General features: G+C 38.3%; 2 protein-coding genes and 1 long non-coding RNA gene across 4 annotated transcripts; 1 reads left to right on the forward strand and 2 right to left on the reverse strand.

Moving 5' to 3' along the window:
* Positions 1-9,479: 9,479 nt before the first annotated feature.
* Positions 9,480-16,339, reverse strand: LOC111472834 (protein decapping 5-like). Of its 2 annotated transcripts, XM_023118444.1 has the most exons (8): positions 16,044-16,339; positions 15,265-15,365; positions 14,844-14,915; positions 13,771-14,703; positions 12,795-12,860; positions 10,208-10,411; positions 9,991-10,101; positions 9,480-9,917 (listed from the first exon to the last, which is right to left on the reverse strand). In XM_023118444.1, exons 1-8 carry the CDS (start codon positions 16,189-16,191, stop codon positions 9,750-9,752), a joined length of 1,803 nt encoding a protein of 600 aa, XP_022974212.1. In that variant the 5' UTR covers positions 16,192-16,339; the 3' UTR covers positions 9,480-9,749. The 2 variants fall into 2 exon arrangements, with proteins under 2 accessions (XP_022974212.1, XP_022974213.1); XM_023118445.1 differs by lacking the exon at positions 15,265-15,365 and having other exon boundaries at positions 16,044-16,123.
* A 2,862-nt stretch (positions 16,340-19,201) lies between these two features.
* Positions 19,202-20,263, reverse strand: LOC111472832 (transcription factor CYCLOIDEA-like). The gene has a single exon (XM_023118442.1). It carries the CDS (start codon positions 20,197-20,199, stop codon positions 19,375-19,377), a length of 825 nt encoding a protein of 274 aa, XP_022974210.1. The 5' UTR covers positions 20,200-20,263; the 3' UTR covers positions 19,202-19,374.
* A 6,800-nt stretch (positions 20,264-27,063) lies between these two features.
* Positions 27,064-29,055, forward strand: LOC111472825. The gene is made up of 2 exons (XR_002715490.1): positions 27,064-27,210; positions 28,870-29,055. It is a non-coding gene; the product is annotated as an uncharacterized LOC111472825 (long non-coding RNA).
* Positions 29,056-72,089: the final 43,034 nt, after the last annotated feature.

The raw sequence follows: 72,089 nt of genomic DNA on the forward strand, positions 1-72,089 counted from the left end.
AGGTAGCATTTTTAAGCTTCTTCCCTTAACTTTCTCACAATAAACCCTTTTCATTGAATTTAGTGATCCATGCTTCCCTTTCAAACCCTTCTTCTTTCTCCTTCTTCTTCCTCCATGACATTCAAAAATTCGCACCTCCTTTTTACCATGCTTTGGATCTCTCTTCTTCTCATATTACTTCATCAACTAAACATCTTCAACGCCAAAATGAATTGCAAATCAATATCAAACATCACATTTTCCTATTCTTCCTCCTCCAACCATCCCTTCACTACAAGAAAAGTACTGGCTAGCAAGGTTGACTTCACTCCCTTTTTTCCCCGCCCGAAGCCAAATAGACCCAGAAAGCATTCACGACCTGCTGTCAAACTCGAACCGCCCGACTCTGCTGCAGACGACGTTGATCCGCTCTACGGGGTTGAGAAGCGGCGTGTTCCTAATGGTCCAAACCCATTGCACAATTGATGCATTCTCTGGCCATGGGAGAAGAAGAAAAGGTTCATATATAGTTAGTTAAAGATTGAAATCCAATTATTCCTTCCATAAATGGTAATCCTCTTAGTGATAAGTAAGACAGTTTTGGTGTTGATCATGTGACGTGTGAATTTGAGTTTGTACATTAATTTTGGGTAATGATATTAAAAAAAGAAAGTAGAGTGAATTTGATGCTTATTCTTTTTTATGATATGTAATTATTATTGCATTTATGAGTAATTATGCTTGGCATTTAAAGGAGATGAGGAGTAGCAAGACGGCAAAGTAAATTGCACTCTTCTTTGAAGATTAACAACAAAAAACCAAATTTTTGAGTGCATGTGATACGTTTGGTACCCACCGGCCCTTGGCATATATTTAGACACACGTTGTAAGTAATGGATAGAAATTGAGATCGATAAATTATTAGTACATTATTTAATTTATGATCCATCAACTTAAACCATTAAACCATTATGTAAACGACATTTTAGTCATTTTCATTGGCCCTTGATTTAGTCTTTAATGACCACCAAATTTTTGTATATAACCTTATCATGTCATATTAAGTATTCTCTTAGAATTTCATGAGTAACAAAATTCATTTAGTAGGTTTGTGGCTCAGACACTTCATTAAAATCATATTCATGTGGACACTATGATTGGAAAACGTTCAATACTTACCTTAATTTCAACTTTCTCACTTTCTTCCCGGTGACTGGTTTCCTTCCATCAACTAGATTAATAGTTTTTCGAGCTCCATGCATTACATTGTCCTCTGAGTTAAATTCTAAACTTTGTCAAAGGTTTAATAATTGAACTCGTCCATACATCATCAAGGTCTCCTTTTAAACACTTTTCTTATAACAATATGGGAAAGGCCCTACAATTTTTTTTTTTTAATTAATTAATTTATTTATTTATTAGTGTGACTCCTCCCAAAACAATCTTAAATCATTCCTAAATTTAAAATATCTTGAAAATCTCAAATTATTGTCCATCTCCATAAATACCTATAAAATTTTGACCATAATCGTAATATCTCATCCATACTGTGGCTCGATACTTTTAAACTACCTCGTATCTTTCATACTTAAAGTTGTAGCTTTAAAAATTTTCAAATTATTGTTAAGGTAAGGAGGTTTTCTACATCTCACTAACTACAAAGCTTAACTCCCATTAAATTCACTTATGTCATTCATAAATCAGTTTAAGTATACAATGTTTCAACTTTTATGGTGTTGGCTTATAATTTTTTTTTTTTTTTTTTTTTTTTTTTTTTTTCATACCGATACTTAAATTTCATATTTACATACTTCATAGTGACGAAATATCCTTTCGGCACTACCACTTTTAATATTTATAGCAGACTATAACATATTGTCGTCTATCAAGCATTCTTAGTCATTTTCATTTGAAACTACGTACTCGTTAGTATACATTGGTACACTCCTTTTGATCTCTACGGTCATAATCTTGCATATTTTAACTATGTTCGAAACCCTAATCAAAATCATTTTCAAGCATACACTAACATTTAGTAGCTTACTAAACTATAGCTTCCCATTCATAGTACCAACTTTGCTAAATCTAAGCCTTATCAATACATCAATTTACCTCTACATTCCATGCAAGGTAAATCATAATATATTATACATTATAATAAGCATAAAATTAAGCCAACAATAATGTTGTCAACTACAATAGAGTCAATGGTGTTAAAATTCAAATATGAGTTATATTTTAGAATGACCAAGCAATAACAACATACGTAATCAATAACATGTCATTTTTTTATCTTACACATGACATACTTGACGGTGACAAGACATCAGCGGTGGAACCATGGAACATGTCAAGCCTACCTCGTAGACTAATTTACAGAATTTATAACCTGGAGCTTTGATACCAACGGTAACAACCCTAGATTTCTACTAACCTAAAGTCGCTACCATCTTCATAACATCATCTCTTAATGCGGAAATAAGCATTTAAAACATCATCATAGAACATTTCCATGAACTTACATGTTTCAAAAAGTCTTTAAAACAACCTAATGAAATATTAATAAAACAAGGTAAATTTTAAAATTGAAAAACACCCTTACTAACCTATCATCTAAGAATTTAAATACAACTATTCTATGCATATGTCATGGTCTTTACTTGTGATGTCGTCGTCAGCCGTGTAGTAGTGTCTTGCCTTTACTTGAAAATAGAAGTAGCACATGGCTTGAATATTTTATAAAATACTCATTAAGTGACCGCACTATTGGGGTTAGATGCAAGCAAATATAATCACGAATGACACCTATCATTTAAATGTGTATTCTCTTAGGTAACTATCCTAAGCAGGTCATTGGATGTGTATTTACTATTCTCTACACACGACCCATGTGTACAAATATGGACCCACCAGTCGATTCGCACACCTCCTAGGCCCCTCTCCTTGTCAGGCTAACATTCTCTAGTGCTCTTGTCAAACACCTGGTGGGATTAGTGACCATCGCACTATAAATGATAAATATAATGATTGTTTTCCAGCCTCTTAGCGTATATGTCCGTACCATCATAAATCATGTATAACAACCCCTTCCATTTTCCTTCATATCATATCATTTTTATCATAGCTTTCAAAATATGTATTGGGGTTGTGCATCATGTTGAAACATCTTATCGCGCATGTCATTCATATCATACATCATGTCATATCATACTTGTGACATATCATAAAAATATCATGTCATAACATGTATCATGTACTAAAGCATCTCATATCATAAACATATCATATCATATCATAAATATATCATATCATAGTCATATTATATTATAATCATGTCACGTATAATAGACATATGACTTCAGGTTATAAACGAGGATGAGTATTGGGATTTGTACTTCAGGTGATTAATGGATGTTATCTCATAGTTTAGTTTGCATGAATGTTTATATTACGAATTTCATGATTTAGGTGATCGATAAGAATATCTCCTTAACAAGCATGCATGAGTCGACTAAGTTAAGATTAGATCATTGGAGCTAGACCGACTGCTACATTGACCTAAACTAGTATATTTCAAGTACACGAAGCACCCTAAGATTTTGATTGGTGGGAGGTCTAAACCTATGTTCACTTAGAGATTTGATTAATCCCAAGGAGCTAGTTTCAAGCATCCTAGAAATATGAGATGAAACTTTAACAGCCTAAACACCTCTAAGAACCTAGTAGACCTCCACGACAAAAACGACTAAAAATGCATAACAAACCTTAGTAGTAGTGTGACAATGTCGCCAGAGTTTCTACTTCCTATCTCCTCTAGTTCATGTACCAACGAGGTACGCATAGGCTAGATAGCGTAGTGCATTGAGGCGACCAAGTGTTGTATCTAGTGGAAATGACCCAGGGTCTTTTGAACCGTACCTCTATGTTGTAACCTTGTCCCGAGAGGGGCATAGGATCACACATGTAGTCTAGCAATTGGCAAGCATATGGGGCCACACCCCACTCCTAGAGTGACTTTTTGGCCCCGTGGAAGGGTCTAATAGTTAAGCTTCAATGATTTATGTTCATGTTAGTTAGCTATCATATTGTCCTAATAGATTTGATGAGGTAGTGCCTCGATTCACGATATCGATCATTCACTCTTGTAGCTATGCAAGCTGATTAAGTCTAATAAGAGTAAAGTAGTTCACTCCAAATATGAGATTTGTCGCCTAATAGATCCACAAAGCTAAAAATGGGTGAACCACCTTCAGATCTAGAGTGGGTTTGTGATGGTCATGAAATCCACTTGGAACTTTGACACCTTCCCAAAAGCTTAGATAGCTGTAGAACTAGGCTCAAACTTCCTAGAGCAAAAAAAAAAAAAAAAAAAAAACATATAGTAATTTACTAGGATAAGGATGCGATGAGAGCCTACAAGTAGGCTGCTTATTGAGTATTATTATACTCACCCCTTTCTATATATTTCTTTTCAAGTGAGTGATGTTGTTTGTTGAAATGGGTGAGTGTTTGGGAGCTGCACAGTCACAAAAGGGTGTTGACCTAGGGCGTCGCTTTAGTATGTATTTTTATGAATTGTCAATTTGTAAACATTTTGAATCTTATTCTCATTCCCGATTTATAAATAGCTTCAATGCCTATTTTATAATATATTTTTTTTTAGATTTTGACTATAGTGTTATATGACTTTAATTCACACTAAATTTTACCATATTTTTTACTTCATTAGTTTACAATTGTTATGGTTTTTTAGTCACGACTCGAGATACGAAGCTTTAAAAATTAGGTCTAACAAATTGGTATAACAGTAGTCTAGTTTTAGGTAGACTTGTCTAGGTAGGATCGACTTGGATAAGCATGTATAAGTTAGTAATGAGTTGATGTTTGAGTTCACACATGACTTAGCCTAAGAACCCTGAGTTATGAATACTTAGTTGCAAATAACCTTCTAAATATTATAGGGTAGAGTGGGCCACCTTTATCCTGAGTTTAGTAATGAGTAAGATGTAAGAGGTCCTTTGATGTATGCTAGACTGCGAAATTTAGTTCCACTCAGAATCAAGACCATTGCATAGAAATAGTAGTCCAAAAGCTCTATTTCCCTTCAATTAAAAGTAGGAACTCGGCCATTAGAGATGGTTCATGATTGATTAGTAAAGTACGGATGCAAAAGATCCTTTAGTGTGATCCTTAAATCAGTAAAAGATTTTGATTATGCCAGTTGTTAATCTGTGTTCAGTAGCTTAATGTACGAAGAGATGGCCATGTGGGATGGTCAGGGGCCATCAACTCATTCATAATAGTGAACTTGTCTTGAATAGCAAGGGTTGCATGATGATGTCATACTATAGAAATACCCGTGAGTTGAGTCAATAACTCATTATTAGTGAACCTGTCTCAATGGTAGGGATCCACATTCTTTCCTAATAGTTTACTATAGTTGGATTAGCCAGGATCGAGAGATTATATGTCACGCATATAATTTATATGGGAAGGTCAAGTGATCTCCAACTCTTCCTTGGTCTGAACTTGTTTATAGAATTAAGGGTTGTTGTCCCCTCCTAAACTATGATGACATTAAATGGTCTATTGAAGAGTCATAAACTAATTACTCTATTAGTAAACTAATATTGAATAATATTTTTTATAACGCTCTAGTAGCTCATTAGTTGGAACTAGTTAGAGAATCACACCTCAGAGATGCATGACACTTGGATATGTTACACGAGTCGATAATAATTTAGCATATGGCTGACCAATTAATTCTATAACCCTCGTAGATAACTCAGATAGGTATACATATGCTCGAAGGAACTTGAGTTATGAGACATCATGAGACCATGAGTGTCCCAATAGGGCTAGGATACTATGGGATGAGAGTGAGCAGTCCAATAAGGACCTTAATAAGGCCAAACACTCAACTTTTTTGGAAATAATACAAAAAAAAGATATCTTTGGTCAATTCGCTTCTGATCTCGATAAAACTACTCAGAATCAATTGGCAAGAGGTCAAATATGTTCCTATCTAACGGAACGCTATTGGATCAAATGGCAAAGACATTGTTGAGAAAAAGATGGCTTTTCCCGAGTGAACTCGAATCAATCAAGAGTCTTTACAGGAGATTGAGAGATTGAGAGTTAAAGAGGATGCACTTTCCTACAAAGCTCGCCTAAAGTTATAGGACTCAAAGTTATTTCTGGACAGCCAATGACATAGTCACGTGGTCTTTAGTCAATAATAAAAATCAATGAGAGCGTACCAGTAAGCTGCTTACTAAATATTTATATTCACTCATGTTACTTTCCTTTTTCTCACATAGATTGTGATGCACCAGTACAAGAGTTACATGGCTATAAGTGGGTCAGTAGATTTAAGTTATACTTAGTCTCTCTTGTCGAAGAACCTACCTGCGCGTGGGCTTCTCTACGTGGTTGCGCACGTGGAAACGCCTCCAACCGCGTGTTAGGATGTGTAGGGCACGTGGGGAAGTTTTTTTTCACTCATTTCAACTCAAATTCAACTATTTTACATATTGATTTTGATACCGTCCTTAACTTCACTTGAATTAGGATCTACCAGTGAATTTTTTCAGAAAATTTGGAGCTTCCAACATGCAGAAAAGCAAGTTCGAAAAGGTACGCTTCATCTCGGTAATTAGCCACACGGGCTTTTTAAAGTAATAATTGTAGGGATCACTAGGACGTTAAAATATGCATGAACGATTAGAATATGTTTTTTTGTGCTTTAGATGATTGATAGAAATATCTTCCAAGTAAAGCATGCATGAGTGAACAGTTAAGATTAAGGCGCTAGAGCTAGAGTGATTCTCATTTTAACCAAGGATAATACATTTCTACTAGATCAAGTACCTTAGGATTGTGAGCGGTGATCACAGTTCTAGACTTAGGTGCACCCAACAAATTGGTCTAGCCCCAAAGAGCTAATGTTGAGCGACCTGAAAATACGAGATGGGATCTAAATTGGCTAGACACTTTAAGAACTTAGTAAACCTCTACGACAAGGATGACTTAGAAGCCTAATAAGCTTAGTAGTGGTAAGAACAGTGTTACTTGAAACTCTAAGGTGATTAGATTTATTATCATGTGTCTGGAGGAATCATGGCTGACGCCATGGAAATCAATTGTAGCTAGCTCTTCTATTGCATGTAGAAGAGGGATTTAGGACTACAAAAGTAGTTAGTTATCTTAAGGTGAATGTTTCTATTGCGTGAGAAATTGATCAAGGTTGTAAACCGGTCTTGAATTGGGACTTGGGACTACTCAGGTAGGTAGTTGTCTCAAGGTGAATGTTTCTATTGTGTGTAGGATGGGTTAAGGCTGAAGTCGCAATTTTGTACACCAATTTTGAAAATGGGACTTGGGTCTACATGGGTAGTTGTTAGGGTGAGTATTTCTATTGCGTGAAGAAACGAGTTAAGGTTGAGGCTGCGATTTGATAAACTGGTCTTAAAGAGGAACTTGGGACTACACAAATAGTTGACTCATGATAGTTGTTTCTGAAACTTTGAAACCTACACAGAAGCTCACATAGATGTGGAGGCCCAAACTTCCTTGAGCCTAGAGAAAAACTCGTGGAAACCTACTAGGAATTGGATGTGATAAAAGCCTAGAAGTAGGTTGTTTACAAAGTATTTTTATACTCATCCCTTTCTTTTTTTTTTTTTTTTTTTTATTTTATGATCACATGTTATTGGTTGAGGTGGGAGAGTGCTTAGGAGATGTGCTGTCGTAGATAAATGTCGACCGGAAGCATCATTCTAATTTGTATTTTTTTGGGTTGTAATTTGTATACTTTTAATCTCATTCTTCTTCCCTATTTGTAAATAACTTGAATAACACTTATTTTGAATTTTGTTCGTTTTGGATTTTTTTATTTTGACAATGATGTTGTATGATTTTCATTTGCTCGAAATTTTACTGTATTTTTCACTTTTTTTTTTTTTTTTTTTTTTTTTTTTTTTTTTTTTTTTTTTTTTTTTTTTTTTTTTTTTTTTTTTTTTTTTTTTTTAAGTTTACCGTTGTCTTGTCTTCTTAGTCATGGTCCAGAATTCAATGAAAATCAAATCAAGTGTGACAAAAAAGTAATCTAAAGGATCTTATAGTATATGGATAAAGTTTGGTACATTAACATGGTAACATTATTCATAGTCTACCTTATAATTGCTACAAATGATTTGATTCAAATCGTTTGTGTGAAGATACGTGAACAGGGTATTGAATGAGTTTATGTAAAACTGGATCATAAAATATTTAATATCTTTTTATAAATCAATTTAATCCGTCCTCTGTAAAATATATGTATGTGTTGCATTTCATTGTTCTAGTTATTTGAGTTTTCATTGTTTTAAGAGATAAATTTTATCATTTAAGACTCATGTAATGACCCTAAATTTCTACATACTCAGAATTGTTACTAACGTCTCATGCTCATCTTTTAAATGCGGGATATAACTCTAAAATGTTCATCTCTTAATTAACTTAAAATTTAAAAACATTCAGAACACTTCAAAATTCTAGAAAACATTGTCTTAAAATTAAAGCAAAAAAAATTGCAAATGAAATAATTTAAATAATGAAATGCAAACGTCCTATTCTAACCTAAGACTAGGAATTTAAACATGCAACTACCCTATGCAAGTGTCATAGTCTCTACTTATGATGTCACAGTCATCCGTACTACTTGTGATGTCACAATCATTCGTACATGGGCACTTTGCATTTACCAGTAAATGATATGGCCTGAGTATTTCGAAAAATACTCAGTAAGTGCTCTTACAATAGGATAGACCGAAAAATACTCAGTAAGTGGTCTTACAATAGAATAGGCTAGAATTGTTTGCATGGAGCTTTATTTACGAGGATGTATGAGTATGATGATGTATGATGAGTATGATGAGTATGATGAGTATGATGATGTATGATGAGTATGATGAGTATGATGAGTATGAGGATGTATGATGTTATGATGATGTATGAGTGAGCATGATGATGTATGAGTATGATGAAAGTTGTAATGCATGTTGTATGTACGTGATTTATGTTTCGATGCATTACATACATGATATGTTTGATGTTAGGTTTAATTTTTACGAGGCAGAGGAGAATTTAGAGAGTTTCAACATAAAGTAGTCTTATCTTATAGTTTTAATTATGATGTTTTTTAAATGTAAGATTTTTTTTTTTTTTTTTTTTTTTTTTTTTTTTTTTTTTTTTTTTTTTTTTTTTTTTTTTTTTTTTTTTTTTTTTTTTTTTTTTTTTTTTAGTGTTTGGCCCAAGAATGACAGAGATTATTTTATTCTAAGGTTGATGTAGCCTTTGGCCTTATGTTTTGATAAATTAAATAATGCTCTATTAATTCTATTCATGTGCTTAATATATTTTAATCTGATTACTCTGGATTCACAACAAAAAGATAGTGCCTTACACCACAACTTTCTTAGTTCTAATATGACAATGATTAAGGCTTCCTTTAACATTTTAAAAAAGATCTTAATGTCATGTATATTATTAAAACCCAACTTGGTTTACAATTAAATCTTCCACCACAAACCAAATTCTTTGTTAAACCAACAACTCTTAAACAAGGTAAACAGGGCAATGATCAAAATGGGGAGAAAAAATAACAATCTAATTATTTTGGAACAAACCGGGAGAGAGGTGCACTCTATAAAAGAACATATCCTTTCTCGATTCAAATCAATATGGGGCCATTTATACCATATGAGCCCGACCGATACACACCGGTTGGACTATGAATGATTAAATGATGATCGCCCCCGCCCTCTCCCTCGCCCCCGCCCCCAACCCCTCCCATTATAGCCATATCCTCTTCCATGGTAACCTCCACGAAAATACCCTCCACGTCCAGGACCTTGGCCACCTCGGCCTCCCCGATACCTCGAAAAGTGGCCAAAAGTCTGCAATAACAGTCAGGAAAACATAAAATGCAGCAATTTTAAATGTAAGAGGCACAACAACAAGAAAAGTTACCTCTGTGTCTATCTTTACTTGCTCTGAATATCTCGTCCGACCATTTTGAGGATCATTATCCATAGCGTTATAAGAGAGTGAATCAAAGAAGTCATCCTTGTTATACAAGGGCTGCAGACAAAGGATAACAACTAATATGTCATGGTTTAAAAATATTTGAATCCATCATTTGATTACACCTAAATTTCAATTACTCAGACTTAAAGGATGTTCTCACCTTGATCCCAGCCTGTGAGAGTTCACCCTCGTCTTCTTCCCGAGCGTCATCCTCATCACTAACCGTTCCATCCACATCCTTATCCTTGAGATAAGATTTACTCCCTTTACCTAGACTTCCCCAAACTTCATCCTTGTTAAATTTCTCGTTCATTGCTATGAAATCAAAATCTTCGGTAAATTTGGTCACAGGACGGGAACTCTTCTGCAATGTAAAAAATGTGAAAATGTTGAACTCTAGGATCATTCGGATGTTCAACCTCAAACATAAATACAACTTACACCTACAAATTAACCCAACAATGATGTATTTTCAGGTTATGTATCCAACAAAATGAATACATTACTCATTAATCAATCACCTCATCTCAATTATTTTAATATTCAGCATGTTTTTTATATTTTTCCTTAATCAGACAAATTTCCAAGTTCGTTTTCAAAGGGCAATCTATGATGTTTCAATTCGAATTCTAGCAAATCAATCTAATTCCAGTCCAAATCTTATTCACTCAAAATGAATGAGAAATTAAGAACAAAGTCTTAACTGATAAGTAAAGAAAATTGTTGCCAAGGCCCAAACAAAGGCATTAAACCTAATGACCTCACCACAACTCCCCCTCTCTCTAAAAAAATTTTATGATTCCTCTCTGTCAAAATCCCCAAATAACAGTCAAAAGCAAGCCTGCAATAGCAATTTGCCCATCTCCCAACAAAGAAGAAACAAAAAGAACTCCCCCATCATAGCAGCCCTGCAATCCCTCTTCCGCACTAGAGAGACTTTGAAAGTTTCCAAGAAAATGGGTCCAAATCTTTGAGCAAACTAGAGCTCCAAACAATAAGGTGTTGAGGGTCTCTGACGTACCTCTACAAAAGGAACTAAGGCCCCAAAAAGAAAACTGTCTCCACCCGGTCTATAGTATTACCTTTCCCACGAAGACCTATCATGCAAAGAACTTTATGTTCCTAAGAATCTTAACCTTCTAGAGTAAGGAAAAAGAATTAACCTTCTCTAGAGAGATGAAAAAGAAGAGATGAAGGTGAGAGCAAAGTAACACACAAGGTGAAAACATGAGCTAAGAAAAACCCTGGTAAGGGTGAGGGTCCGGAACACAGGCCCCTCCTTTCTGACCAGCAAGAACATTCCACAAAAGCAGAAGTAGAAATCTCCAACAATTCCCCATCCGTAGAGGGATGGAACCCAAAGATAATAGAAGACTCACCCAAATGCCGCATGACAAAGGCCATTGACTACCACCTCAAATCTAAAGGGTGGCACAGATGGGGGAATGATACAAAGGAGTTTCTCCCTCACCCAACAACCCTACCAAAAATAGTTGTCTAAGCCATCATCTATGGAGTATTTATAAAAAACTGGAAGAGATAGTTTTCCATGAGCTTTTAGATCTCATCAGCCTACATCCAGAGATCCACCAAAGAGGGTGTGGGTAGTATTTGTTGGATGATGAAAGTCCCACATTGGCTAATTTAGGGAACGATCATGGGTTTATAAGTGAGGAATACTAACTCCATTGGTGTGAGGCCTTTTGGGGAAGCCCAAAGCAAAGCCATGAGAGCTTATGCTCAAAGTGGACAATATCATACCATTGTGGAGAGTCGTGTTCCAAAGCAAAGCCATGAGAGCTTATGCTCAAAGTGGACAATATCATACCATTGTGGAGAGTCGTGTTCGTCTAACATGGTATCAAAGTCATGCCCTAAACTTAACCGTGCCAATAGATTGGCAAATCCTCGAATGTCGAACAAAGGACTCCAAAAAAAAGAAAAAAGGAGTCAAGCCTCCTCGAAGGTACGAAGGCAGTCAAAAATGACTAAGACTCTAAAGGAGTCGAGCCTCGATTAAGGGGAGGCGTGCTTTGTTCGAGGGGAGGTGTTGGATGATGAAAGTCCCACATCGGCTAATTTAGGGAACGATCATGGGTTTATAAGTGAGGAATACTAACTCCATTGGTGTGAGGCCTTTTGGGGAAGCCCAAAGCAAAGCCATGAGAGCTTATGCTCAAAGTGGACAATATCATACCATTGTGGAGAGTCGTGTTCGTCTAACATGGTATCAGAGCCATGCCCTAAACTTAGCCGTGCCAATAGATTGGCAAATCCTTAAATGTCGAACAAAGGACTCCAAAAAAAAGAAAAAAGGAGTCAAGCCTCCTCGAAGGTACGAAGGCAGTCAAAAATGACTAAGACTCTAAAGGAGTCGAGCCTCGATTAAGGGGAGGCGTGCTTTGTTCGAGGGGAGGTGTTGGATGATGAAAGTCCCACATCGGCTAATTTAGGGAACGATCATGGGTTTATAAGTGAGGAATACTAACTCTATTGGTGTGAGGCTTTTTGGGGAAGCCCAAAGCAAAGCCATGAGAGCTTATGCTCAAAGTGGACAATATCATACCATTGTGGAGAATCGTGTTCATCTAACAGCATTTACTCAAATGACTATGCTACAAAGCCTTTGATTACCAAAAGAAAAAGATGTTAACATCAAGTAATTCATTGTTAAACTCTGATTAGAACTGATCAGTGATGTCTACACCAATTATTAGTTTATTATTAAAAAAAAACGTACACATTACCCCAGAGCCTCTTCCTCTTTCACGTCCTCTGTAAAAATGCCGAGCCTGAAAATGAGCACCATTTGACTGATTCCCAGTGTAAAGGGGAAAAAAAATCAGTGTCTCCATAACATAAACTAACAAGGACAAAAAAAAAAAAAAAAAGGCAGCCATTGAGACATCAATTTGTATTTCCACTTATCTAAAACTATGGTTGTGTAATTGAACATATGAATAATGAAGTTAAGTTCGGATAAAGGTATAAAGAAAATATGATACTAATCAGATACGATAACATACAACTGTTCACGAAATGGAAAAGATTTACGTAGCAGTTCCAGCTGTAAACTAAAAAACCAGAAATAAGCAATGGTAAATATATCACTCACTGATCCAATAATTAATATGTTCAGTAATCTCCTAAAACACAGACTTTCACTAAGAAGGCCTCTAGAAGAAAATTTAAGTGATAGGATGACCAAATCCCTGTCGGTAAATATATAACAAACTCACTATGTGATGCAATAATTTTAAGTGGTTAGTCTCTCCTAAAACAGACTTTGACTAAGAAGACCTCTACAAGAAAACCCAAGTGATAGTATGACCAAATCCCTGTTCGTAAGTATATAACTAATTTACTATGTAATGCAATAATTTGAAATGTTTTGTAGCCTCTTTCCTGGGGTGGGGACCCCTTGTCCCTTTGCCCTTTACGTTGTCACTTTTGATCACTTCATTCTAATGTAATCTCCTAAAACATAGACTTCGACAGAAGAGGCCTCTGAAAGACAAGCCTTATCATATCTAGAACTCCAACCTGCCTATCAGAATTAAACGTGAAATCAATCATAAGTTCAACAACAAACCTCAAAGAACCTATCGTGCACAAAGGTACACCTAGAGGAGGAAAATTAAAGAGATAACAGAAAACTAACAAATCAGACACAAAAAATAAATAAATAAATAACCATTTGCATTTTATGAACTAGTAAAACACCTTCTGGACAGGCCTTGACTGTACAGGTAGTGGTAATATTGGTGGCTGAGTCTCTGTTGTCACTGGCATAGAAGGTTTTAACGATGATGACTGGACCACTTCCACATCCTTATGCACTGTATGTGAAGATTGGGATGGAACCACAGCAGTGGGCGCAGACTGCAATAGCTGCCCAGGGGTAACTAGAGAAGGTGTAGAAGATTCTGTGCGAGAGTTAGATATTCCAACTACAGATGAAGTTGACTGGGACGCACTTTGATACAGTAATGAAGGACCAGAAACTGCAATGGGTTCATTAGTGATTGGCGGTATGGCAGAACTGACATCCGCACTTGAAGTAGAAAATGAAGACAGTATCGGACCTACTGGCAAACTAACACTGACAGGGGATCCGGGAAGGGTAGCAACATTTGTCTTATTAGCAACTGAACTTGGTATCGTTTCAGAAATAGAAACAAAGGGGAACATTGGCAAAGCTGATGAAAAAGTTGGAGGCAGAGCAGTGGAGGTCAAGTTAGGAGAACTATTACTAGCAGGGGGCAAGGAAGACGGAGCTTCTGGTTGTTTTGAAGCTCCAATGGGTAAAGATGCATTAATGTCCAGATACTGCATTGACTGTTGCATGGATGAAGGTATTGATAGACCAGGAGGACGTATTATCGACTGCTGGTGTAACTGAGGAAGCCCATTTGGTGGGCCATAATACCCTTGCCAATACAAGGGCATGGCAAGTCCACTGCCATCTGAACTAGGAGGAGGCGGAGGAGAAGCTGCCCATGACCCCAAGTTGCCTCCAGGTTGATACGGAGGCAAACCACCTTGAAAATTAGACGGAGGGAATCCAAATGCCGTGTGGGAAGTATGATCAGGTAATGACCCACTGGCGACAGAATGCATGCTGGTAGATGGGGAAACTGAGGCGGGGTAGTGAGACTGCATAAGCCACAAATAAGAATAAGGCCAACATCCTTTCGAAAAGAAAAATAATCATAATAAAAGCTAACACGCCTTAATATACTAAAAAATTAGAGAAAAAAAAAATACAATCTTCTTTAAAAAAGAAAAACACGCACTTGAATAATTGCTGGATCATTATTTATAGGTGCTGTCGGCTGAGCAGGTGGAGAACATTTAACCTGCAAATCCTGCCAAGGGCACAAAAGAGCTTCTTATTGATCAAAGCATTGGAAAGGAAATGAATCCAGGTCCCATCTCGACTCTTCAGCATACAATATCAAAAGAAAATGAAAAAATGAAAGCAGTAAGAAATCCGTAAAAAAAGAATAAGCATGCACAAAACAGAAGTACCACATTGAGCCAGCAGGCTCACATAATCGGATATTCAAGTGGTAATCAGCAAGAGACAGAAACTCCAATCGTGATATCTGCCATTCACTCTAAACAACAGGGAATTTACCGATCCTATCTTAAAAAAAAAACAAAACTAGAGGACCAAAGTATCATATCAAACATAATTTTCAATGCATTTGATACCTTGATATCACTCCCACGGAATAAGATGTACTCAAAAAATTTATCGCTTGGAGGGACTTGGGGACCATCCTTCTTTCTTCCTTCTGTTCCAAAGGATCTCACTACCCCAAATAAAATGAATAAATAGTAAATTAGCTTGGTGTTTGATGTATAGATGTGAAAACAGTAGAGAAAACCTTTTAGATGCCAGAAATTTTCATTCTGGTGGTACATGGTTCTCAAGAATTTCAATTCAAGACCGATATGAGGAACAATCTACTCCCCAAGGGGAGTAATAATAACTCACAATCAATTCTTGCAAAGACAACAAAATATTGCCCGCAAACAAAGATACAGAAAATCGTGGTTTAAAATCTTGCCCGCACTAATCAACCGAGAACAAGAAAGCATTTCGAAAGAGAAGATTAAATCAGTGGTACGATAAATGATAAATTCATACATAAATAAAGCACAAACAACTTTTTACTTTCGACCAGGCTATTGGGCTAATAGAATACTGTCTAGAAAAAGAAAATTAAGAACAAGGGTAATTTGAGCATTATCGCATATCAAAGTCAGTTCAAGCCACAAATGTTAACCCTCAATTACCTACTCAAAGCCTCGTTATTATGAAACCAAAACGAAATTTCATAAAAAAAAATCTCATTCTCTAACCATAAAAAATGGAAATGTCCATGCATTGACAAAATCAGGAAAGTTATAACCCAAAAAGAAAAGCGGTAAGCGACACAGCCCCAAATCTTGAGAAGGACTGCGGAAAAAATAATGTAAAAAAATACCGTTTCTCAGTCCAATACTGGACTCTTCCGTGTTGATGTTGTACAGAACGCCTTCGTATCTAATTTCACTCTTGGAAGTCAAAGTTATGAAGCTTCCAAGGTAGGAATCGGCAGCAGAAGTCGCCTTAGAACCAGCATCTGAAGCCATATCTAAGAAACTCGAACATAAACTAACACAATGAGGGGCGAGACAGTAGAGTTTTAGGTTTTTAGAGGCGAGACCTTTGGCCTCAGATTCTCAATTCTTTTTTTGGAAGAGGGAAACAACCCAATCTGTCGAGACTATTTTGTTTGGGTAACTGGTCAAAAATGCCCTAAAATTAGTTTTTTAAAATGTTTAGATTCACATTAACAGCCCAACTTAATTCGATTTGAACGGACTACTTGCTTATTGATAGTAAAGAAATCATAAGATAATGATATTGCACTAATCAAAAGGTATAATAAGCGCGGATTAGTTCATTCACGAACCACCCATGCCAATAAAACATGAAGTAGTTGCATGCGACTCAGGCGCAGGGTGTGGGTGTTGGTTGCATGCCAATTAAATGTTATTCTCATTTTTTATGTAACTTCTTCTAATTGTTGTCAACCAACTACATTAACATCTTCATTGCTTCTTCGATCATGATCATCCAACTTCAATCAATTGAATCGAAATTGAATTGCTAATGATTTTGTTTGATTTGGACTGTTTTATTAGGTTAATCGGCTTTACTTGCACCCTACAATAACAACCTACTTTTCAAGAGATTTGTGCTATGAACTACCATGTACAAGCGTTAAAATATTTTTCATTTTTAAAGTAGAAAGAAAAAAAAAAGTAAGAGCTTCATAATCTCAATTTTGCCCATAGTTTCTACGACATTCTCTACCTCCCCACGACACCATTTGGGTTCTAACATCCTACAAGGATATTTGGATAGACCACTCCACCAAAGTGAAGAAAATATATGATCATGATGTATCGCATATCGAGAGGTCTACATTGACTTAAGACATGAGGCGAGCCTTGATAGAGTAGTATCTAATAGTCTAGGGGTCAGACTTAGATGGTGCATTTATGGGAACCAACCTACTTGGCTGGGCTCTTTAGCCTAGAGCATAAATCATGGTTCACAAGCTTATAAGCTTATAGTTCTAAACTATGAAACATTATAAATGGGCATTTTAGTCATTTTATCCTGATAATTAGTTTATGCCCTAAAGATGCTCTTATACTCTTTCAATTCAACATGTGATATTAGGTTATAATTTAAAATTTCATTATAATGGGATGTCATTAAGAGAGTCATTTCCTTAAATTACTCCCTATTGGGTCTTAATAGGTAAATCCGGATTAAAATGTCTATTTTAGGTTCTTTTGAGTATGGTTCTTAGTCTAATCTCTTCCTATTCACTGAACTATGAGAAATATTAACTCTCTAGGTAAATTTCAAGTGATTCCTATAAGTAATTCTTATGAAAAGACCAAAGTGATTATTACTTGTTCGGGTGCGCTAGGGGATCGGTTCAAGTCCTTCCCAAAGTTACTTTCCCTCAACTTTGAGAAAGATTAATTAAGATTGTGTCACGTAAACCATGGTGTGGCTAGTTTAGTTGAAATCGCCCACGCCATCATCTTCTTCATTTAACTACAAGAAGTTGTTGCCAACGCTTACCTCCGCCACAACTTACAATCATCAACCTTCTATAGTGGTTCTTTAGGGTTGATTTCTTCCCCAAACTTGTAGCCTTATCAATCATGGAGCATAGGAATTGGCCTCACATAAAATGATGCATTGTACCTTGAGATATCGAGTGGGGAAGAAGGTTACCTACCTCGGTTCATTTTTGAAAATTTTCTTTCTTAGTCGTCTCTATTTAAAGGTGGAGAACTTAGGCCATTAAGTTCTATTCTTGAATTCTAAGTTCTTGTCATGATCTAGCCCAAGGACCCAGGTCTTGGGTTTTGAGTTCTTAAACTTGGTTTTGGAAAACCCAAGGGCCTTAGTTTTCAGGTTATGGATTCTTAGTATTGAGAACTTAGGTCTTTCTTCATCTAACCTTGGTTTTTAGTTCTTGATTCTTAGCCTTAATTTTTGCTAGTTTTTTATTCCTTAAGACATTCACACGTGTGGGTCCATACTCACACATGTAGACCGTGTGTAGAACAATAAATACAGATTCAATTAGCCCATTTAGGATAGCTGCATAAGTAAAATAAACTATTATAATAGATCTCATTCATGATATTATGTATTTGCATTTAACCTCAGTAATGGGGCTTGACTATTTCTTAAAATACCGAAGCCACATACTACTTCTATTTTAAGTAAAGCCAAGATATTCGTGTAAGCACGACCACCACATCATAATTGGAGATTATGGTACATGCATAGGATAATTGTACTTATTTTCTTCCATTTAAGTTAGGATAGAGTGTTTGCTTTTAACGCTTATTTATTTCAAATTTCAATTAGTGTTTTGATTCAAAAACTCATAATATTTTCACAACCCAACAAGTCTCGTAAAGGAACTCTACCGAAATTTCGACTCCAAATTGCGGTCGGGAGTAGATTTCAACTTTCTCCCTCTAAGAATCTGAAAACCCCTCTTTTATTTTCTCTATTTTCCTTTTTCCTTTTTCGTTTCATCTCTCACTCTTCAATGGCTAGGGTTCTTTGAGACCCCTAATTAGGAAAGGTGGGTCAAAAAGACCAATTTACCTTTGACTGATTTCCCCATTTTTCATTATTTTTTTAGATTTTTCTAAATATTATCCTTTTACATCATTGTTAAATTATAAAAACAAAACTGAGACAAAATTAAATCAACAAATGAATCAAATGAAATAAAGTTGATGTAAAAGGAAGATTTACATCAGTTCCCACATGATTATAGGGTTTGATTGCAATGAAAATTAAGTATCAACCCTATGTCTCAGTTTCCCACACAGTTAGGGCTAAGATTTGAGTGTCTGTGTATTCATTCTTTTCCCATTTTGTGCTGTTTCGCTGCAATTGAAGTAGAACATACTTACATCAAAGCCCAGACACCGCAAGCCATATGCAGCATCATACTTTTCAGATAAACTTTGAATTTAATACAATACAACAGCTTTGTACACAATTTATGAAACGGTAGTACAGAATTTGATGAACAAAAAATGAAAGAAATCCACTTTAATTAAACTAGTGTTGGCTTATGATGATATGAAACAGGTGGGAGAAGGTAGATCTGGATAATAATATCACACCCTTTGAATTAGGGTTATTTATTTAAGATTAGGGCAATTAGGGCAAGCAAGTGTTGAAGAATCAGGGTTTTGCGATGGGGAATTATGATTACCTCACAAAATACTTTGGATTGATGCAAAATCCCAGAGATCATCAGAAATCGCAACAACTGAGCTCACATCTTGGAGATTGGAAATGGGTTGTTTTGTTTTTTTCAACATTGTTCTTTGCCTTGCCCTAGCTCTTGCCCTATCCCTCGACTCTCTGCCTACCCTACGTAATGCCCTGCTCTGTTTGTGTTTGGGAGTGGCCATAAAAGCAGCTTCTTTTGCAGCTCCGCCACCGCCATTATTATCCCTAATCATCTCTGACACGGCCTCGGTCGACCCACAACACACACTGCCATACCTATGCCCGCTGTTGTTGGCTAAGCTGTGTTGGAGATCCTTAATTGCGGAGGTTGAGTTAGAGAGAAGCCACTCAATGGTGTTGCTAGCTTTGTCAAAGCCTAGCATGTCTTGAAGGTCGAAGAATTTCCTCGCAATTTGAAGGGACAGCCTTATTCTACGGTCTCTTGGGCCCTGTGCTGTGTAGATCTTACTATGTCTGTCCTTCTTCCCTGTTTTCTTTCTGGAGCTTCCATTTTTTCTATTACCACTGCACTTCTTCTTCTTCTTCTTCACTACTTCAATCCTCGGCTTCTCCGAGTTTTGCTTTGTCTGATCATGTTCATGTTCTTGTTCTTGTTCTCCCCAACAATCCGCACCAATGAAGAACTGTTGGGACGACAAAATGTGGGTTAAAAACAGGTCATCGTGGTCAAGAAAAGGATGTGGGAAATGTAGATACAAATTCTCCTCATGTTGTTCCTGATGTTGTAAAGCAATGTGATTAGTTTGGGTGTTGTTGTTAGAACCAAACATGTTTGGGTTCATCATGGGAGATGAGCCCTGCGTGGGTATTGGGGGATGGGGGCAGGGGAGAGGGAGAGGGGACTGTGGGAGTGAGTGGATAGGAATGATAGGAAGGCATAGGGCGTGTGGGTGCATTTGCAGTGAATGCGAGAGAGAAAGAAAGGGAAGTAAATTGGTGAGTGAATAGGGAAACAAAAGTAAGCATAAAAGTGCAGCAGCAGCATCTGAGTGGTGACACTTCACGTGGGTTCGGGTCCGACAGGTTTCTCACATTTTTTAACCTATCACTACTACTACTACTACTGTTCTTTCTTTTTCAACACAATCATAGAGATAGAGATACAGATAGAGACAGAGACAGCGCTTTCTTTGACTGTAAGACCAACTCTCTCTACTGTTAATTCACTCTCTCTTATTTACACTCCTCTTCATTCTATATACTTCTACCAATTCATTCTCTACTTGTTGTACCCCAAATGTAACACAACTTAGTGATTTGATATCCAATTGTTGTACCGGAAGCGGAAGTAAGATTGATCGCACTCACACACTCACACACCCACAAACAAAAACTAAACATTGAGACAAAGATTTACGTGGTTTAGAGAGAAGAAATTCACTTATATCCACCGTGGTAGCTAATCATGGTAACTAAAAGTGTTTACAAGTGTATCTGTCACGCTCTCACACTGCAAAGTTAATCTCAATTGACTCTAGTCAAATACAAAATGAAAATGACTCCACGCCTCAAACCATGCTATACAAACATTTCTATAGCTATAACAATATTAAATAATTATGAACGGAGTGACAGTTAATAACCAAAGTAAATAAAAATATGAACAAGTAAATGAGAGTTGGTAACTAAAATATATGAGAATCTGAACCGTTATGAACTAAGTGAAAGTTACGACAATACATGTTCATGACAACTTACCCACGGATGATAAATTTACTTATCATCAAATCCCATGCTTACAAATTTTGTTTTTTCAAAATTTTCCCCGAAGCCTATGAAGTTGCGTATCTCCATGAAACCTAACGAAAAAAGAAAAAAGAAAAAAGAAAAAACGATAAATAATCAATCAAGGGAATCAAGGGAAATCTCGAGAGAAAACAAAGTTCTTAAAAAGAAACTGTTTGAGAAGGTTCAATTGTCCGAAATGAATTTCTAAATCTGCGTATTTATCAACATCAAGTTCGTAAAAAAAACCAAATTTTTGTTGGCAATTCTCTAATTTAATGATGTATGATCACAAAATTATGAAAAACTTTTTTTTTGTTTTTGTTTATATTATTTTTCTACTGTATTTCGGGAATGACTTGTACTGCATTACTAATCATAATATCTTTTTTACCATGCAAATAGGAAGAAGGCATAAATAAGAAAGAGGAAGATGTCCAAAGGAAGATAAGAGTGGATCCATTAATTTAGGAGAGAATGAAAAAGGAAGAGCCGTAGCTGACACTAATCTAAAGCAAAGAGTTAGGTTTGTTAATGGCGGAGGCTTTGAGCTGTGGAGGTGAGGTTCGTTAATGACGGAGGCCTTGTTTCTGAGCAATCAAAGAAGAATGGCTTTGCCTTTGTGGGTCACTTCAATCTCCCTACTTATTTTCTACACACCCTAACAACCTAATTTGTTGTGCTAATCTCAAAACAGAGAGCCTAAATAAGATAATATATATTAGTGGTGGATATAGATAGCTTAGTTGTTCGATATTTATCGGACGGGTTGCAAATGACAAGCGAACTGGAAAATGCAAAAATGCAGTCCATTTCTGGTGCAGAAAATGCATGTGCGGACCCCTCCCATGAAAACCATCTGATCAGAACGACTGTGACAATTGATTAGCCAACAGTGGAAAGTTGGTTTGGAAATAACAATTTTTGTTCTCTCTTTCTTCCCTTCCTTCTTGTTTTCAAAATCGTTTATTTATAAATCATTTCTTGAAACTCATTTTTCTTCGTCTATATGACTTTTTTAATGTCTAATGTCATTTTGTTCATTCATGTGTCATTTAATATCCGCGTAGTCGCTGGAAACGCGAGACCACGCTCCCTCACGCCTCACACCACTCAATAGAAGAGAGAGAAAGAGAAACTAGAACGTTTTACCAGCAAGTTGAAACCCACGCACCCGACGCCTAAAATGACCAACTCACGCCGTGAAAGGGATTATCGACGATTGTACGTCCACCTAAGCTCCATTTTGGCATCTCACCAATGTTCGTTGTCGTCGGTAACAAGAGATGAAATACCGATTTCTTAGACATTTATAGATCCATGGTTGTAGCTGCCTTCAAGCCAATAGACTTCATGGAAGTGAAGAACGCAGATCGATAGAGAGGTAGGGGAAGAAAAAAGACGAGAAACGGCATCTGGGTCTGGGTCCGACTCTAACCCACAACCCACTGCAATTCACTGATTTGGCCCAACACCCACTCTCGCCCCAATCCGCTCGAACCCAGCCTGGGAGTGTACCTGCTTCCACCCATTTGTCCGCGGCCTGAGGTCCAAACCGAGTATTTGGCCCAGCCCACATAACAAGCCCAGCCGCCTGCACCAACGTGACCCGCTTCGCTTGCAGCCCATGAATCCGAGGCCCAATCGCCCTATCAGCCCAGACTGCAGCACCCGCGTACCCATTCTTCCTGACCCGAACCCGCGCCTCAACCCGAGAGATAAGCTGCGACCTGTCCTGCTCCCATCACACCACGTGCCGACCTGCAGAAAAAAGAACCCCTCAGCTTCACGGCTCGGCTCGGCTCCGCGCAGTCCTTCGGCTAAAAAATGGCTTAGACAACTCGGTTTAGCAATTTGGACACCAAACCCTACAATTTTTACCCAACACAGCTGATTTTGACCTTTATTAAGATAATAGGGCTCGTTACAATGCCTTATTTCTATCATTTTAAGTTGAATTTTGTTATAATTGTGAAATACTAACGAAAGACGATGGACTATCGAATAGGAAGCAAACTTCGATGACACCTAAAACAGCTTTTGAGGAATGGGAGCTAACGTATATTAATTTAGGGAGAACGCCAGCTAAGGCCAACCAAGTAAGTAATCTTACTATAAGGATAGGCTAGATACTTGTTTGATGTATGACGACACGTGCATAGTGGCACCAACACATGTCTTTTATGCTTTATAATTATGACATATTATCTATGATGCATCATGACTTGTATGACGTTTTATCTTTATCTTTGATGCTTTGATTATAATATTTATTGCTTGGAATGATAAGAAAATAAACGGGTCGCTTCAAATTTCTTGGCCTTTCTATAACTACCCAAATCTCAATATAAAAAGGTTGGGTAAGAGCTTTTACCTTTCTTAGTTAATAAATATAGGCCTTCATTCATATTAATTTTTCAATAAGAAACATATGAGATATGTCAGATGATGTTTTGGGATATATTTTAATAATTAGTTAGAAGTATATCTGAGATATTTAGGAATTGTTAGTAGTATATTTTAAGTTAGATTTAAATTTGATTAACGATATATTATATTTATTTTCAAGATTTAATTAGTTATATATTTTCCTATTTTTAAGTATTAAATGATAGTTTGTATCCTATTTAAACGTGTGTAAACATGAATGAATATCATACTTTCTATCCCAATTCTATTTCTATTTCTCATTCTTAACAATAAGTTTCAAATTTAGGAGGAAGAAATACATCTAATATAGAGTTTGTATAGAGTTTGTAGGCAGCGAAAGACAACTCAAACTCATTCATTTTCGAGGCCAAGCTGGAGCAGGGACGGTCAGGGGTCAAGGGGGCGTGGAGGCTTGGAGGGGAAGAAGAAGCTCGAGTTGGCAGCCAAGAACTCAGATAAACTCCATAACTGCTGAGAAGTTGAAGAGCGATTTTGGAGAGGAAGGATCAATAGAGTACGAGAGACAAGTCTATGGAACCATTTTTGGAGGAGAATAGCTCAGACGCCTCGACCAAGAATCACGAATCCGCAACTAAGAACGCAACTTTTGAGCTTGAATTTACTCCTTGGGATGAATCTAAACTTGTTGTTTCTGTTGCATCTGCTTTGTAGGAATCAAAGATAGGTAAGATAGGTACGATTTCGTGTGTTCATCAAATCGATCCAAACTGTCCATTTCACGCATTTTGTCCATCTTGTAAGACTTATTTGAGCAGTTTGGGATCCAAACTTGAGCAAAAAGTATCATGTTTACCAAGCACATTGAAACATCAGATTTGGCAATGTTTGTAGTATGCATGAAAGTATGATATATGAAAAATGTTATACAAATTTGAGCATGAACTAAGTTGATTTGATCTATGAAAAGTATGTCGAATTTATATGATGCATGTTTCTCGAGAAATAAATTGTTGAGCTCTAATTTGAATGTGATTGAAAATATAACTTTAGTATGATCAAAAGCATGTTATAGGAAGCTTATTATCAATATTTGAGCATGAGATGGGCTGAGTTGATGTATGCAAGAGCATGTTGAACATTATTTGTGCATGTTTCCCAAGAGCTGAACGAACTGAACTCTGAATTGAACTATGACTATATATCCATTTGTAGGTTGCTATGTTATGTCTCCATTGTATATGCATGTGATTTTACGTAGATGGTGATCAAGGACTCACCAAGTAGTTCTTAATCATAAACTGGACTCGACTATCAGAGTTGAATAACTATAGAACTGACATATGATGTATGGTTGTACTCTCTAGAAAATTTTAGGGAGATTTCCAGTTAGTTTCCTTTTAGTCAACCTATCACGAGTATTATGTGTCCACAGTTGTACCTAACTCAATCCCTATTTGTAAACTACTAGGACGACTAGGAGTTTGCCAACTAACCCCTATTTGTAAACCTAACTCAATTCTCATGGGTTTGGATAACTATAGAATTGGCTTATAATTTATGACATTACTTTGGGAGGATTATTAGGGAGTTTGCTAATTAATTTCCACACTGGTTAACCTATCAAAAGGATCTAGTTGAGAGTTTGAGTATTTATTTAACCATGATCTAACTCAACAACACCAACAAGCTTGTTTGTTCTTATTTATTTTATTTTATTGGTAATGGAAATTGATTCCCATTGGGCATAATTCATAAATGTGTTCATGTTGTAGACTTTGGGCCCAAAAAATTGAAAGCACAACCACATACTTCACCCTTTTACGGACAACAAAGCCTTAACCCTTGCGCTTTCCTTCCTCATCTCTACCAAAATTACAATGCCGTGTGTTTCCCAATTCCCCCATCTCACTTTCCGCCTCCTCTCATCCCTCGCGGATCCCTCCAATGCCATTCCCTCTCAATACCTGAAGTTCCCATTACTCCACACTAACCCCTTCTCCTCCCTTTCTCAAGCCCTCTCCTCCGACACCCACCGCCTCTCCCTCCTCTTCTCCGCCCACCGCCACTGCTTCGACCCCCACTGCCGCCTCCTTCCCCACCCGCCTTCTCACCGCTGCAACCACACCCACCTCCACTCCCCCTGCCCCTTCCTATACTCCTACGCCGACGCCTCCCTCTCCTCCGGCTTCTTCTCTAAATATGTCACCGCCTCTCCCTCTCCTTTCGATGTGGGTTCCGGATCTCGGGTCCTAGCGTTTCGGGCGCCCGATTCAATGGAGCACGTGGAGTCATGGGATTGGGCAGAGGCCCGATCTCCTTCTCCTCCCAACTCGGCCGCCGATTTGGCAACACTTTTTCTTGTTGTCTTATGGATTATACACTCTCTCCGCCGCCCACCAGCTACCTCATGATCGGAGGCGGCCTCCGTAGCCTACCGGTGACGAACGCCTCAAAAACCAGCTACTCCCCGTTGCAGATTAACCCTCTGTCCCCGACATTCTACTACATTGTCGTGAAGAGCATCACCGTGGACGGCGTGAAATTGCCCATCAATACCAACGTGTGGGCCATCGACGAGATAGACTAGCTAACAACTAACCATGCCCCTCTAGATTGTTGTGCCTGAGAGGTAATCTTTAAACCCCATAAGGAGAAAATTTTAAGTATTAGGGAGAGTATTGCTTAAAAAACAGAGGAATTTTTAAAATGTAGGAATAGGTAATCGCAAGCCTATTAACGATAAAGCTTAAATAAAGTAAGTCTTCCATGGAATCCAAAATTTGTAGTAAGCATAAATAGAGCCAACATATAAAACATAAGGTTAACTAAAATACCTTATTAATAATAGAAAAGTCCTAGTAGATGAAACTAGGAGCCTAGGTAATGGTTGGACCAAGGACCCGATATAAACAAAAACTCTATAAACAATCTATTACTAATAAAACTTAAAATGTGATATGAAGATAATTAAAACAACTTGTTGATAACAAGTTGGCTACTTAACAAATACATTATTTTACTCATCAATTTTTTTTTTAGGTAGGCGTGAAATGGTGTAATCATGTAAGAGTCGAGCTTCAATAGAAAGCTTAAAATTTAATTTTTTTCTTTAAAGTCAAACTCTCGAGATTTTATTGAAGGTCTTAGAGACTAAAGTTCGAGATGAGATAGAAGAAAAAAATGAATGGAAATAAAGGAAGAACTTAAGAAAAATGATGGAAAATTATGAAAGGGTAATTTAGTCATTATACCCTCCCTTCTTGTTAAACCTCTGGAATTAAGTTCAGTGAGATATGATTACAAAAAAAAAGGAAAAGAGGGGAAAAGAAGATAAAAGAATAGAAAAGAAGGAGAGAGAGGAAGAAAGTTCTAGAGAGAGAGGGAGGTAACCGCGGCTCCGGCCACGAGGAATCCGGTTCCGGCCGAGCCTTCTTCGTGAAATATTCACAGAACTTAGAGGAGAACATTCTTAACTTTTTGATCGTCCAATACCATCAACGAGGAAAAATCTAGAGATAAAGTTCTTGAATCTAGATTCTCAGATTTCCTTCATGAGATATAGTAAGAGTTAGAACCTGAAATTTGAGTATGTTAATCTACATAGGATTACGCTCAAAATCTGTGAAGGAAGTTGGAATCGATTCAGATCGAAAATGGGAGTTCCGGCGTTCGTCAAAGAGGTAGGTATTGATGTTTCTTGCCATCTTCAGACTAAGATAATTATCCCGGGGATTAGAAATAAATTACAAGAAAAATACCTGCCTAAAGATGAATATACGCTCTACAATCTCGTGAAGGAACCATGTTGATCCGAGTTAAGTAGAACGAAATGTGAAAATGCAAAGAAAATGGAAAAAGTAATCGTATGCTGGAAATAGCAGGAGAAATGAGGAGGCTGGCCGGAGAAGAAGGGCCACGTGTCAAGCGTCTATTGGAAAAGAAAATCAAAGAAATACTTCGCGTCGGGCAGGATTCGAAGGTCGGCGGCTTGCTACCCGAGTCCGCGACCCGATTACCCGCGCGCAACCCGGCTTCGCGTTACCACGCGTCAGCGTAAAAGAATTCGGATTTTCAGTGCCTCCTTCCGGTTTCGAACCGACGACCTCGACCTCAGCTGATCGTTCATCGGGCGCCACGTGGCAACACCTCAGCGTCCGTACGCGCGCGTGTAACACCTTCTCAGGCTCGTGAGCGCGTGTACGCGCGTTTTCAGCCGGTTCTACTTCTGTTTTCCAAATTTCCTCCCGATTACAACTCTAACCCTATTTTTATATGAAGTAGGACTTAAATAGAGATAATCAGTATTTGTAGACACGCTATTGGTATAGAAGCGCTAAACGAAAATATGGGTCAATCAGGTAAGTCACCACACGGAACTTTAGGAAGAAATATTTGTAGGAGTCGTTTGGTTATAATGCATGTTAGTTTAATTACCTTAGGTGGTAGCTTTCCATGATTGATTGTAAGTAATTTGATTGTTAAGAGTATGAATGTATTATGTGAAATATTATAAGAATTATCTGAGTGTTGCTATTATGTTTTAAGCTTCTGCTTTACATGTATATGTTTAATTCATGCTGAAAGAAAAATGGAAACTTGTAAATTCTGCGCTCCGGGAGTTGATGGATGTTATCACTCCGTTTAGCATGTATGTTTACTTTGCATGAATTTGGTATGATGATGCTAGATGATAGATGTGTGCAATCTCAATTAATTTCCATGACCCACATTTATGATAAAGTCTAGGGATTTTTGGTTAGAGCGACGAGTCACTAAGCATAGACCTAACATTCCCTAAGAGCATAAGAAACTACCACGGTAAATGTACTACCTCTAGAGTACCCTTAGGTTACTTATGCATGATTGGTGTTAATGTCTTCGTGGGAGACCGGGGGGTTCCTGATCAGGATTTGACTGCTTTAAAGTCATTTTAGCATGGGAAATGGGAGACCCACGTTGTAAGGAACCATTTAGTTGGATGGGAATGGGGGAGGTAGCCCTCCCCGAACAAAGGGGGATTACCATGGGACTAGGGGGTTGCAGCTCACCTCCTAGGTAAGCAACCAGGTAGTCTCATAGCCATGCCGAGGTAGCTACTTGCAGCGCACCAGTTAAACACAGGTTGGTATAAGGGAACTCTTTGGGTTTAAATGAAAGGACGAAGAACCAAAGAAGCCCAAGGGGTATGCCCCAAGGAGTTAAGACGTGAACTAGATGCCCTAGAGCCAAAGAATAAGACCGTGGAAGTTTGTCAAAATTTGGATGCGATAAGAGCCTACACGTAGGTGGCTTATTGAGTATAATTTTTATACTCATTCCTTTCTACTCTTTTTTTTCAGGTACCGGTCGAGGTGGAGGAGCGTTCGAGAGCTGTGCGGTCACAGAGGGGATTGTTCTGGAGCGTCGGTCCCTTGTCGGTCTTTTAGAGTCTTTTGTATTTCCTTTTATATTTGTAATTCCTCTGGTCATAATTTCGAAACAAATATTCTCTCTCTTGTTTTAATTAAATGGTATTCTTATCTTTTACTTTGTTTTTCTTTTCTTTTATTTTCTTTTTGTTTGTTTTCGATTTCGTCCTTTGGTTTACGGTCCGATTTTCGAAGCCTCGAAAGTCGGGTCTTTACAAATCAAGATAACAATGTAATTGAGTTGGAGACTCGAGTTTGTTTTTGTTGTATTTACTTTGCTTTATTCTTGAAATTTTGTTTAGAAGGTAAAATGTTTATGTTGTACTTAACTTGATTGTGAATGGATGTAATTACGTTTGCTTTTGTTTTAAATATTTTTCTTAAAATTATTTTAGGTCATTAGTGACAACCATGAATTAGGTTTAACCCACTCTTTAACCACACAACTCTCAAATGCTTCCTCCAACACAACTTGCCAACACTTGAAAAAAAGAAGAAAAATGGATGAGTATAAGAATATTTCATATGTAACCGTTAAGGATAGTTGACCGTTCATTATAAGGCAAATATCTAGATATTTGCCTTACATTACGGGTTACCATATTTGCCCTTTTATTAAATGCAAATATATTGTATTCATTTATTATTCTTTTCTTTTATCGCTATTTCCTTATTATTTGTAATTTACCTTATTTTTGTATTTGGTAAATGATTATAAATAAGAGAACTCTCACCACCATTTGGGTGTGGTAGATTAATCAAACATTCACATGGTATCAGAGCCCTTTCGGTTTAACAACTCTGATCCTTTCTTTTCTATGGCTTCCGAATCTTGTTATCATCTTCTTCCTTTCAATACTCTAATCCATAGGATCACCATCAAACTTTCTCCCTCCAATTATCTTCTTTGGAAAAGCCAACTTCTCCCTCTCCTTGAGAGTCAAGACATGCTGGGCTATGTCGATGGAACTATGGTTCCACCACCTCGCTTTGAATCAGAAACCTCCTCAACATTCAACCCCAAATATTTGGCATGGAGAGCAGCCAATCAACGACTTCTCTGTCTCCTGCTCTCCTCTCTCACTGAGGAAGCCATGGCTGTTGTCGTTGGTCTCTCTACTGCACGTGATGTTTGGCTTGCGTTGGAAACTACGTTCAGCCATCAGTCAAAAGCTCGTGAACTGAGACTCAAGGATGACTTGCAGTTGATGAAACGTGGCACAAAACCTGTTTCTGAGTATGCCCGTGCCTTCAAAAAAATTTGTGACCAACTTCATGCCATTGGCAGACCCGTCGAGGACATTGATAAAGTGCACTGGTTCCTTCGTGGACTCGGCACCGAATTTTAAGCTTTTTCTACTGCTCAGATGGCTCTGACCCCTATCCCCTGTTTTGCAGATCTAGTCTCTAAAACTGAAAGTTTTGAGTTGTTCCAGCGCTCCCTTGAGTCCTCTGACTCCACTCCTACAGCATTCACAGCCACTAATCGTGGCGCACCCATGAAAGTCACCCTGCTTCCTTTACCAACCAGCGAGGTCGTTCTTATTCTCACAAAAACAACTCTTCTAATCGAGGACGAACCCACTCAAGTCAGAGTCGTCGACCACCTCATTGCCAAATATGCCGCAAAGAGGGCCATTATACTGACCGCTGCAACCAACGGTATGTTCGAACTGATTCTTCTCATGCTCACCTTGCTGAAGCCTTTAACACGTCATGTTCTATTGCTGGACCTGATGCTGCTGATTGGTTTCTGGACACTGAATCTTCGGCCCATATGACTGCCGACCCATCAATTTTGGATCAGTCTAAAAATTACACGGGCAAGGACTCTGTGATCGTAGGAAACGGTGCATCCCTACCCATTACCCACACTGGTACTCTTTCTCCTGTTCCAAATATTCACTTATTAGATGTCTTGGTTGTCCCTCAGCTCACTAAAAATCTTCTTTCCATAAGTAAATTAACGTCTGATTTTCCTCTCTCCGTTACATTTACTAATAATCTTATTACTATCCAGAATCATCAAACAGGAAGGGTGGTGGCAACAGGTAAAAGAGATGGAGGGCTATATGTGCTGGAGCACGGCAACTCTGCTTTTATTTCAGCCCTTAAAAACAAATATTTACGTGCTTCATATGATTTATGACATGCTCGTCTGGGTCATGTGAATCATTTTGTTATTTCTTTTTTAAATAAAAAAGGTCATCTTTCTCTTACGTCTTTATTGCCTTCTCCATCATTATGTAATACTTGTCAGCTTGCGAAAAGTCATCGATTGCCTTATTCCCGCAATGAACGTAGGTCGTCTCATGTGTTAGATCTTATTCATTGTGATCTTTGGGGTTCTTCTCCCGTCAAATCAAATTCGGGTTTTCTTTATTATGCTATTTTTATTGATGATTATTCTCAATTCACTTGGTTTTACCCTTTAAAATTTAAATCTGATTTTTTTTTATATTTTTCTTCAATTTCAAAAATTTGTGGAAAATCAATATTCTTCTCGTATCAAGGTATTTCAAAGCGATGGTGGTACCGAATTTACTAGTACTTGTTTCAAAACTCATTTACGTAATTCTGGCATCCACCATCAACTCTCTTGTCCATATACACCTGCTCAAAATGGTCGTGTTGAGAGAAAACATCATCATGTGACTGAGACTGGCTTGACCCTTCTCGTTCACTCTCATCTTTCTACTCGTTTTTGGGTTGACGCCTTCAGCACTGCAGCTTATATTATCAACCGGTTGCCTACTCCACTTCTTGGAGGTAAGTCACCCTTTGAACTTCTTTATGGCTACACTTCACATTATGACAATTTTCATCCCTTTGGTTGTCGTATTTATCCTTATTTGCGTGATTATATGCCTAACAAGCTTTCTCCCCGCAGCATTCCTTGTATTTTTTGGGTTATAGTCCTGTTCATAAAGGGTTCCGCTGTCTTGATCCCGCCACCACTAAGCTATATATCACATGCCATGCTCAATTTGATGAAACTCACTTTCCTGCTATCCCTAGCTGTCAAGCTCAACCTCTTTCCACTATTCCTATTTCAAATTTCTTGGAACCACATCTTCATCATATTGATTCATCCCCCCCTACCACTTCATCACCGCACATTCCTCAATCCAGTTCATTCCCGTGTGATATTTGTTCTGACCTTGTAGATGAGTCTGTGCAGGTTGATACTTCTCTTGCAGGTTTCACTTTGCCACCCTCGACTTTTAATTCGACCTCTATTGAACCTCCTGTTGATTTCTCTTCTTTGGGCACTCATCCTATGATCACACGCGCCAAAGCTGGTATATTCAAGACTCATCATCCAGCAAATCTTGGTATGTTGGGCTCATCTGGACTTCTCTCTGCTCTTCTTGCATCCACTAAGCCAAAATGATTCAAATCTGCGGCTAAGAATCCTGCTTGGGTGGCTGCCATGGATGAAGAAATTCGAGCGTTACAACAAAATGATACTTGGACTTTGGTTCCTCGCCCTGCCAACACCAACATCATGGGCTCTAAATGGGTGTTTCGTATTAAATATTTGCCCGATGAATCCGTCGAGCGTTTCAAGGCTCGTCTCGTTGCCAAAGGTTATACTCAGGTTCTTGGTCTTGACTACACTGACACTTTCAGTCCGGTTGTCAAAGCTACCACTGTCCGTGTTGTGCTTTCTATTGTAGTCACAAATAAATGGCCTCTTCGACAACTTGATGTCAAGAATGCTTTTCTCAACGGAACGCTTATTGAACGTGTTCATATGAAACAACCTCCTGGGTATGTTGATCCTCGATTTCCTATGCATGTTTGTCTATTAAAGAAAGCTCTCTATGGCTTAAAGCAAGATCCTCGTGCTTGGTTTCAGCGTTTTAGCTCATTTCTTCTTACACTTGGGTTTTCTTGCAGTTGCGCTGACACGTCCCTTTTTGTCTTTCATCAGCAATCTAACCTTATCTATTTGCTTCTTTATGTTGATGACATTATTGTTACCGGCAACAACTCATCTCTTATTAACAGCTTTACTCGCAAGCTTCATTCTAAGTTTGCTACCAAAGATTTGGGTTCTCTCAGTTACTTTCTTGGTCTTGAAGCTTCACCCACTCCTGATGGTCTCTTTATCAGTCAGTTAAAATATGCTCGAGATATTCTTACTCTTGCTCAGTTGCTCGATAGCAAACCAGTTCACACTCCCATGGTTGTTTCTCAACACCTGACTGTTGATGGTTCTCCTTTCTCTGATCCTACTCTCTACAGATCTCTTGTTGGCGCCCTTCAGTACTTGACTATTACGCGTCCAGATATTGCCTATGCTGTCAATTCTGTCAGTCAATTCTTGCATGCCCCTACTGCAGATCACTTTCTTGTTGTCAAACGTATTCTTCGCTATGTCAAAGGAACACTCCACTTTGGTCTTACCTTTCGTCCATCCACTGTTCCTAGTACGCTAGTCGCTTATTCGGATGCTGACTGGGCTGGTTGTCCTGATACTCGTCGTTCTACATCCGGCTATTCTATTTATCTTGGTAACAATCTCATTTCTTGGAGTGCCAAAAAGCAACCTACTGTATCACGCTCCAGCTGTGAATCTGAGTATCGTGCTCTTGCCACAATTGCTGCTGAACTTCTTTGGGTTACGCATCTTTTACATGACCTCAAGGTCCCTATTTCACAGCAGCCCTTACTCTTATGTGACAACAAAAGTGCTATTTTTTTGAGCTCTAATCCTGTTTCTCACAAGCGGGCCAAACATGTTGAACTAGATTATCATTTCCTTCGAGAACTTGTTATCGCTAGCAAACTTTGTACACAATATGTACCCTCTCATCTCCAAGTTGCTGACATCTTCACAAAGAGTATTTCTCGACCTCTCTTTGAATTTTTCAGATCCAAGCTTCATGTTCGTTCAAATCCGACGCTCAGCTTGCGGGGGGTGTTAAGGATAGTTGATCGTTCATTATAAGGCAAATATCTAGATATTTTTCTTACATTACGGGTTACCATATTTGCCCTTTTATTAAATGCAAATATATTGTATTCATTTATTATTCTTTCCTTTTATCGCTATTTTCTTATTATTTGTAATTTACCTTATTTCTGTATTCTGTAAATGATTATAAATAAGAGAACTCTCACCACCATTTGGGTGTGATGGATTAATCAAACATTCACAGTAACCTATTTGTAAGCTCTCATTGTACTTAGCCTAGTAAGAACCTTTGACTGTTACTATAGACTCTAGGAAGTTTGGGCATTGTCTCTACTGCTATTTGAGCATCTTAAGCATCTAGGGAGGCCTTAAAGTTCCGAACAGATCTTTGATTTGAATCTTACCTCGTCTGTACATGTTTTCCAACCTTTCCGTGCTTTGACTTAGGTAGCTTACTTTGTTTACGCAGTGAATGACTTGTATCCTATGTTTTCTAGTTCGAACATTATTCATGGGAGGTTAGCTGGCAAATTATCCCATATGACCATAAAGTCACCCTAATGGGAGAGGGGGTGGGGATGGGGGCTTCTGTGTCCCAGACAGCTATCACATTTTTAGGACACTTGAGACTAGCTCCTTGGAGCTAATACAATCTTTTGGTACACTCAGGTTTAGATCTCTGGTCACCTCTCGTGATCCCGAAGTGCACGGTCTATTGGAAACATACTGACCTTGGTCAACGTGTTAACCGTTGTAGCTGTAGCACCTTAATCTTAACTTGGTTCACTCGTGTATGTTTGTTAGAGAGATATTATTATCGATCGTCTAAAGCACATAACAATATTTTAAACATCATCATTGACATCTCTGAACGTAGAGGAGGTCTACTGGGTTCCTAAAATAGATAGGTGGCTTAACTCAAACTTTTGACTTCAAATTCTTCTATTTTGACTCATCGAGTCTTTCTTAGTCTAGAAGAATTAGGGTCTAGACCCTCTACCACCATTCTAAGATGCTTAGTCTACGAGAGGCGTCTTGACCTAGGTCATCGTCTGGCCAACCTAATTATAGTGCCATGGTCCTAGCTTTTTGTAGATAAATACGCTATACAGGGAGAGCAAACAATCAATCCCTTTGAGTTAAACATGCTATATTACGTATTCATACAAGCTCAATGGGGAGTTAACATCCATTAATCTCCGGAAGCGCAGAACAAAACATCTTATCTTCTATTCTAACAAAGCATAAACAAATTAAAATCAGGATGCATTTTAGACTTTCTTCCTAAGGGTATTTTGATAATTTTCTATTACAATTTGTATGCTCGCACATTCTAGTGATCCCTACAAGCATTACTTGAGAAAAGTTTGAATGGTTACTTATATGGATGATGCACGCCTTTTGAAGCTAACTTTTTCGCATGTTAGGAGCGTCAATTTTATTTTTTTCAAATTTCTTGGGTTCTAATTCATGTCATGGTAATGACAGTATCAAAATGGAGGCAACAAAACAGTCAAAGGGGCAAACAAAACTAACCTCATCACGCACCTTCATGCATGCCAGAAGGAAGCTTACGTGCAGCTTCACGCATGGGTAGCGCCGTGCTAGGAGGGAGTATGCACGCTAATTGCGCGACACGTGGAGCACGTGGTTAGGCGCATCTAAGGCACAATCATGTCGTTTAAACCCTAATCTTAGTTCATAAGCCATGAACATTTCCCAATAACATGTATAAGTCATTCATAGCATATAAAGACCATAACATTGTTCCTTCACGTTATAGAAATATCATGAATGCTTATTAAGGGTAGCATCGTCATTTTCCTTAAGTCTTGGCTTACACCATAAACATGTTCTAGTTCCCATGAGATCCTGCATAATTATTTCCAAGTTCATACATAAGTCTCTTATAAGGTTTCATAACATAAGGTTTCATAACATTAGATGTTCTTTAGGAACTTGAAAACATCTTAGAGTCGTTATAGGAGTATTTAGGTCATTTACCACACTAGTGGTAGTTTAGGTTCTAAACTTAATCTAAATATCTTGAAATCTTGAGTAAACTTTTTTTCTTCTTATATATATGTCATACTTAAAATCTAAAACATTTGGAGGGTGTTTGGACCTTAAAATATCTTTAAAAAGTTCTAGGGACATTTTGATAATTTTTATCCTTAACTTTTGGTTTAGCCCTCCAACAACTTATAACGAGCATATGAAATTCACTGACTCTCCCTTTTTCTTCAAACCCCCAATCCGCTCTCGCTCGTTGCTACTAACGGGGTCTCGATTGATTTTCCTTCCTTTAGCTACTCAGATGTTTCAATTCGCTAAGAGAATCGAAGCATCCTACTTCACTGTAAATGCCGCTACGAATTCCTTCCAACGAGCTAAAGGTCATACTGAGTTCCTTCTCTTTTCCCGTCGTTTCCCCGTTAATGATTTCATCTTTCGGAAAGAGACTTCCCTGGCTATGGATCTTCACTAAAAGCCGGCTCTATTGGCGGATGGATAAGGCCCCTCACTCTGACATGAGAACAAAGAAAGCCACATGAGATCCTTGTAGCTTTGCCTGCCGCCCTTCAGTGGTATTAGCAGTATCGATAGCAAAACCAAATCAAATGAAACATGAATGAGACTGAACTCCGGAACATGAATGTGTTGCACCATTGAAAATAGGTCATATATGATCTTGGCATTTAGGCATGTAGGGTCATTTTGATCATTATACACTTACCCTTGATTCAACCTCTAAACAAACTCCAATGACCACCAAAATTCATATATATTCTTAACATATCATCTTACTCTTTCTACCTATAAAATTCATGACCAACAAAGTCCAATTACTGAATTATTTTAATGTTACTCGATTCCCGGGCAAAAGGCTTCCATTTAGGTTCTTAACTCAAGGTTCTCTATTTAATTCTTCCATATTCCTTAAAATCTTAGTTAATTTTGAAATCGAAGTGATTCGTACTTGTATAACTTTAGAAAATTTCAGTTTAGTTACTTACCTCTTTTATGATGTTTGGAAGTTCGTAACTTTTAATTCATGCATTTCTCCAAATTTTTTGGTAGGTTTCTTGGAGAGTCTAATTTTTGAAACCATGAGGAAATGCAAGAGAATCGATTTGGAAGGGGCTAAATTAAAGAAAACCTAAGTGAGAGTCATGATTTGGTTGAGTTGGCCAGTACGCATTATCATCTTCCTCAAAATAGGAGAAGAAGACGTGCATGCCTGCCATTGGTACCCCTAAAAATGACATCCTACAGCCTTACTTAACGATGGAGTTGTAATTAAGAATTTGGGACCGAGTTTTTTTATCTTTTCGTGAATTATAGCCAAAGTTATAAGACTTCGAGACTTGTTGAGCAGCTAACTAAAAGCCGCTTCAACTCACAATTTCTTCATGAAACCTTCTCCTCTCATTTACACGAAGTGAATGGTATGCTTTAATTTGAGTTTAAAGAATCGTATATGAAGAACTTGGGGTTTCCCACAAATTTATCATAAACAAACATGATAAGAACTTCCTTTGATTACTCTTGATCATGAGCTCCTTTTCCTCCGTGGTTTTCATGAAAGATGTTCCTTCATATCCTAGAAAGTGAATGGGGTGAGTTGGATTAGCCACCGATTGCATTGTTGAGTTTTGAAAGCTCGACCATTAATGGGGGTGGAATTAATGGAATACGTTTGAAATACTTTCGACTCTCAAATCGTTCATGAAACTTGTTGAAACTTCATTTAGAACGTAGGAATTGACTAGAAAGAAATCGATGGATTATAGCTCCTGAATTTTAGAAAATTCGAGAGCTAAAGACTAAAAACAAATTATTGATTATTTAGGAGTTCTCTTTTTCAAACTTTTTTCAAAGGATTTGTATCTTTGTCAATCCTTGCAAGGCATTGAGAATCCTTCTTGAATTCTTAATCTTATTTAGTTACTTTAAGTCTCTTAAGCTCTTTATTTTAGATTCTTTGAACTCTTGAGACGACTTAACTTACTCGAGTAATAGGGTCTTACAAAAAAACTTCATCACATAATTTTATTCTCGAGTTTTACATGAATGGCAGTGGTTCAAGGCAAGTCAATACAAAATTAGAGCAAACAAACTTCAAAATCAATATTAGGTTGAAAAATTGAGTCAAACAGGTCCAATTGACCAAAATTTATTACCGAGGAGCGGACCATTGATCGAGCCGACTACCGTTGACCAAGCTGATTGAAAATGCACATGAGCCGCACGCATTTAATGGCTGCAATGAGCTGATGATGGGCCACACGCATGAGCTGAGCTAGTGAGCTACTATGCTAGAATTATGTCCGACAGGGATGAGCCAAAAGGAGTGTTGGGGTTGTGGGCTGGGTTGTTGGATTTCGGCCGAAGGATGAATTGGGTTGCCTTTCAATAATGGATTGAACCGAACCAAGCTGCACGAACCAAACCGGACAGAGATGGACCACTTCTTCAACCTCATGCGAACCAGTCGCCTACTGCATTTCTAATTTGATTATTAGGACAACTTGTTCATTGTTTTAATAGCGAAGTAGAAGAAGAGTGATGAGGATATCTTGTAACAACCATAAATTTTCTACTTAACTTACTCCTATTATAACATTTAATATGGAATTAACTCTATTGATACTTTGGAATGAAATTAACCTTAAACTTGTCTGTTTCATTTATTACCTTTGAATAAAACTAGTACAAAGAAAAATTAAAACGAAAAATAATACACTGAAATGCTCTATACTAACGTACCTGCTACTAAATGGAAATGTAATTAACCTATACTAACCTATAGTCTACTAAAATTAAATACGAATCTATCTCATGCATGTGCTACAGTTTTGGGGTTTGTGATGCCACCATTAACCTTGCAGGAGCGCCTTGCCTTACTTGAAAAATATAATAGCACATGACTTGAGTATTTTAAAAATATTGAGTAAGTGACCTCTTATCAAGGTTATGATGCAAAGACATACAAATGCATACATGGGACCTATCATAATAGTCTGTTTTACTCCCGTGACCATTCTAACGGGCAACTTGGATGTGTAATTAATTTCCTACACACGGCTCACATGTGCGAGTCTGGACCCACCAGTCAGTTCACACACCTCCTGGACCCCTTTCTAATCGGGCAAACATACTCTAGGAGCTGTTGATACCAAACACCTGTTAGGAGTAGCGACCATCACGACAACACTATGCCAAACATAATGATCGTGACAGAATAGGGGTATCCTCCAATAATGCATGAGGTCCCTAAATCTTTCCATTTTAATTATCTTTAATACAACCTCGCTAGCTTACTTTTCATATCATAATGTTTTTCATACCATTTCTCATGATATTTAACATATCATATATCACAACTTTGATGTTAATGTCAAGATTGTATTTCATTCCACTTGTCGTTTTTCATGTCAATCATATCATACCATTTATGCAATTTACAAGTCATAACATAACGTTTTCATTCTTTCAAACATAACAGTTCATATCGTGCATATAACGTAACAGTCACATAATAAATTTTGAATACGCCAACAATACATCACATTACAATATATCATAACGTAGAGCATAGCAATTCATCAAAATACGGCATAACAATCACATCACATGACATTTACGTGTTATTTCATAACAATCTACATACACAATCTATGTCACGTACAAAACTACCTGCACGTGTCATCATACAACATTCAATTTATAACCTAGCGACGTTACTTGGTTGGCCTTAGTCGGTGTCTCCCTAATTGATTTACGTAAGCTTCCGCTCCTCGAAAGCGTTCTAAGTTAGCATTGGTTGTCATTTCTATTGAATCGTTCGTCACCTTTCGTTAGTATTTCATAATTTAATAATATTCCAACAGAAACTTGTGAAATACAACATTAAAACGACCTCAATTACCTTAATTAGGGTTGAAAACATATTCTGGAGGGTTGGAACGGTGGAAATTGGACCAAAAATGGAATCTCGAGCCGTTAAGCCAAGAACCGATCTGTAGAGTCACCGAGCCGTTTGAGCCGTCTGAGTCGAGGGATGTGTCGCGCTGCGGGTGTGCCACGTGAAACAATGTGAAGCTGCTGCGTGTGCAGGTCCTTTCGAGTCGAGGCATGGGTTGCGGGTTGGGGTCACGAGCGGTTGGGTCGTCTGCGTGTTATTGGATCAAGATGTGGGTCGTGGTGACACAGGGATGTTGGTTGGGCCGAGATGTGGGTTTAGGCGGTCACGAGCTACAAGTGCGTTTTCGGTTTGGATTTGACCTAACTCGAAATCCACGGGCTTCGTCTTCTCCACCCGATTCACACGACGATTTCTGGCCATTTTTCTCTCTCTTCTATACGTCCCTTTTCCTCCATTTCCTCTTTGTCAGCCCCTCTCTCCTTCCTTCCCACAAAGTTTTCATGATGTTTTGGTGCCTACGACCATATATCCGAGAGATAAAAACTCAAATTAAGTGCAGCAGTGTTAAGGCAGGTGAGGCTTACCTCTTGTTAAGAAATTTAGTAATAAATTATAGTTTACCATATAATAAATATTAAATTTAGTAATAAATTATAGTTTACCATATATATTATATTTGATATTTTATTATAAGGCAAATATTAGATATTTGATAAATGTATTTTTTTATTTATTGTTATTTCTATTTATTACTCTTTTCATAACCTTGTAATTTATTTGATTATAAATAAGATAATTTTCACTGGTAGATTAATCAAACATCTTTATGGTTTCAATTGCTTTTGAATCCTCTAATCTTCTTCTCCACCACTCCTATTGGTTTTGACGCTGCAAGGGCAATTTTCATGGCTGCCGCAGGCGGAGCCGATTGATTACTCTTTGACTTCACCTTATTGACCTCAAATCACCTTTCAATCATACTCTGTACATACAACCTCACCTTTTCCAACCCAATCTGTTTTTCCCTTGGCCAATATAGTCTCTCTCATTTTCTTCCCAATCAACCCTTCATCCTTCACATAAACCCTAATCTCAGGATCCTCATCAGTGTTATCTTCAGAAATATAAAGAATCTCGACAAGCCCATCAACCTTTTGCAGAGATTTACCTTCGAAATCTGGGTGCCGCACTAGCCTATTCACCAACCAAGTTGCCGTCGCCCTTCCTGCCAAAATTGGCTCCTTTGCCCAATGTGGCGACTCTTCCGACTGTCCTTCTCGCCAAAATTGGCTCCTTCGCCCAAGTGGCGACTCTTCCGGCTTCAACATTGTCTTTGTCCCTTGCTCTAGGTTTCCCCTTCTACTTCTTGTGGTTAGGCATATTCTCACCAGAGCCAAGGCAACATCGTCGTTAAGCGACAATCCCTCTTCATGGGTAGACATATTCTTGCCGAAGCCAAGGCAGCATCGCTGCTGAGCGGCGATCTCTCTGCAATTTTCGATGGCCAAGAAAGTGTTTCTATACTCCTCATCTGAACCAAGTTATTGACATCTTCATGAAAAGTGTTTCTCAACCTTTTTGAATTTTTTCAGATTGAAGCTTCACGTTCGTTTAAATTCGATATTTAGCTTGTAGTGTGGGTGTTAAAGATATTTAGTAATAAATTATAGTTTGCCATATATATTATATTTTATATTTTATTATAAGGCAAATATTAGATATTTTCCTTCTTTCCCTTTATTGTTATTTTCATTTATTACTCTTTCCATATCCTTATAATTTATTTGATTATAAATAAGATAACTTTCACACCATTTAGTGTGGTGGATTAATCAAACATTCTTACCTCTCGTGGTTGTATGAATGTTGACTGTTCTTTCCGCAATGTAGGAGGGTTGTTTCAGCGTTGGGATTCCTCTGGATAACTTTCCTGCGAAGGTTTTCATTTTTTCTTTTCCCTTCCCTCTCTCTCATTTTTTTCACTGTGCAGGGTACTCTGGGGCGTGGGTTGAAGGTTGGGATGGAGCGTGGAGATCCTTGGGCATTGGGGAGGCGCGTCTTGAGGGGTTGGAGATCTGTCGTGAGAGGGGACGTAGGACTATAGGGGTAATCTTAGTAGTTGGCAAGCACAAAGGGTCGCTCCCCCAACTTTAAGTGACTAGATGGATGACAAGAGCAGACTAGCACACACTATGTTGTCCCCACTAGAGAGAGAGAGTTACGAGGTAGTGCTTGCTCAAGACACCGGTTATACACTACTTAGGCAATACAAGCTACCTAAATATAAAAACAAAAAAGTAGCTCACCTAGAGATGAGATTTGTCATCAGAAGACTTGCGACGCCAGAAATGGATGAACAACTCCTTTAGTACCCAGAGTGGATCCGTGAGTAGCTAAAATACAGCTCGGAACTTAGAGGAACCTCATATGCTCAGATTGTAGTAGAGACTAGGCCCAAACTTCCAAGCCTGAGGATATTGCTTCTTGCGACGTCAGAAATTTGTGAACCACTCCCTCAGTATTAAGAGTGGACATGTGAGTAGCTAAAGTATAGCTCGGAACTTCAAAGCACCTTAGATGCTTAAATAGTAGTAGAGACTAGGTCTAAACTTCTTAGAGCCGAGAGTAAAGCCCGTGGATACCACTTATTGTGTATCTTTACATACTCCCCCTTTTCCTTTTATTGAGGTTATTTTTTGTAATAAATTTGAAGCACACCCTCTTATAATTAAAATTTATTTTAGAGTTTATTTTAGGGGTTGTTTGTTTGAATTTATTTTATTTAAACTTTATCTAATTTTTATATTTTATTTGAAGGTTAAAAAATCTGAGTATGACTGTTAGTGTAACAGCCCAAGGTTAAAAGATATGTTCTTTTTGGGTTTTCCGTTCAAATTTCCTTTCAAGGTTTTTAAAACACGTTTGCTACGGACATGTTTCCACACCGTTGTAAAAAATGTTTCGTTTCTTTCTTTAACCAATGTGGAATCTCATAGTTAATCATACATGTTAATTTCAATTAAAATGTAATTTGACATTAAATAATTGAAGAGACTTAATGCAACACGTAAGGAAGTACAACTAGTTGATTGATCAAAATAAAAATTCATGAATGTAATTGCATTCGTACGTGTCAAAATTAGGGGTGTACATGGTCCGGGTTGGGTTGTGTTGAAGGATTTTATTTTTGCCTATCCCAAAAGTTCGAGTTGGTTGGATTGGTAACTCAACCCTTTATTTTCGGATTGGGTTCGGGTTGGTCCAAAAAAAAATTTAATTGATGTGACCTAAAATGATAAAACAATTACTACCTAGATCAAAAGTATCACTCTCTATTGCATTCATATTACCACCTATAAATAGGTAAAGAAAAGAATATGAAATGAATCAATTCCAAAGTTACCACATCTAATTGAATTATTTACCTTCCCAATATATAATCATTCAACAAAATGCATAAAAATTCACCTATAAATAGGTAAAGAATATTCAATAAATTAATTCCAAAACTACAACATTCAACAAAATGCCTAAAAATTTAAAACTATCCAATCCTCTATTACATCTTGAAAATTAGTACCGTTTTAAGATTGTTTGGAGAAAGCATATTGTAACTTCAGATATTTTACTTGAAAAATAATTATTCTTGCATGACATTGGTGGAGCTGGAGAGTCTTAAATCATCTGAAAAATAAAATATAAATGGTGATATAACAAGAATACTAACCCATAGATCCTAAATAGATTTGGAAAAATATAAATGATGATATAACAAGAATACTAACAAATAGACCATAAATAGATTTGGAGTTACTTGTCTCAATCTTAGAACAAATCTCCAAATCTTGAAGTTGAGGAATATCTAACAAATAGATTTGGAGTTACTTGTCTCAATCTTAGAACAAATCTTCAAATCTTCAAGTTGTTGAGGAATATCTAAAGATACTGATTTTCTAAGGATACAATTTTGTGTACATATTAGAGCTTAGTTTTAGGCGTCAAAGAACTCTTAAAAGAATCAAGAATCCTCCCACCCGTACTAAATGTTGATTTTGAAGATACAGTCCACACTCGAATGATCAAAAATATCTTGGGCAATTTCGATAGAACTCTATATTTAAACTCATTTGCTTTACACCATACAAAAACATCAAAATTATCATCAAGTTCTCACTAGGGTCAAATAAATATAAATCCACATCATTCTTTAACTCAATTGAATTTTGCTTTCTCTTCTTCGTTTGTATCTTGATAATACTAATATTGAACCATTCAAATGCACTTCATCAATTGCGTCCATCTCCATACTCATGGACTTAGAAGTGAGTATTGATTCAGATTGATGATGATCTTGAGCATTATCATAAAACTCGTAGTAATCATACAAACGAATTAAATAATTCTTTATGCCATCCACCATCACTTTAGCCATAGCATCTTTATAAATATTCAAAAAGCAAAATGATATGTAATCCAATTTGTAACAAGGATCGAGTACCACTGATATGAATATCAACTCATTAATTCTTTCTACTGAGCCCCAATATTTGTCATACTTAACAAACACTACTTTTTCCAATAATCAATGGTTGGTGGCCCTATTCTTTTGTTTCCATGATCCCCTTCTTGAAATAATAACATAATCTAATTCTTTTCCCTCTAATACTTTGAAAGCTTTTTCAAATTTGAAGGCACGATCAAATAAGTGGAATTCCATCGGGTCGCCACATCGAAACAAACAAGTGCTTCACATTTTTTTTTTTTTTGTTCAACACGATCTTTAAATTTTTTCAATCTGGGGGATGATCTAACATGCCTCATGACATTGTGAACACTAGAAATGGAGTCATGCATTTCTTTAAGCCTTCATTCACAATCAAGTTAATTATGTGAGCACAACCTCATGTGTAATATTTCTACATTAAGACAAGTGAATTCCAACTTCTAAGCCTTCTCATAATATATGAAATAGCTATATCATTGGAACTTGCATTATCAACTGTGATAGAGAAAACCTTATCGATTCTCCATTCCAATAAACAACTCTCAATAATCTTGCCAATAGTCTCTCTCTTGTAGTTAGCAACTTGACAAAAGTTGAGAATTTATTTTATGCAAATTCTATTCTGAAACAATAAAATGTGCTTTGATTACCATGTAATTAATGTTTTGCAACGAGTTCATGTGTCAGTGTAAGACAAACCCTCCTGGTATGACAAACTAATTTTTTTTTTCTTCTAGATACGGGTAAAACTTAGGACATGCAATACTACGCAACAATTTGAAACCCTCATTCTCTACGAATTTAAATGACAACTCATCTATGATAATCATCTTGGCACATGCTGCTCTACATCTTGATTGACTAAATAATGAAGTAACAATATTACTACCACCCTTCCCATCTATTGTAAGTTGAAAACTTAGAGTGGTTTGTCCTTTGTCCTCCACCTTATATGTGTACTTTCTACACTGATTTTTTTAAGTGCTTCCATAACGAGTTAGTTCCACAAGAATTAGTATCACAAGCATACTTCTTAGAACAATAGTTGCACTTGCACCTCTTATTATTGTTCTCTAATCTTGTAAAGTGATCCCATGCACATACAGTTGCCCTATTATTGCCCTATTGCACATACAGTTGCCCTATTGTTTTCCATCTATAAAAAGTAAAATAGAACTATTATGATTCAAACATTCAACCCAATATGAATAATTACCATAGAATGCATCTAAAATATATAATCAGTCGTTGCAAGGGGATATAACAAAAAGAGAAAAAGCTTACCTGTTATGGGCATTCCAAGAGACTAAAGAGAGAAAGACGGCACGCGAGAGATAAACAAGACAAAGAACGCGAGACAATGCTATTGAGATCAAATTTCTTGTGAGAGATTAAGTGTCGAGAGAGATTTGTATTTTCGCTATTAAAATATATAATCAGTTGTTGCAATGGGATATAAGAAAAAGAGAAAAAGCTTACCTATTATGGGCATTCCAAGAGACTAAAGAGAGAAAGACGGCACGCGAGAGAGAAACAAGACAAAGAATGCGAGACAATGCTATTGAGATCAAATTCCTTGTGAGAGATTAAGTGTTGAGAGAGATTTGTATTTTCGCTGTTAAAATATATAATCAGTCGTTGTAAGGGGATAGAACAAAAAGAGAAAAAACTTACCTGTTATGGGCATTCCAAGAGACTAAAGAGAGAAAGACGGCATGCGAGAGAGAAACAAGACAAAGAACGCGAGACAATGCTATTGAGATCAAATTCCTTGTGAGAGACTAAGTGTCGAGAGAGATTTGTATTTTTGCTGAAGGTTTTGCCGTGAGGCTGTGAAAGAGATAAAAAGGCAGTGAAGTTGTGAAAGAGAGAAAAAGGTAGTGAGGCTGAGAGAGAATCAAAGAAGAGAATAACCAAACAGAGAGAGGTAGAGAGCAGAGGCGAGAGAGAAGTAGAGAGAAAAGTAGGACAAGAGTAGGGAGGGAGGGTGCGTAATGTCAGTAGAGAGAGACGCAGGACAAGAGTAGGGAGGACAAGAGTAGGGAGGGAGGGTGCGTAGTGTCACGGTCATGCTCGTGCAAGGCATGTTGCCCATGGCCGTATGCCCATGACAAACCCAACCCTTCATGTCTTTTCATATTCTAGTGTTTTACTTTTATATTTCTAAGAAGTATGACATTTCAAAAATATTATGTCTAAGCCTGTCACACATGAAATGCCTCAGAATGTACTATAGAGGGATACAACTAGTTGTCAACTTCTCCCTACCCAAGGTTATATAGGCCGTTGTTATTTCTCTCTTGCTTGCTTATATAATGTCTCTTTCAAAAATCTCTCTTTCGAAAATCTCTCTGCTCTCGTTTTCTAAAACCTTCTTTTAAAATCGAGACCAGAGGCTCGAGCATACGTTGCTTGGCCGTAGACGTAAGAACGAATTGACTTAGCTCACTCGTCGTTGAAAAGTAAATGCCGCACAATTGCAAGTCCACTACCATTAAAAGTGCGATTGTGACACGTAAGACGCAGAGAGCATAAATCAGAGAGGGAGGGAGAGAGATATTGGTTATTTTAAATTTCTTTACACCAATTAAGTAATTATTGGATTTTGCTAAAAAGTGTCACGCTTGGGTTTTGGTTAGAGACAAGACAAGATTGTATCAATGAGTTATTGGGCTTTGACTTTGGGCCTTTGGGCTCTAATTTCCTTTTTTTTTAAATATTTTTCAGTTGGGTCGGGTTGACCCAATAATTTTCTTTTGGAATCCGAACCCAACCCAAATCAGATCGGGTTAAAAAAAATTGACCCAACCCAAACCCGAAATCCAACACAACCCTTATATTTCGAGTTGGATTGGATTGAGTTCTCGAGTTTCCGGATTGGGTGTACACCCTGACAAGGGGTGATTGATTGTAACTAATCAAACATACAAAAAAAGAAAAAAAAGTCAGAGGCTTCCATGATCGCCGGCGAAGACTTTGAAACTCCAGCGAACATCAGAGTTTTCGTTCTCACACGACCCACTAACTCTGCTCGACTTCTGGATTACCACAACGCCAAAACTCAATCCTCAGCCACCTCCAAACTACTTGCAAGAAAAAAAGACAGCTAGAAAACGAGAAAGACTGAGAAAACAGATGAAACTCTGGCTAAGCTAAACCATATGAAATCGACGTCGAAACCTCATATTGACGCCACGAAAACCATCCCAGAGACTTTACACACACCAGGGATAGATCTCGACACCTCTTACACGTTATACACCGTCGGACGAGAAAGACTGACCCTTGGGTTTTTGGATCTCCCCAGATTTCGGAGTTTTCGACCTATACAAGTCAAAAGGACGCCATAAAAGGGAAGAGGGAAGAGATGAGACTCAGAAACGAAAGAACAAGGAGGAAAACGGACGTTAGAAATGAAGTTACGAAGAGAGAGAAAAGTCACTAAAAATTTCCTGGTAATCAGGCGAAGAAGACGAGTCCCGACCCGAGATCCGGACTCGCGATCCAAACTGAAACCAACCCAGTCCAGTCCAAACCCCTTGGCCCAACAAAACCACTTCCGACCATCTCCTCGGCCCAGCCCCAATCAACATACACCAGCCTAAGTACCACAGCCGTGACCCGAACCACAACCTGCGAACCGAAACCAAACCCACAGCCAGCGAATCACAACCAACCCGCGAACCGAAGGCCGGAAGTGTCTCGGTCCAAATCCATAGTCCAGCCCAGCCCACCTGCAACTGTTTCCTTTTGGTCCAAACCCGGTCCACTACACGCGGTCAACCCAGACCCACAACTGCAAACCGTACTTGCGTGCGACCCGCGCCTCGATCGAGACTGCTTGCACACGCATCGCATTCTAGTTGCACCACATGTCCGCGTCTGGCGCAAACACTCCCTCGGCTCCAGCGACTTGATCGACTCGACGGCGGCTTATTCGGCTCAAAAACCTATTTTCCGACCTGTTCCACACCATTACCACCCCTTTCGTACTCGATTTGGACCCTTTTAAGGTAAAATAGTTCATTTTAAGGTTTTGTTTCACAAATTTTAAGTTGTAAATTAATTATGTTTGTGAAATACTCAAAAAGGTGTTGAATAGGTCATTTTAAGGTTTTGTTTTACAAATGTCTAAGTTGGAAATTAATTATGTTTTTGTGAAATACTAACAAAGGTGTTGAACGATCCAATAGGAACCAACTAACCATGAAAAACCAAAGCGCATAAGAGGAGCTAGGAGCTTATAACTTACATATATATTTTAGGGAGTACTTCAGCTAAGGCCTACCAAGTAAGTGGCCCTACTGTCATAGGTTACGCAATTGTATGTTGTATATTGGCACGTGTCCGTGGATCTGCACTTGTCATTAAATTGGCTAAGGCCTTCCGTCATAGGTTACACAATTGTATGTTGTATATTGGCACGTGTCCGTGGATCTGCACGTGTCATTAAATTGTATGTTAGACTGTTATGCTTTAATAAGTAAACTTGTGAAATGTGTACATGTGCTGTTTTTGTATTGATTTGACGTGCAGTATAGTGCGACGTGATGCGTTGTATTTAGAATGCTTATATGATCTCGAGGTGATTTCTGTATGAATTGCACGTCATAATATGTTATAATAAAAGTATGAAATGTGATATTATGTTTTCTAAATTGTATGTAAACAACATGATATGTATGACATGAAATCACGATAAATGACATGAAATATAATCCCATTAGAATTATGTATGATATGAAGATTGAAAAATGATAAATGATATGACATGAACGTAAAAGGATAGCGGGGTTATATTTAATAATGTTGAAAACGGAAAAATATTGGGACCTCATGCATTATGTGTGCTCATGCATTGGGGGATACTCCTATTCCCTCACGAGGGTACAGACGCGTACATCCATTAGGTAGGCTAAGTATCAATATGTTTTACATAATGCTGTCGTGACGGTTACTAATTCTAACGGGTGTCTAACATAAGAGCTACTAGAGCAGACTCGCCCAACAAGAAAAGGGACCTAGTGGTGTGCGAATTGACTGGTGAGCCCATAATTGCACGTATGAGGCTATGTGTAGAGTATATGGTACACATCCAAGCTGTTCGTTAGGATAGTCCTGTAGGAAAAGTAGATTGAAAGTTTGTTTTAAGTATTTTCTAGCATGCAAATAGTATCCTCTCTTACCAATCTAAATTCAAAAAAGTGGAGAAAGTTGGAATCATGGAAAATTAAGTCTTGAAAATTTGTGATGATTATAATTTTTTTTTACAAATTTGTGATGGTTATAATTCTTTTTTACAAATTTGTTCATCTTTTAGAAGTTGATCAAAATGATCTATATAGGAGGCCTAAACATGGGAGATATCGGAAACTTGTAACTATTACACTACTTAAAAAACATGTTTATCCCTTGCCTTCAAACATACCACTTCTTCATGAGTTGCATCTACACAACTTGCAATTTCAATGTCTTTTTATCAAGAACATTTTCCAATAGCTTCTTTTCATAATGATGTCCATGCCACTCAAACAACATATAAGGATGTATTAATTTTGGTTTCCTTTGGATAAGGATGCTGAGGAGGAGACAGCATGGAAATGTGGGTATGGATGTCAAAATAAAGTGTGATGTTTTGTGTTCCTCTTTTGTTTCCTTGAAGAGTAAAGCTAAAAGGCAAGAGTGTCCCTTCCTTTACTTTCCTTTCCAACTCCAAAATCCAAAATCCAAGCAATGCCAGGTTATGTTCACATTCACATGCTTTTCTTCTCCATTACAGTTGGTATCTACCCAATATACCCAACACAAGTGGGGGACAACATTTTGTGGTAACAAATTCGGCTCTTTCTTAATTCTGTGTCTCTTGATATGACGGACACAGCTGTTCTTCTCAAACACTTTAATGCTTCATAAAATATTTTCTTCAAATCAGGATATGTACGAACAATTATGAAAAAGAAAAATGATTTTGACTATTCAAAGGATAAAAAATAAAAAATTCATCCCAATATTTGAGATCTAACACTATTTTAAAATTCCTATCGAGTTGATATAAATCCGCTTTAATTTTTAGATCAAATAATATCAAATTGAATTGAGATTAGTAAAGAATGGAAATCCTTCTATTCATACTCTCGTTGTTTTATTAAAATTGAAATTAGAGAAAGAGGTGGCAAACGTCTTGGTTCAATTTATAATAATTTCAATATGTCTATCTTGCACTCCCTCAATCATACCCTCTTGGCTCCATCATTTAGGTGTGTCTCATAAAGGGCTTATTTGTATGTACGACCAATGTGGCCTCTGTGGCCCACGAGGCAATATGAACTCGGTGGAATCCTAATTCGACCAATAATAAATGGTATAATTAGAAAATGATAAAATAACTTTGTAAATACCCATAGTTTTTCATATTTAATTTGGACCCATAACTAGAACTTCTAAAGATCTGTCCTACATAGATGGATTGATTGACGGTGAGTGATATTGGGCGACAATGAAGTTGTGGGGGTAGAGGTGACCCAATCGCTCAGTTCTGAATATGTGACGTTTTGAGTTAAAACACAGCTCAAACTCTCATGTGTCTATCCTCTGTACCCATATGCTTACTTTTCTTATGCTTTCAACACAAGAGGTTCAAAGTGAACAAATTTAATGCCACACCTAACATTTATAGTTCTCCAAACGATATCTCTTTGCCGTTTGAAGGTGCGAGACTAGGGATATGAATATACATATCTATTGCCAATTTATATCTAGTGGGCTTGCCCCTTTAAATAATGAATAAATTTCCTTCCTTATAAATTCTTTAAATTTCATGACAACATTTTAGAATTCATTGAATCGATTCTAGTAATGCTTACAGTGAGTGTTTTGAATACCTTTGTTTGAACACCTCAAACATGTTTTTTGGGCTTCTCAACTGACAAATGTATTTTGAAATATGTAAAGAAAATTTTGTGATTACCATTGAGATCTATTGTATTAGAATAGCTTAGCAACACCTACTTCTTAAAGTTAAAGGTATTCATGCTAGTGATCTGACAACCAACTAACCTTTGATGACTTGATGAAGGTGCTCCACTACTGTCTCTTCCTTTTTCTTTCATGAATCTCAACAAGATGGAACATGGTAATGCTATTCTACACCTTTATCAACTATGTAAATAATAGCTCACCCACTGCTCCAATTGATAAGCTTCAATTCTTGTCCTCTAGTCGTTCAACCAACGATCCAATTTGAATTAAAGAGTACTTCATTTGTTATTAACAAGATAGTTCATGATTGGAGGATTTTATATTCATATGGTCGGATCAAGAATAGTTCATCATAGATCTTCAATCCTATCTAGCTTTCACTTTTAGATTGATCAGAACAACTTGATGAATTTAGTCGATCTATTGTGGAGGACCTCAGGATGATAGATCAACTATCTCATTTTTATAGTGCAATGGTTAGAATATGCGTGAAAGAAAATAGAGTAAGGTAGATATCGATTTTGTGCAGAGAGGCTAGCGCTGGTAAGCTCACATAAATATGAGCCCTCATCGGTTGCTATAACTAAGCTCTGCCCCATATGTGAGGAGTCAACTATTAGCCATGGGCAGCCATGAAGGATACAGAGCATTTATGCTAATGATTCTACTAGTCAACTACACTCACGAACCATTTATGCGCCAACAAAACTTACTTCATTGGTCTTATGCAGTAAAGCTAATTATTTGCTTTTTTTAAACAGAGTGTTATTTATTAATAGACTTACTTATCGTAATGGCAAAGAAAGAAGTGTTTAAGGTGTGGTGGAAGAAGTTGACTTATTTATTGTAACGCCAAAACTTTGACGAGAATTAATTTTTTTTTTTTTTATTTTTTCATTAAAACTATAAAGGGCGAGATTCCATTTAAAATTCTTTCACAAAACTTGCTCCTAGTATGTGGAGACTTAGTATGGACTCATGAATCATCCAAATTCATCAAGAAAAGAGGAAGAACAAGAGAAAAGTTTCAAGATTTTAGACTTCATTTTTCTTTAGATTCGAGATTATCCTATGCAATTAGTCTAAAATGATTTAGGAACATTTTGGCTCGGGCTTGAAGCTAGAGTTTGAATTGATGTTAAAAAATAACTGAGTTATGATTTTTTAGCCTATTTAGAAGGAGTTTATTTCTTTCCATAATAAATGAAACATAATGAAATTATTTTAGTTGGAAAGTTAAGTAGAAAAGATACCAAATTTAGAAGAAAATAGAAGAACACAAAAACTAGAACAAAATCTAGAAAATAATTAAGGAAATTTGTTTGGTAGATACTCGGAATAGGCTCGAACACAAGCACTCGTGTGATGAAAAAGGACACATGTCATGCTCTAGTAATTTAGAGAAAATCGTAATGCTTGAGAGATGCAGTTGCGGGTGAGTTGTGTGAGAGCAGGTGAGGATGAATTTTTGCCCATTTCGACTCTCAATTGTCCATTTTTGCCCTTCTTTTAATATTAACCTTAATTAAGATTTGAGAAAATTCTAAGATACTAGCCTACAAAATAAAAAAAAAAAATAAAAAAAAAAAATAAAAAAAAGAAAAAAGAAGTAAGCTTGTAATACACACATCACCAAAGCAAGTAGACCATTCGATTTTTGTTCAAGTAATACCGATAGGTATTGCTAAAACATGTTAACATGCAAGCATAACTTGCCATGCTTAGAACATATATGCATAGGACTTTAGAAGGACAATTTTGGATCATAACGTAATGTATCTTATGAAAAATTACTAAAATACCCCTAATATGAGATTTTGAGTTGCATGTTATTTTAAAAGCTTTTCCTTGTGATAGAAAGGAGGATGGAATGTTTTGATTACTGCTCTAGATGATTAATGGACATTATCTCCTGAGCTTGCATGGATGATTAGTTAATGTATTCCTGCTTTTGGTGACTGATAAGATAATCTCTGTAATAAAGCATGCATGAATATACTAAATTAAGAATAGGGCGCTAGATCTATGTCAGTTTCACGTTGACGGTCAAAACGTTTTCAATAGATTGAGTACCCTAGGATCGTAAGTGGTGAAAGGTGGTTCAGACCATAGTACTCCTAGAAATTTGATTAGTCTGAGGAGCTAGCCTCGAGCATCCTAGAAATGTGAGTTGAGATTTTAAGTGCCTAGATTCCCTATGAACCTAATAAATCTCCACAACATCTAAAGGATGACTAACAAAATTTACCAAGCTTATAATTTGTGTGAATGGTATCCTTAGAGCCAATATTACTTCCTATTTTCTCTAGTACACAATCAGTGCAATCAATGACCTAGATTACTACTAGTAGTGCCCATGTCAGATATACCGTAGAGCTTGACCTAGATTGATCAAATTAGATAATGTGACAAGGATACTAAGTTACTATTGCATGTAAAAATGGGTCCAAAGGCGAAGTCGTGATTCCATAAACTGGTTTTGAGAGAAGACTAGGGACTACATGGATAGCTAGCTCAAGATGAGTGTCCCTAACACGTGTGGAAAGACATAAATCCGTTTAAGAGTGATGAGAAATTACACTGCTAAACTTAGTAGCTAGAAAGCACACAGGGACGATTTCCCTTATTCAAAGTGACTTATGGTCCTTTGGAAGGGTCTTTTAGTTAACTTTCCACGAATAATATTCTTAATAATAAATGTCATACTATCTTATCAACTTTTATGAGGTGTGGAAGTGTTGAAATTGGCTTTAATTTTATTTAGAATTACACAACTAAAAGTTAAATGTACTCCCATAGAAAAAATATGAAGAAAGTTTTGGTGGGTAATCTACTTGCTTCAGCTCCTCTAACGGTTGAATTTTCTCCTTAAAGTCTTTTTCGTTATGACTTGAACACAAGATCAAAGTGAGTGGGAGTCTCTAAAAAAAGATCCCAAAGGATTGAAGGAGAGTTTTAGAGTGAATTCTCTCGGAGAGAAAGTGTGGTTTATAGGTATTTTGTTAGATTTTTTACCCAAAAATATATTTGAATAATATCTTATTTAAATGTCGATCTCCTAATCTATGTTTAACTCATTTAAATATCATTTAAATTTCAGATATTTAGTTTTATTTAAGGTAATATACATTAATTATTTTAATATTTAATTTATCAAATATAATAAATATACTTTTCTGATTCTGTATTTAATATATTTAATATATCTAATATTACAAAATTTCAAAATTTTATTTCAACTAGATTGATGATTTTATTATTATGCGGGAGAATGTGATCTTATAAACCTATAGATTATAAGCTTAAGTGATACAATCATTACAAGTGGTTCATAATTACAACTAGTCAAAAGTCTATTTTAGCTCTATAATTAAATCTTATACCTTAAGTACCATTGATTCTCTAACAAACAATTTGTCTATGATTCATCATAAATGAAGTCCCTCTTGGGTAAGTAGAGGGCGGGCTCCATTATTTAAGTTTTGAAATCAACACTTGAATGAATTACTCATCTATTAACTCTGTGGGAAGGAGTGAATCCCATCTCATGAAATTATGTTTCCCGCGCCTATTTGGTCAATTCTCCACAATGGTAGACAAATTAAATCGACTACAAAAGTATCCTAGATCTGGTCGTAGGTACTCAAACTATGTCACATAGTCATGCTTCACAAATACTTGACTGATTTGATGTACGTTCTAGACTACAAAACTTTATAACGGTTTTTTTATTAGAGGACTAGAGAACGGAAGTTTTTTAGAGGCATATGATGTAACAACGGTAAAAAAAATTAATAAAATAAAGAAAAAAATAACAGACCACGCTCCTTTAATCTCTCCTAAGGTTAGGTAGATAATGGATTACTGATGTTTTGAAAAGGTTAAGCTGTCAAATTTTCTTTTTTCTTTTGTCTGTTGCAATTATCAATCGTGCTTGTCAGCCTGAATCACCCTTTGGCGACCCGAAACTCAAGATTCATTCACCTTTCTCTGTCTTCGTCTTCGCTCCTGCCGCGAGCTTCACGAAATTCCTCAGTCTTGGCCATTTTGGCGTAGGTTGTAGCCTGTTTGCTTGAGGCCCGCCCGATCTATTTTGTAAGATCGGCTAATTCAAAGGAGTGAATCTGGTCCGAAGTTTTCGGATTTCCATTTGAGTTAGAAATTATTAGATGTAGCAAAAAGAGAGGGTCATTAAAATTGGCAGAATACTCTAAACAGAGTAAAATGAGAAAAAAACCAAAAGAAATATAAAAGAAAGAGAGGAAGATTTGGAAAACCGATAAAAAAAAAAAAAGAAATATCAAGATTTGGAAAACAGAATCAAAAGATAAAATAAAAAAAAAAAAAACAAGAAATACACAGATTTCCAAATCAAAAGAGAGAAAAAAAAAATACTGAGAAGTAAAAAGCCAATAGAAAATTTGGAATAAAATTAAACTGCCAAACATAATTTGAACTCAGAGAAAAAATATATTTAGGAAAAACGATTAACGTTCATTTTGACTAATCCAATCCAAAATTGCATCAGAGTGAAGAACCAATATAGAAAGAAGCTAAAAGCCTGCAAAACTCTAACAGGATAGGGAGGAGGAGTATACCATTGAGGATTAGGGTTATTTATATCCGAAAGGTTAAATTGTTGTAAATGCTAGTTAACTACATGATCGACCGTCTTTCCCGTAAACTATTATGAGTTCGAGCTTAAGGACGAAGAAAAGAGATAGAATGAACATTTGCTTTTTTCTATCACCTTAGGTACTTCACTGACAACTATTCATCTGCAAAGATAAAGAAAGAGAGGAAGATTTTAAGAAAGGAAACAAAAAGAAAAGAAATACATAGATAAAAAGAGAAAGAAGTACATAAATATATAAAAAATATATAGATAAGAAAGAAAGGAAGATTTTAGGAAAGAAAAGAAAATTAGAATCCATTCGAAATGTTCATATATTTTAGGGAAAAAAAAAAGAAAAAAAAAATTAAAAGAAAATTAGAACGATTAGTCATTTTTAAGGAAAGAAAATAAATTTAGATTTAATTGAAAATATCATGATTCATTGATGATATTCATAAACATAATAATAAAAAAATAAAATGATGATTCATTCCTAATATTTTTAGGAAAACAAATAAAATCCGAATCAATTAAATATAATAGAGGAGAGAAACAGAATTGGAGAAATTATTATAATTTGTATTTGTACCAAGGAATATAATCTTATAACACTATAATATTATAACAAACACTATTTTGGACGGAATGATCCAAGCAACATTAAATAATATTGACATATTTTTAATTTAAGTTTTATTACCTAACACAATTTAGAAACAATAAAAACATGGAGTTCGATTTTTACTAATGACATTTTAGAACTGTATTTCACATTATTAGTTGGATTACTAATAAAAATGTGAAATACTAACAAAAGATGACAAACGACGCGATAGGAAGCGAACTTCGACAACTTTTGGAGTAGCTCTCGATGAACGGAAGCTTACATTAATTAAATTAGGGAGTACTTCGACTCAGGCCAACCAAGTAAGTGACCTTACTATAGGATAGACTAAAATTGTATGGGTTATTGTTAAGGATAGTTGACCGTTCATTATAAGGCAATATTTGCCTTACATTACAGGTTACCATATTTGCCCTTTTATTAAATGCAAATATATTGTATTCATTTGTTATTCTTCCTTTATCGCTATTCCTTATTATTTGTAATTTACCTTATTTCTGTAATCTGTAAATGATTATAAATAAGAGAACTCTCACCACCATTTGGGTGTGGTGGATTAATCAAACATTCACATGGTATCAGAGCCCTTTCGGTTTAACAACCCTGATCCTTTCTTCTCTATGGCTTCTGAATCTTGTTATCATCTTCTTCTTTCAATACTCTAATTCATATGATCACCATCAAACTTTCTTCCTCCAATTATCTTCTTTAGAAAAGCCAACTTCTCCCTCTCCTTGAGAGTCAAGACATGCTGGGCTATGTCGATGGAACTATGGTTCTACCACCTCGCTTTGAACCAGAAACCTCCTCAACATTCAACCCCAAATATTTGGCATGGAGAGCAGCCGATCAACGACTTCTCTGTCTCATGCTCTCCTCTCTCACTGAGGAAGCCATGGCTGTTGTCGTTGGTCTCGCTACTGCACGTGATGTTTGGCTTGCGTTGGAAACTACGTTCAGCCATCAGTCAAAAGCTCGTGAACTGAGACTCAAGGATGACTTGTAGTTGATGAAACTTGGCACAAAACCTATTGCTGAGTATGCCCGTGCCTTCAAAAAAATTTGTGACCAACATCATGCCATTGGCAGACTCGTCGAGGACATTGATAAAGTGCACTGGTTCCTTCGTGGACTCGGCACCGAATTTTCAGCTTTTTCTACTGCTCAGATGGCTCTGACCCCTATCCCCTGTTTTGCAGATCTAGTCTCTAAAACTGAAAGTTTTGAGTTGTTCCAGCGCTCCCTTGAGTCCTCTGACTCCACTCCTACAACATTCACAGCCACTAATCATGGTCGCACCCATGGAAGTCACCCTGCTTCATTTACCAACCAGCGAGGTCGTTCTTATTCTCACAAAAACAACTCTTCTAATCGAGAACGAACCCACTCAAGTCAGGGTCGTCGACCACCTCATTTCCAAATATGCTGCAAAGAGGGTCATTATGCTGACCGCTGCAACCAACGGTATGTTCGACCTGATTCTTCTCATGCTCACCTTGCTGAAGCCTTTAACACGTCATGTTCTATTACTGGACCCAATGCTGCTGATTGGTTTCTGGACACTGGAGCTTCGACCCATATGACTGCCGACCCATCAATTCTGGATCAGTCTAAAAATTACATGGGTAAGGACTCTGTGATCATAGGAAACGGTGCATCCCTACCCATTACCCACACCGGTACTCTTTCTCCTGTTCCAAATATTCACTTATTAGATGTCTTGGTTGTCCCTCACCTCACTAAAAATCTTCTTTCCATAAGTAAATTAACGTCTGATTTTCCTCTCTCCGTTACATTTACTAATAATCTTATTACTATCCAGAATCATCAAATAGGAAGGGTGGTGGTAACCGGTAAAAGAGATGGAGGGCTATATGTGCTGGAGCGCGGCAACTCTGCTTTTATTTCAGCCCTTAAAAACAAATCTTTATGTGTTTCATATGATTTAGGTGTGCTCGTCTGGGCCATGTGAATCATTCTGTTATTTCTTTTTTTTTAAAAAAAGGTCATCTTTCTCTTACGTCTTTATTGCCTTTTCCATCATTATGTAATACTTGTCAGCTTGCGAAAAGTCATCGATTGCCTTATTCCCGCAATGAACGTAGGTCGTCTCATGTGTTAGATCTTATTCATTGTGATATTTGGGGTCCTTCTCCCGTCAAATCAAATTCGGGTTTTCTTTATTATGCTATTTTTATTGATGATTATTCTCGATTCACTTGGTTTTACCCTTTAAAATTTAAATCTGATTTTTTTTGATATTTTTCTTCAATTTCAAAATTTGTGGAAAATCAATATTCTTCTCGTATCAAGGTATTTCAAAGCGATGGTGGTACCAAATTTACTAGTACTTGTTTCAAAACTCATTTACGTAATTCTGGCATCCACCATCAACTCTCTTGTCCATATACACTTGCTCAAAATGGTCGTGTTGAGAGAAAACATCGTCATGTGACTGAGACTGACTTTGCCCTTCTCGTTCACTCTCATCTTTCTCCTCGTTTTTGGGTTGACGCCTTCAGCACTGCAGCTTATATTATCAACCGGTTGCCTACTCCACTTCTTGGAGGTAAGTCACCCTTTGAACTCCTTTATGGCTACACTCCACATTATGACAATTTTCATCCCTTTGGTTGTCGTGTTTATCCTTATTTGCGTGATTATATGCCTAACAAGCTTTCTCCCCCGCAGCATTCCTTGTATTTTTTTGGGTTATAGTCCTGTTCATAAAGGGTTCCGCTGTCTTGATCCCGCCACCACTAAGCTATATATCACCTGCCATGCTCAATTTGATGAAACTCACTTTCCTGCTATCCCTAGCTCCCAAGCCCAACCTCTTTCCACTATTCCTATTTCAAATTTCTTGGAACCACATCTTCATCATATTGATTCATCCCCCCCTACCACTTCATCACCGCACATTCCTCAATCCAGTTCATCCCCGTGTGATATTTGTTCTGACCTTGTAGATGAGTCTGTGCAGGTTGATACTTCTCTTGCAGGTTCCACTTTGCCACCCTCGACTTCTAATTCGACCTCTATTGAACCTCCTGTTGATTTCTCTTCTTTAGGCACTCATCCTATGATCACACGCGCCAAAGCTGGTATATTCAAGACTCGTCATCTAGCAAATCTTGGTATGTTGGGCTCATCTGAACTTCTCTCTGCTCTTCTTGCATCCACTGAGCCAAAAGGATTCAAATCTGCGGCTACGAATCCTGCTTGGGTGGCTGCCATGGATGAAGAAATTCGAGCGTTACAACAAAATGATACTTGGACTTTGGTTCCTCGCCCTGCCAACACCAACATCGTGGGCTCTAAATGGGTGTTTCATATTAAATATATGCCCGATGGATCCGTCGAGCGTTTCAAGGCTCGTCTCGTTGCCAAAGGTTATACTCAGGTTCCTGATCTTGACTACACTGACACTTTCAGTCCGGTTGTCAAAGCTACCACTGTCCGTGTTGTGCTTTCTATTGCAGTCACAAATAAATGGCCTCTTCGACAACTTGATGTCAAGAATGCTTTTCTCAATGGAACGCTTATTGAGCGTGTTCATATGGAACAACCTCCTGGGTATGTTGATCCTCGATTTCCTATGCATGTTTGTCTATTAAAGAAAGCTCTCTATGGCCTAAAACAAGCTCCTCGTGCTTGGTTTCAGCGTTTTAGCTCATTTCTTCTCACACTTGGGTTTTCTTGCAGTCGCGTTGACACGTCCCTTTTTGTCTTTCATCAGCAATCTAACCTTATCTATTTACTTCTTTATGTTGATGACATTATTGTTACCGGCAACAACTCATCTCTTATTAACAGCTTTACTCGCAAGCTTCATTCTGAGTTTTCTACCAAAGATTTGGGTTCTCTCAGTTACTTTCTTGGTCTTAAAGCTTCACCCACTCCTGATGGTCTCTTTATCAGTCAGTTAAAATATGCTCGAGATATTCTTACTCGTGCTCAGTTGCTCGATAGCAAACCAGTTCACACTCCCATGGTTGTTTCTCAACACCTGACTACTGATGGTTCTCCTTTCTCTGATCCTACTCTCTACAGATCTCTTGTTGGCGCCCTTCAGTACTTGACTATTACGCGTCCAGATATTGCCTATGCTGTCAATTTTGTCAGTCAATTCTTACATGCCCTTACTGCAGATCACTTTCTTGCTGTCAAACGTATTCTTCGCTATGTCAAAGGAACACTCCATTTTGGTCTTACCTTTCGTCCATCCAGTGTTCCTAGTACGCTAGTCGCTTATTCGGATGCTGACTGGGCTGGTTGTCCCGATACTTGTCGTTCTACATCCGACTATTCTATTTATCTTGGTAACAATCTCATTTCTTGGAGTGCCAAAAAGCAACCTACTGTATCACGCTCCAGTTGTGAATCTGAGTATCGTGCTCTTGCCATAAATGCTGCTGAACTTCTTTGGGTTACGCATCTTTTGCATGACCTCAAGGTCCCTATTTCACAACAGTTCTTCTCTTATGTGACAACAAAAGTGCTATTTTTTTTAGCTCTAATCCTGTTTCTCACAAGCGGGCCAAACATGTTGAACTAGATTATCATTTCCTTCGAGAACTTGTTATCGCTGGCAAACTTCGAACACAATATGTACCCTTTCATCTCCAAGTTGCTGACATCTTCACAAAGAGTATTTCTCGACCTCTCTTTGAATTTTTCAGATCCAAGCTTCATGTTCGTTCAAATCCGACGCTCAGCTTGCGGGGGGGTGTTAAGGATAGTTGACCGTTCATTATAAGGAAAATATCTAGATATTTGCCTTACATTACGGGTTACCATATTTTCCCTTTTATTAAATGCAAATATATTGTATTCATTTATTATTCTTTCCTTTTATCGCTATTTCCTTATTATTTGTAATTTACTTTATTTCTGTATTCTGTAAATAATTATAAATAAGAGAACTCTCACCACCATTTGGGTGTGGTGGATTAATCAAACATTCACAGTTATGATGATGTATGAGCTGTATCATATGATGCCGTATACTAGTATATGATGATGTGTGAGTTATGATACTTGATGATGTGCGTAGTATATATATTTCGATGAAGGCATACTTGATATGCTTGATGCACTTTATGGCAATATAATGAGTGTGATGATTGCATGACGTTTCACTTAATATGATGATGTTTTCCATATTGAGCATGCTATATGATGATGAGTGTCCTATTGCATCATGTCATTAGATCGACATAAGATACAATCCTAAGAACATGAAAATGATATTAACATAAATATCCATGAGCATGTGTTACCTAGAGTAATAAAGATAAGAGACTAGAGTGTTGTGTCAGAAGAGACAATATGATGGATTTAGAGTGACCTCATGCATATTGTATATTCATAAGCATAGAGCTATTTCTCCTGGAGATGATGAGTGCAAATGCGCCCAGTATGATGATGAGTGTGAATGCACATAATATGATGATGAGTGCGAATGCGCACAGTATGATGATGAGGGTGTTCATGAGGCGCTTTCCACTATGGGGTTCTGCTGACCTCCGGACGTCGTTACAGATTAGCTTGACCAGAGGGTCCAGGGGGTGTGCGAGCACCCTGGGGATTCACACTTGCACGTGTGAGTCGTGTGTAGGGAAAGACTACACATCCAATTTGTCTCAGACTGGAGGCCACCCTTATGATGTTAGAGATAGGTCCCTAAATAATGATGGCATGTGTTTGCATTTGCATGGCTCCCTATAATCGGGCCACTTACAGAGTATTCTTCGAAATACTCAGGTTGTGTGCCACATCATTTTTCAGGTAAAGACAAAGCGCACTTGTACGGAGGATGGCGGCATCGCGAGCTGAGACTTTGGCACGTGCATAGGTTAAATTCATATTTAAATTTCTAGTTTTAGGTTAGAATAAGTTGTTATGCATTTCATTCCTTTAAATTATTTTGTATTGCTTTTATTTTCTATAAATCTCAGTATTTCATATTTAAACACGTAAGACCATAACTGTGTTTTTGGAGAGAACAATATGCTTTAAATGTTTTAGACATTTATACTATAGATGAAGATTTCTTTTAAGAGTTTTATTTCCCATTAGAGATGAGCATGAGAAGTTAGTGGAGATTCTAGATCCTTAATTTGTGCAAGAACTCTCTCTTTCTTAATGAGCATCGTCTGTGCAACTCCAATCTTTTTGGTCAATTCTTCTTTCAAATTTCCTATCAAAATCATTTTCTTGAATATCTCTTAGTTTTTTCTGTTTTCCAATTCGGTTTCGTAAGCTTTCTAGTTCCCAATGCAGTGAATCAACCTTAGTCAAGACTTCATTCTTTTGTTCAATTTGTTTTTCTTGTTCATCAGCTTGAATTTGAGCATGCAAGGTGCTCGATTGTTCATTATGTAAATATTGGAAACTACTATTGTTCATTTATACTGACGAAAAGTATTACGACTTAGAGTCGGAGCTGGAGCTTGAAGATAAAGAAGAGACATCTTTGTTGTCTTTCGTTTTTTTTTCCATTCCAAATTTAACGGTTCTCTGAGCTTCATCTCAAAGATGACCATGTTGTTCATAAATCATATGGTAATTTTTATATAGATCTTCAATGAGACTAAGAAAGTTTGTTTCCTTATTCAAGTTTGACCCACGTCTCAATTATTTATCATAATTGTAAAAATAATCTATTTATCATCAGAAAATATAATTATTAAAATAAATTAATTGTATAGTTTTACTATTCATTGAGCTTTTGCATTGTAGAGTTGTGCTCGGGAGTCTTCATCCCCTCCATTTTAAATTGAGTCACGACTCATCTCGTGTCTGGACCATGTCTCAATTCTTTATCAAAATCTTACCAAGAATCCATTTCTCGTCAAAAGATTTAATTATTCATACAAATTAATTATATAGTTTTATTAATCATTAGATTTTTGCACTGCCAAGAGTTTTGATCTATAGTCTCCATCCCTCTATTTCAAACTGAGTCACGCCCCATCTTAAATCAGACCCACGTATTTATTCTTTATCATAACACAAACAATTCATTTCTCGTCAGAATATGTAATTATTAATATAAATTAATTATATAGTTTTATTAATTATTGTGTTTTTGCATTGTAGGCCTTTGTTATGCAGTCTTCATGCCCTTCATTTCAAATCTAGTCACGACCCACCTTGAGTCTAACCCACGTCTTAATTATTTATTAGAACCGTATCAACAATTCTTTCTCGTCAAAAAATTTAATAATTAAATATAAATTAATTATATAGTTTTACTAATCACTAGGCTTTTGCATTGGAGAGTTTTGTTATATAGTCTTCGTCCCCTCCATTTCAAACTTAGTCATGGCCCTCTTCGAGTTTGACCCACGTCTCAATTCTTTATCAGAATCGTAAAAATGTAATTATTAGTATAAATTAATTATATAGTTTTACTATTCATTGAGTTTTTGCATTGTAGAGTTTTGCTCGGGAGTCTTCATCCCCTCCATTTCAAACTAAGCCACATTCCCCTTCGATTCTGACTCATGTCTCAATTCTTTATTAGAATCGTACAAACAATCCATTTCTGGTCTGAGAATGTAATTATTAAATATAAATTAATTATACAATTTTATTAACTATTGGGCTTTTGTATTGCAAACTTTTGATACGGAGTATTCATCCCCTTCATTTCAAACTAAGTCACACTCATTGAATTTTTGCATTGCAGAGTTTTGCTCGGGAGTCTTCATCCCCTCCATTTCAAATTGAGTCACACCCTTCGTCGTGTTAGGATCACATCTCAGTTCTTTATCAAAACCTTACCAACAATCCATTTCTTGTCAGAAGATTTAATTATTCATATAAATTAATTATATAGTTTTATTAATTAATGAGTTTTTGCATTGTAGGATCTATAGTCTTCATCCCCTCCATTTCAAACTGAGTCACGCCTCACCTTGAGTTTGACCTATTAGGTTGAATGGCTCGATGACCTAACCTAGGGTCACGACCTCATGTATTTATAGATGTGTATAATGAAAATTACATTCTAAATCATAGATTTGTTAACAAACTATGAAATCATAGATTTGGTAACAAAACTATGAAATCATATATTTGGTAACAAACCAGTAAATCATAGATTTGGTAACAATCTAGTAAATCACTAGATTATCTTACTATACACAAATATGATCTACTCTACGTTTAACACCCCCCTCAATCTGGACAATGTACTACTAAGTTCAGATTGGGCCTAAAATTGCTAAAAGAAGGAGCTGATAATGGCTTTGTCATGATATCGACGAGCTGATCCTTGGAAGAAATAAGTCGAACATCAAGCTGACGAGTCGATACTCGTTCACGAACGAAGTGATAATCAACCTCAACATGCTTGGTCCGTCGATGAAAAATTGGATTGTCGGACAGGTAGGTGGCACCAATGTTGTCACACCACAGGCTAGGTGCTCGCGCTTGCGTTATCCCGAGCTCACGCAAGAGAGCTTGGATCCAAATTAATTCAGCAGTGGCATCAGCAACCGCCTTATATTCGGCCTCCGTACTAGAACGAGAAACTGTTGATTGTTTCCTCGAACTCCAAGAGATAAGATTGTTACCAAAGAAGATTACATAGCCTCCAGTGCTTCGACGATCATCAGGATTCCCGACCCAATCAGCATCTGAAAAGGCACTCAATAAATCAGTGTTGGACTTTGTAAGACACAAACCCATATCAATAGTGTCATGTAGATAACAGAGAATTCGTTTGACTGCCGCCCAATATATAGATGTCGGGGAGGACATGAACTGACACACTCTATTGACACAGAATGATATATCAGGACGTGTCAGAGACAAATATTGGAGAGCACCAACGACACTCCGATAGCGAGTAGTATCCTCATGCGAAAGCTTTTCACCACCATCCAATAATAACTTCTCACTAGGAAGCATAGGTGTGAGCACACCTTTGGAGGTGAGCATATTGGTTCTGGACAATAAATCTTGAATGTATTTATGTTGTGTCAGAATAAGTCCATTGGAAGTATGGCGGACCTCAATCCCAAGAAAATAACTAAAAATGCCAAGATCCTTGACAGCAAAATCATTCTGAAGCTGTGTAAGAAGTTTCTCAGTAGCCGTAGAAGATGAGCTGATAATAATAATGTCATCAACATAGATGAGGATATACATCTGGATGCTCGTCTGGTTAAAAATGAAAAGAGAAAAATCAGCCTTTGAAGGTGTAAAACCCAACTGTAATAATTTGGAGCTAAGGCGAGAAAACCAGGCACGCGGAGCTTGTTTAAGGCCATAAAGCGACTTATCCAGCTTGCAGAGATAACCAGGGTGTTGAGAATCCACAAATCCAGGGGGCTGCTTCATATAAACATCTTCATTAAGAACGCCATGAAGAAAAGCATTTTGAATATCAATCTGCCGAATAGCCCAACCACGAGAAATAGCAAGAGATAGTAAGAGCCGAATGGTAGTGGGCTTAACAACTGGACTAAAGGTATCATCATAATCAACGCCATACTGCTGTTTAAACCCTTTAGCAACCAGGCGTTCTTTGTAGCGATCAACAAAGCCATCTGGCTTTTGCTTGAGTTTGAAAACCCATTTGCAATCAATAACGTTAAGACCAGCACGAGGAGGAACTAAGTGCCATGTCTTATTTTTTTGAAGTGCCTGAAATTCATCATTCATTGCCTGACGCCAGAGGGGATGCTCCATAGCAGTAATATGTGAAGTAGGTTCAGAGGCAGAAGACCGAACTACAAAATATGTTATTGTTCCATCTGTACGCACCTTGGGTTTTTTGATATTGTGCTTCAATCGAGTACCATACGGATGAGTAGTAGGTGCAGGATCCACATTTGAGGGGACAGCCGTATCAGCCGTTGCGAGGGGAGCAACCGATGCTACAGCAGTTGGTTGACCAGCGGCCGAGGATTCGACCGGGCATTGTGCAAAATCATCTACTGGCGGAGGAGCCGAGGCCTCAATCGTTGGCTGAACAACCGACGCCGATTCGCATGGCAGCGACGCGGAGGATTGCTGCGGCAATTTCGAAGTTGATGTAGACACCAAATTTTCTGCATCCAAAGAGTTAGTAGGTACAGGCATATGCATGTGATCATTCTCCAAATTAGTACTGCTATTACCCAAATGTAAGGCACCCAAATCAGGGGCATTATGCGTTGACTGCATGATTGAGGAAGAAATAGGTGGGACTCTCTTGAATGGAAAAACATTTTCATCAAATATGACGTCTCTAGACATATAGACACAACCAGAATCTGTGTCAAGACACATATACCCTTTATGTAAAGAACTGTAGCCTAGAAAGACACATTGCTTTGATCGAAAAGAGAGCTTTTGTTTGTTATAAGGACGAAGATGAGGCCAACAAGCACACCCAACTTTTTTTAATAAGGAGTAATTTGGTGGGATATGTTAGATAAAACCTGAGTTTTAGCGTTTTTTCTTATTCACACGATTTCAGAAAATCGCCAGTTTGACCATTTGACAAAACACGTCGAATGGATAACCAGAATTTTAGACTGAAATTTTGTAGGGAGTGGCACAGATTTAGTTGGCCAGTCTCCAGCCATTTTTAGAATGATTTTTACTTTTAAATAGGAGATTTGTTCAGAAAATAAAAACAATCCGCAGAATTCGGTTAATTTTCTGTCTCCTTTTTGTTACGCATTTTCTTCCAACAACCAATTTCCTCTCACCCGATGTATATCATTGCAGAGGAGCCAACCTATCAACAAACAAGTTGAATAGCTCAAGTGGTTAGAGCTTTGACCTAACATCACAAAGAGCTTTGACCTAACATCACAAAGGTCTCAGGTGGCACGCAAGGTACGAGCATTTAAACTTTCCTGCTCTAGAAAAACTACAGAAGGAGGAGTTAGTGCACGGTTTGCCAGCAATCAAAGGCGTGAACAAGCTGTGCGACGGGTGCCTCATCGGCAAACAGAGGTGCACACCCTTTCCGTCTCGAACATCCTATCGAGCCGATGACCGTTGGAGCTTGTACACGGCGATATCTGCGGGCCCATCAAGCCGGCGACCCCAGACGGTAAGAGTCTCTTCCTCCTGTTAGTCGATGACAAAAGCCGCTTCATGTGGCTGACCCTGCTGCAAGCGAAAAGTGAGGCGGTTAAGTGCATTAAAGCGCGAGCGGAGGCCGAATGTGAGAAGAAGATGCGAGTGCTGCGCACAGACCGAGGCAGAGAATTCACCTCGACAAGTTTGGGTAAGTACTGTGACGAAATCGACATACAACGGCACCTAACGGCGCCCTACTCCCCCCAATAGAACGGAGTGGTGGAGCGCCGGAATCAGACCATCGTCGGGACAGCAAGGTCATTGTTGGTGACGGCCGGGATGCCTGGGAGATTCTGGGGAGAGGCAGTAATGACGGTCGTCTATCTCCTCAATCGGTCACTAACCCGAAGCCTTGACGGGAAGACACCATATGAGGCCTGGTACAACAAAAAACCAGCGGTACATCATTTTCGCGTGTTCGGCTGCATCGCATACATGAAGGTAACACGTCCTCACCTCGCCAAGCTCGATCCTAGGGGGCTGAAGGTCGTTTTTATCGGCTATGAACCCGGGAGCAAGGCGTACAGACTATATGATTCTGTAGGGGGCGAGCTCACCTGTCTCGCGACGTCGTCTTCGACGAAAGCACCTTCTGGCAGTGAAATGACGTGATCGAGGCAGACCATAATCCAAATCAATTTACGGTGAAGTACCTCGTCACCGAGCTGGAAGAAGGAGGAGCCCAGCATCAACAGCCGTCACCGCCGCCAGCAGGTGCAACCCCTGAACCAGTGGAATTCGCAACACCACGGACAGCGGATTCGACGCTGGATGCCGATCACGATACTGATCTGGAGGCCAGGTACCGGAGGATGGACGACCTAGTAGGAGGAGGTGAACCACCTGGACTGGCAGTGCGCGAGCTCGAAGAAGTGGCCGAACTACATGCCATCAGTGCAGATGAACCGAACACCTTCGCCGAAGCAGAAAAGAACCCGTGCTGGCTGAAGGCAATGCAGGAGGAGATGACATCCATCACCGAAAATTAGACGTGGAGTCTGGAGGATATGTCGCCGGGACACCAAGCCATAGGGCTCAAATGGGTCTTCAAACTGAAGCACAACGAAAAAGGAGAAGTTGTGAAGCACAAGGCCCGTCTGGTGGCGAAGGGCTACGTCCAGAAGCAGGGAGTGGACTTCGAAGAGGTATTTGCGCCAGTGGTAAGGTTAGAATCCGTTCGTTTCTTACTTGCAATTGCAGCACATTACTCTTGGGAGGTTCACCATATGGACGTAAAGTCTGCTTTCCTTAACGGAGAGTTGAAAGAGACTGTTTATGTCCGACAACCACCTGGCTTCTTGGATAACAACAACCCCAATAAAGTATTGCGCCTGTACAAGGCACTCTACGGGCTTCGATAAGCTTCACGAGCCTGGAACGCGAAGCTCGACAGTACCTTACTGTCACTGAAATTCAAACGTTGCGCCTCTGAGCATGGCATGTACACGCACGACCATGACAAGAAGCGACTAATCGTGGGAGTGTACGTCGACGACCTCATAATCTCTGGAGGTTACATGGAAGTCCTCGGAAGGTTCAAGAACGAGATGTCGAAAAACTTCGAGATGAGCGATCTCGGCGTGCTCAGCTACTATCTCGGCATCGAAGTGCAACAGAATTCTACCGGCATCTCCATCTGCCAAAGTGCATACGCAAAGAAGCTGCTGGACACAACTAGACTTGTGGACAGTAATCCTACAAGGACGCCAATGGAGGCCCGACTCCAACTAAGGAAGGCTGGCACTACGACGACAGTCGACTCCACCAATTACCGCAGCATTGTCGGGAGTCTGCGCTATCTGGTAAACTCTCGTCCTGATCTTGCTTATTCTGTTGGATATGTGAGCCGGTTTATGGAAGCACCTAGGGAGGAGCATTTAGTGGCTGTCAAGCGCATCCTGCGCTATGTAGCCGGAACCAGAGGCTGGGGTGTAAGATACTGCGCAGGGAGCGGAAAGGAGAAACTCAAGCTAGTTGGCTACAGTGATAGTGACATGGCCGGTGACGTTGATGATCGTAAGAGCACTAGCGGAATGATCTACTTTCTCTCAGGCGGCGCAATCTGCTGACAATCAACAAAACAGAAGGTAGTTGCTTTGTCTTCCTGTGAAGCAAAATACATCGCCGCTTCGATGGCAGCAACACAAGGGATTTGGCTTTCACGACTAATGAAAGAACTCATCGGGAGAGAAAGTGATCCACCAATGCTATACGTAGACAACAAAGCTACGATCTCCCTGATCAAAAATCCAGTTTTGCATGAACGAAGCAAGCACATAGAAATCAGATTCCACTACATTCGAGAATGTGCAGATCGAGGGCTCATCAAAATTGATTACATCCGAACAGAGGAACAACTTGGAGACATCTTCACCAAGTCCCTGGCGCGGGTGAAATTTGAAGAACTACGCTCAAAGATCAGAGTTCAAATAGTAAGGTAGATATACTACAGGTTTTAGGAGGAGATTGTTAGATAAAACCAGAGTTTTACCGTTTTTTCTTATTCACACGATTTCAAAAAATCGCTAGAGTGCGGGAATCCAACATCGAGCAGTTGTGGAAGGAGCTCTCGGAGATCCACTTTAAGGACGGTGAATCCGTCGATGATTTTTCAATGCGGATCACGGGGCTCGCCAACAACATCACCACACTCGGTGGCAGCATCAGCGAGACAGAAATCGTGAAGAAGATGCTGCAGGTTGTCCCTGATCACCTCGAGCAAGTTGCAATTTCAATCGAGACATTGCTTGACGTGAACGACCTAACGGTAGAAGAGGTGACCGGAAGACTGCGTAATGTCGAGCAGCGGAAGAAAAATACCATTTCAGCTGTCGACAATGGGGGTCGTCTACTCCTCACTGAGGAGGAATGGCTTGCACGTCTAAAGCTCCGTGACAACACCGGCGAGAGCAACGGGTCCTCCTCCAGCCGCAAAGACCGTAAGAAGCCTCTCTCCAACAAGCGCACCGCGCAATCGGCCTGGAAAAGAATCAAATCCCGTCGGGTCGGTGTACAGCGAGTGCGGGAATCCAACATCGAGCAGTTGCGGAAGGAGCTCTCGGAGATCCACTTTAAAGAGTATAGCTTGGAAGGAGCTCTCGGAGATCCACTTTAAGGACGGTGAATCCGTCGATGATTTTTCAATGCGGATCACGGGGCTCGCCAACAACATCACCACACTCGGTGGCAGCATCAGCGAGACAGAAATCGTGAAGAAGATGCTGCAGGTTGTCCCTGATCACCTCGAGCAAGTTGCGATTTCAATCGAGACATTGCTTGACGTGAACGACCTAACGGTAGAAGAGGTGACTGGAAGACTGCGTAACGTCGAGCAGCGGAAGAAAAATACCATTTCAGCTGTCGACAAGGGGGGTCGTCTACTCCTCACTGAGGAGGAATGGCTTGCACATCTAAAGCTCCGTGACAACACCGACGAGAGCAACGGGTCCTCCTCCAGCCGCAAAGACCGTAAGAAGCCTCTCTCCAACAAGCGCACCGCGCAATCGGCCTGGAAGGGAATCAAATCCCGTCGGGTCGGTGTACAGCGAGTGCGGGAATCCAACATCGAGCAGTTGCGGAAGGAGCTCTCGGAGATCCACTTTAAGGAGTATAGCTTGGTAGGAGCTCTCGGAGATCCACTTTAAGGACGGTGAATCCGTCGATGATTTTTCAATGCGGATCACGGGGCTCGCCAACAACATCACCACACTCGGTGGCAGCATCAGCGAGACAGAAATCGTGAAGAAGATGCTGCAGGTTGTCCCTGATCACCTCGAGCAAGTTGCGATTTCAATCGAGACATTGCTTGACGTGAACGACCTAACGGTAGAAGAGGTGACTGGAAGACTGCGTAACGTCGAGCAGCGGAAGAAAAATACCATTTCAGCTGTCGACAAGGGGGGTCGTCTACTCCTCACTGAGGAGGAATGGCTTGCACATCTAAAGCTCCGTGACAACACCGGCGAGAGCAACGGGTCCTCCTCCAGCCGCAAAGACCGTAAGAAGCCTCTCTCCAACAAGCGCACCGCGCAATCGGCCTGGAAGGGAATCAAATCCCGTCGAGTCGGTGTACAGCGAGTGCGGGAATCCAACATCGAGCAGTTGCGGAAGGAGCTCTCGGAGATTCACTTTAAGGAGTATAGCTTGGAAGGAGCTCTCGGAGATCCACTTTAAGGACGGTGAATCCGTCGATGATTTTTCAATGCGGATCACGGGGCTCGCCAACAACATCACCACACTCGGTGGCAGCATCAGCGAGACAGAAATCGTGAAGAAGATGCTGCAGGTTGTCCCTGATCACCTCGAGCAAGTTGCGATTTCAATCGAGACATTGCTTGACGTGAACGACCTAACGGTAGAAGAGGTGACCGGAAGACTGCGTAACGTCGAGCAGCGGAAGAAAAATACCATTTCAGCTGTCGACAAGAGGGCTCGTCTACTCCTCACTGAGGAGGAATGGCTGCACGTCTAAAGCTCCGTGACAAC

The sequence above is a fragment of the Cucurbita maxima genome, unplaced genomic scaffold (assembly GCF_002738345.1).
Source record: "Cucurbita maxima cultivar Rimu unplaced genomic scaffold, Cmax_1.0 Cma_Scf00089, whole genome shotgun sequence".
In the NCBI taxonomy this organism is placed as follows: Eukaryota; Viridiplantae; Streptophyta; class Magnoliopsida; order Cucurbitales; family Cucurbitaceae; genus Cucurbita; species Cucurbita maxima.

Coding starts and splice junctions, on each gene's coding strand:
- LOC111472832 (XM_023118442.1), bottom strand. CDS start 20,199: ATGATGAACCCAAACATGTTTGGTTCTAACAACAACACCCAAACTAAT.
- LOC111472834 (XM_023118444.1), bottom strand. CDS start 16,191: ATGGCTTCAGATGCTGGTTCTAAGGCGACTTCTGCTGCCGATTCCTAC. Junction 14,704..14,843: donor ATGATCCAGCAATTATTCAA/GTGCGTGTTTTT, acceptor TGGCTTATGCAG/TCTCACTACCCCGCCTCAGT. Junction 10,102..10,207: donor TCTCACAGGCTGGGATCAAG/GTGAGAACATCC, acceptor CTTTGTCTGCAG/CCCTTGTATAACAAGGATGA.